The 72089-nt window shown below is 35.9% G+C and overlaps 1 non-coding gene across 1 annotated transcript; it reads left to right on the top strand.

The window, feature by feature from the left end:
* Positions 1-40412: 40412 nt before the first annotated feature.
* LOC128051856 (U6 spliceosomal RNA) lies at positions 40413-40519 on the top strand. The gene has a single exon (XR_008199775.1). It is a non-coding gene; the product is annotated as a U6 spliceosomal RNA (small nuclear RNA).
* The last annotated feature ends 31570 nt before the right edge of the window (positions 40520-72089 follow it).

Raw genomic sequence — 72089 nt, 5'->3', positions numbered from 1 at the left:
CTGATTATATTATTTGCAGCCAAAAATGGAGAAGCACTATACAGTCAGCAAAAACCTGACTGGGAGCTGACTGTGGCTCAGACCAGGAACTCCGTATTGCCAAATTCAGATTGAAATGAAGAAAGTGGGGAAAACCACTAGACCACTCAGGTATGACCTAAATCTAATCCCTTATGATTATACAGTGGAAGTGAGAAATAAATTTAAGGGACTAGATCTGATAGACAGAGTGCCTGATGAACTATGGATGGGGGTTCATGACATTATACAGGAGACAGGGATCAAGACCAACTCCAGGAAAAAGAAATGCAAAAAAGCAAAATGGCTGTCTGAGGAGGCCTTACAAATAGCTGTGAAAAGAAGAGAGGCAAAAAGAAAAGGAGAAAAGATATGCCCATTTGAATGCAGAATTCCAAAGAATATCAAGGAGAGATAAGAAAGCCTTCTGCAGTGATCAGTGCAAAGAAATAGAGGAAAATAATAGAATGTGAAAGAGTGAAGATCTCTTCAAGAAAGTCAGAGATACCAAGGGAACATTTCATGCAAAGATGAGCTCAATAAAGGACTGAGATGATAAGGATCTAACAGAAGCAGAAGATATTAAGAAGAGGTGGCAAGAATGCACAGAAGAACGGTCCCAAAAGAGCTTCATGACCCAGGTAATCATAATGATGTGATCACTCACCTAGAGCCAGACATTCTGGAATATGAAGTCAAATGGGCCTTAGAAAGCACCAGTATGAACAAAGGTAATGGAGGTGATGAAATTCTAGTTGAGCTATTTCAAATCCTGAAAGAGGATGCTGTGAAAGTGCTGCACTCAATATGTCAGCATATTTGGAAAACTCAGCAGTGGCCACAGGACTGGAAAAGGTCATTTTGTGTTCCAATCCCAAAGAAAGGCAATGCCAAAGATTGCTCAAATACTACACAATTGAACTCATGATACACACAAGTAAAGTAATGCTCAAAATTCTCCAAGCCAGGCTTCAGCAATAGGTGAACCATGATATTCCAGATGTTCCAGTTGGTTTTAGAAATGGCAGAGAAAACAGAGATCAAATTGCCAACATCTACTGGATCACTGAAAAAGGAAGAGAGTTCCACAAAAACATCTATTTCTGCTTTATTGATTATGCCAAAGCCTTTGACTGTGTAGACTGCAATAAACTGTGGAAACTTCTGAAAGAGATGGGAATACCAGACCACCTGACCTGCCTCTTGAGAAGTCTGTATGCAGGTCAGGAAGCAACAGTTAGAACTGGACATGGAACAACAGACTGGTTCCAAATAGGAAAAGGAGTACGTCAAGGCTGTATATTGTCACCCTGCTTATTTATCTCATATGCAGAGCACATCATGAGAAACACTGGACTGGAAGAAGCACAAGCTGGAATCAAGATTGCTGGGAGAAATATCAATAACCTCAGATATGCAGATGACACCACCCTTATGGCAGAAAGCGAAGAAGAACTAAAGAGCTTCTTGATGAAAGTGAAAGAGGGGAGTGAAAAAGTTGGCTTAAAGTGCAACACTCACAAAACTAAGATCATGGCATTTGGTCCAATCACTTCATGGCAAAATATGGGGAAACAGTGGAAAGAGTGTCAGACTTTATTTTGGGGGGCTCCAAATTGACTGCAGATGATGATCACAGCCATGAAATTAAAAGACGCTTTCTCCTTGGAAGGAAAGTTATGACCAACCAAGATAGCATATTGAAAAGCAGAGACATTACTTTGCCAACAAAGGTCTGTCTAGTCAAGGCTATGGTTTTTCCAGTAGTCATGTATGGATGTGAGAGTTGGACTATAAAGTAAGCTGATCACCAAAAATTGATGCTTTTGAACTGTGGTGTTGGAGAAGACTCTTGATAGCCCCTTGGACTGCAAGGAGGTCCAACCAGTCCATCCTAAAGGAGATGGTGATGAGTGTTCATTTGAAGAACTAATGTAGAAGCTGAAACTCCAATACTTTGGCCACCTGATGCTAAGAGCTGACACATTTGGAAGGACCCTGATGCTGGGAAATATTGAGGGCAGGAGGAGAAGGGCACGACAGCAGATGAGATGGTTGGATAGCATCACCGACTCAATGGGCATGAGTTTGGGTGTACTCCGGGAGTTGGTGATGGACAGTGAGGCCTGGCATGCTGCGGTTCATGGGGTCACAAAGAGTCAGACACGTATGACCGACTGAACTGAACTGAAATGTATTAGTCTATAAATCAACATAAAAACAATCAGGGCCATATAAGTGACTAGCAAGTAATATTGCTTAATAAATAGTTCATAAACCAAAATTTTCGTAAACAAACACATGATCAAGATAAATAAATACTTATTTGTAGGATTTTTTTATTTTTTAGGACTGTAGCTCATGAGACACTGGTTCAAGAAGCACTTGAATTGTGTTCCACTGGACTACAAAATGGAGGAAACATAAAAGCAAAAACTAAAAGGCACAGTTAGTGACATAAGTTGTTGGTCAGAAATTATGATTGGAGCTGGCAAGAAGTAAAGGATGCTTGTTAAACAAAGATTACCTGGGATTCAAACTGGGTATATAGTTTAAAGTAGGAACCTTGAGACTATAAGTTTGTAGATGTTGTTCTAAAAATGTTTGGTAGTATCTTTGGGTTTGGTACTTTTCAGAAATTTCAGGTTCTCGGTGATGCAAGGTTGTATGTCATAATAAATCCTCAATGGCCATGCACTCCATTTTGTGTGTCTCAACCATGATTACTCTGTTATGATTTCTATCAGTCATCATGTTGAATTGGTAAGTGCATGAAAAGATAGTCCTTACCCAATCTACCACTAATTCTTTGACAGTTGTCATGGTCTCATGATCGATCCCTCTGCCTTGAATCCATAGCTGCACCCTTTTTAGAGCCTAGTGAGGGCAGGAGGAGAAGGGGACGGCCGAGGATGAGACGGCTGGATGGCATCACGTACTCGATGGATGTGAGTCTCAGTGAACTCTGGGAGATGGTGATGAACAGGGATACCTGGCGTGCTGTGATTCATGGGCTCGCAAAGAGTCGGACACGACTGAGCGACTGAACTGAACTGATGAATGATCCATTCAAAGAATAATGACAGTGACCATTTTCCTGATATCTCCAAAGTTCTGAAATCCTAAGTTCCACATCAGTGGGCTATCTTTTAAATTTTAAGGATTCTGTTTACTGGTGTCTCATGAGGTTATAACGAGTCAAATTGCAAGTCAACCTGCACATCAAGCATTGCTCAGTTCAGTTCAGTCTCTCAGTCATGTCCAACTCCTTGCGACCCCATGAACAACTCAACCCCAAAAACACTCATGTTCATCTATGTCATTACCACTGGAGTATATTAGTTGTATATTGCTTCTGTAATCTGTTACCACAAATTTACTGGCTTGAAAGAACCCGTGTTTATTATCTTATAGTTCTGTAAGTATGATATGGGTATCACTGGGCTGAGTAAAATATCAGCTGGGCTACATTATTTTTTAGAAACATTGGGTGAAAACTTGTTTCCTTATCTTTTCCAGCTTTTAGAGACCACCTGCATTCTTTGGCTTATGACTCTCTTCTCGTATTTTTAAAGCTCATCTTTTTGCTGGTTCCCCTGACCCTCTCATATTTTGATGACACCAGTGATTAACTTTGATCCAGCTAAATAATCCAGGATAATCTCTCCAATGACAATACTTATAATTAGAACTATGATTGTGCCTGCAACCTTAATGCCCTTTCACCATGTAATGTAACATTCACAAGTTCCAAGGATTAGGACATCTTTAGGCAGCTGCTTTTCTGCCCACTCTATGTAGATGCAACTATGATTAGCTACTGTACTGTATGGAACTGTGAGCCCTAGGCCTACCTTACTTCTGATATGGTATCCTGAGCATTAAAAAAAAAAAATGTGCTGTTACCACCTGCACAGATCCCCTTTATGGTTCTTACACTGGTCTCCCTCTGCTCAGTCCAAAATGGTACTAGATTTACAATACCCGTAAGTTCAGCCTATTAATGTTTGACCTGAAGACTTGACCTAAAAGCATACTTTCTGAAATAACTTTCTCCTTTCCTTGTATTCCAGAGGGATTTATTAATACTTACTCTTTTCTTGTTTTTATCCTGTTCTACCTTAAAATGCACTTATTTATAAGTTTATGTTTGTACTCCTACTATAAAGGAAATCAATTGGCTGAAGTTATTTTTTATTTAATCTTTCACTTTAGTCTCTTATAAATGGTAGATATTCAAGAAATATTTCTTAAATGAAAATAAATTAAATGTCAAAACAAAGCATTTTGAATTTAATGCTGTTACCTCACAAATGTGCCTATTGAAATGAGAGCCACAGTCCTGTTTTTGAAAGTGTACTTGTCAGCAGATTGTATGTCTTAAATATTGCAGACTATCTTTAATTGCTGAGACTGTGTCCTCCCTGACCTATTCAAAACTTTGAAAGTTGACAGTGGAGCTAGATTCCTATAGATGATCAATCGTTTGATTGTTCGAGAGTTTCACACTCTTTTCACCTTCCTTGGGCTGATATTTATAAATGGTTCCTCTATCCAGTCTTTCTCCAGCATAAAAGACACATCCAACCATTTCCATGTGTTTTATGCAACTTTAAAGAAAAAGTTGTGAAGAGCAGTCACTATGGCATGTTTTAAAAATTAGTCAGTGTTGAAAACTTCTCAAATAACTTGATTATTTAACAAAAATACACATACCACAAGGAAATGCATAATATAATGATTATTGTCAATATAATAATGCCTAATGTTATCAAGTTTATGGGCCATGCTTTACAAACGAAGTTTAAACAAAAGCCTTTTAGGAAGTAAGCTTAAGTTGATATGATAAACAGAAACTGTGATTTCTGAAAAGAGAAAAAAAAGGCCATTTAAAAATGAGAACATTGAAATAGAGATGGAATATATCTTTGGACCTTAACAGAAAAATCTTGTTTCTGTTTTATGTAAAAGCATGATCAAATCTTTATTGAATGCTATCTCTAATATATTGTAAATTAATATTGGGGGGCTTTCTTTTTTCTAGAATTAATATTCAATTATAGGGAAATGATGAGGAATAATTGTATGATAAAATAAAAGTTTAGCATAGCGTAATAGATGAGTGGCTTTCTATGTGGGTCAGTGGTAAAGAATCCACCTACAATGCAGGAGACACAGTTTTAATCCCTGGGTTGGGAAGATACCGTGGAGAAGGAAATGGCGACCCACTCCAGTATTCTTGCCTGGAAAATCCCATGGACAAGATCCCATGGACTGGCGGGCTACTGTCCACGAGGTCGCAAAGAGTTGGATATGACTTAACGACTGAACGACAGCCATAGATAAGTAGAATTTGTCATTTATTATTTATTACTAATTTGGCCTTCATACAGGAACTGGAATTTGTATATCAGGTATTACTTTCTGAAAACGTACTGGAGGTTTCTATTAAAATACAATTGTTTTATAAAAGGAAAATTAATGACAAAAATGTTAACCATTAGTGTTTTATCTTAATTTAGACTAATTTCTACCATCGCAAAATGTCCCTAAAATTCAAATGATAAAGTCTCCTCCTAAAGTCACAGTGAGCTCTCAGGCACAAAATATGCATTGGATATTGTGAAGGCAGGAGATGAAATAATTAGTATGCACTGGAATAGACCAAGGACAATGAAGAGGTATTCATATAAATTATCTGTAGTACACCCAAGCCATTCAAACAAACCCTAGTGAATTATGATGTGCCCGACATATAGAGAACATTTTAAGACAGGTCACCTATGACTCCCCTGCCATATCTTATCCATTCAAATTGTCTGTCCTCCACTAGAGACAGATTCTGAAGCCTTCATTGTCATTTCAACAAAAATAGACATGATTATTAATGCCATATTGAAAGAGTACCTTAGAACATAGCATGGCACTAAGGATTGATTCTTCAAAAGCATGATATACTATGGTGGCAACAAGCTATAGTCAGAAAAACTATATTAATGCAATTGATTAAAACTTGATAATTATAGGATTAAGAAATGTTGAGAAACAAAAGTAGTACTAACAGGAAACTGTCTTAAATAATTATAGCAATATTTAAGTAATAGGACAAAGTTTTCATTGTGGGAAGAACAATGTAACATGCATAACTTATAGCACTTTTTTTCAGTAGATTCAGAACAGTCTACATAATTAGTGAACAAGAGAAACAAAACTATATGTATACATGAAGTGATTTTTCCTCTTTTGCCAATTAAATGTTAGACTAAAATAAAGGAAAGACTGTTTATCAACTATGCTTTTGAAAATTAGCTTCAGATCCCCTCAAAATTTGTCTTATAAATCTGACATTTTTAAGTTTTTCTATTTCTGATACATCCTACTGGTCAAAGCAGCAGGGACATGAAATTGCCATTAGGTCCAGCTATTAAAAGAAAGATTAAGCATTAAACCATCATCTTCATTAATCACATCTCAGCCTCCAATTGGAAAATAGAGGTTATCAGAAGGCAACCATCAGTTTAATAGTTTGAAAATTCCAATTTCTTTTAATGTCTAGCACCAGAGAGTTGTTGGAAACACATTTATTGGAGGCAAGTACATTAATTAATATAAAGTGCCCATCAATCACTAATTTTTATACAGAAGATCGGAGTCTACATTCATATCAGAGCCAAATTCAAAATGGCACTCTGCCTGCTATGAGCCCAGAGAAGTGATATGAAATAGATTTATGATATGCATAGAGAAATATATTCTGACATATTTTGTCCATGGCTTTTTTAAAAATCTAAGTGCTAAAAACTCATTTAAACTTCCATCAAATTGGAAAACAAGGGACAGTCCCAGAGAACTCAGAGCTGCTATAAATGTTTACCTTGAGTTTGAATAAAGCCCTATCAAAAGATTCCCAGAGGGGAAGAGTATGTGGTTCTGATCTCTAATTCTTAAGGAATTATATTTCAATTTTGATATTTTCATAATATCCTTTTAAAGATTTCAGTTCCTAAAGGTTACACTATAGTTGTTATAAAGTCACTCAGACTTTTAGGACCCGATGGGGAAAAACAACACTTCTAAGTGTCCTATTTATCATCCTCGGCTATGAGGGGCAACCAGGGCAAACAGAATTATTTTTTTTTCTTTTCATAACCATGCATAGAGGAGTAGAGTGGCTGAAAAACACAGAACTGGAGCCAGAGAGTCACAGTTCAAAATTAAACTCCTGTTTGTATAAACCTGGCCAGCTTATAGAACAGCCCTTTACATTAATTTCCTCATTTCTAAAATAGGACTAATAATAATATCTAACTCAATTCTGGCAGGAACTGATTACTCATTTGAATATACAGCAATTTATTTCTAATAAACATTTATTTATTGCAATCAGTTCTGTCATATATAGATCTCTTCATTAAATCATTGCCTCCAGGAAATGTGACTATGGCCTTAAAAATCAGTTCATATAGCATGAGTAAGAGTCATTGTCTTAATTGCATAGATTTCCTCTCTGTTTTTATATACCCCAACTTGAATACACATCATAGACATTTTGACACAAAAATTAATTTTACACATCAGTGATCAGTGGTGCAAAAGGCAACCCTTTAATCATGTCTTTCTAGTACATACTGTCCTAAACTTCATTCAAAATTGAATAAACAGGGTTTATTGTGTTTATTGACACACAGCTGAAACATACAGCTGTGTGTCACTGGATATATTGCATCATATATATATACTTTTTTTTTTCATTTTAGCCTCAATTGTCTCATCTGAAAAAGGACATAAAAATAGTTTTATTTTCCTAGAGTTATTGTGAGAACTAAATGAGATAATACATGTAAAGTCTTGTGCATAACAAAATAATAGTTCTTACTTTTATCTATCAATCAATTATATTGTTTAGAATAGAAGTCTAAAATAAGGTACCAACATTATGAATAGTGTGAATATTTCTAAAGGCAATGATAAATAATATACACACATGCATAGAAAAAAATCCTATAAGATATAAATTGCACATTTTCATGAATAAACATGATAGGCACATAGGAAAAAGAGTTATCAGAGACAAAGTCTGTTACCAAATCGGTAGAACTGAATGGATAACTCTGGAGAAAATTGTATTATTAAAAAAATATGTGAAACTTTTCATCTGCACATTTAAATAGAAATAGTTTTCAAACAGGTAGATTTTATTTCAGAAAAGAAAATCTAAACAAAATAATTTATTAATTCCATTGTATTGGTGCTTTTAAAAACTAACAACTTTTAAAATTAGTAAATTCTATGGACAAAGTAAATATGCTGTAGGTTTAGGAAACTATTTGAAGCAAAATTCAGCATTTCATATTGCTTATACATATATAACAAACATATAATGAACACTATTTTCCCAATGAATGATCACTCCAAAAATGTGTTGGTCAATCTGAAAATATAAAATGTTGGATATAAGGCGTTTAGAAATTTATTTTTTCAGCTTTCAGAAACATGGTTTTTTTTGGAAGCAGAACAGAGGTGACAAAGTAATTAGAGCTGAATGAAAATGAAAGCTTCAGTCCACAATCTGTAAGTTCACAAGTCTGAAATCCAAAAGAATCTGAAAACTGAAAGTTTTGTTTGTAACTTTATTTACCTGACCCAAGATCATTCACAGTCTCAGTGACCGCACCTCTAAGCAAGATGGATGAAGGAAAAAAGAACAAGAAAAGGCACAAATAAGCAATATTATCAACAACATCCACGAAAGACTAAACTAGAACGGAGATGATAGAATGCCTTCAGTAACTTTATGACAGTACATTTGAAAGTTTGGACAAACTGGGTAATTTCCTAGAGAAAATTATACATTGGTGAAATTGACTCATAAAAATAGAAAAACTGAATAAACTTTTCTAAGAAAAAAAATGTTGGATATATAGATAAAATAAGATATATATATATTGAAAATCACATATAATACTCAATTATATTTAATTTAAACCTCTCTTTTTTCCCATTATTTTTCATGACATGACTATTAAATCTCCTCAGTAAAGCTTTGGCATCACTCTGTCAGATTTGAACTTCAGTAATTTAGCAAAGTTTAAGGGAATGCCTTATTAATTTATAAGTTGAATCATCTATGACATTGCTACTAAAAATTGTATCCTACAATTTAAATGGCTATTCCCACAAATTTAGGATACTTGTTTTTCTACTGAAATGTTTGTTTGTTTTGGTTTATTTATGCTGTAGTTTTATGTGTATGTTCTTCATCAACAGTTTTAATTACTAACCAAATTGATTTTAAAGTGATTTGTAAAGGTCTGTTTACAAAGCTAATCAGTATTTATGCAAAGAATAGCTGCTGCTGCTAAGTCGCTTCAGTCGTGTCTGACTCTGTGCGACCCCATGGACGGCAGCCCACTAGGCTCCTCTGTCCGTGGGATTTTCCAGGCAAGAGTACTGGAGTAGGTTGCCATTGCCTTCTCCAAAAGAATAGCTAAGAATTAATAAACTGATCAAACTTTATCAAATTAATAATTAGTGAATTGATCCACTTATTTGGCACATTTTTTAAGGACATTGTGAAGTGAGCTTGAGATCATGTCAGACCAATGTGATTACCTCAAAGATTAAGCTGATTATTTTTTGTTTTTTCAAAATAATTAAGACTTTCACTTCTAGGAAGATGGAATAGATGTACTTTTCCCTTTTTGTCCTCCAGAGTACAACTAAAAACTATAGACATTCAAGCTAAAAATATATAAATAATAGCAAAAAACCATAAGACTCTAAAAGGTAGAGAGAAAAAGGTGAATTGGTTGGGGATCTTGGGATCCAAGAAACAATGCAGTGGTAAGTATTCGTTTGTTTCTTTTCCTGCTTTGTATATCCCAGACTAATTGCTGTATAAGTAAGTAATCTGGGAATGCCAGTAAGTTCGCACTAAACATGCCAAACAAAAGCCAGCTTTCTCCAGTGAAGAAACAGGAAAAGGGAGAGCCTTACAAGACAGAAAAATCTAGATAATAGAAAATAATCACTCTACTCCAACAAAAGACTGAAAAACTCATGTGGCTACCCAGCTTACTCCAAGGCTAATTGAGGAGCCCATAATTGTACTCCAAAAGATTTCAATGAAAGACTTCAATCCCTACACTGGGTAATGTCAGAGAGGGCCAAGATTGGAGCTAGGACTTTAGCCCTTGCCAACCATTAATGATCCCTCCCTCCCCTATATGTCAGTAGAGACTGCAGGAAGTGCTTGGACTTCCATGGGCACCTAGAAGTAAAGAGGCTTCCTGTGCATCCCTGCAAGGAGGTGTCAGAGGAGGCCTAGCCTAGAGGTGGACTTTCACCATACCCCCAGATCTACTGAGGTCTTCCACTGTTGTTTCAGTAGAGGTCACGAGCAAAACAATGACAAGGCACATCTAGCCTTCTAGTCACAGTAGAATCAGCAAAAGAACAGTGATGAGCTACAAGTCTCACTTCTACCCAGAAGTAACAAGATACCTTTTGGGTATCAATGGGCCCAAGTGGGGACCTAGACTTCCATGCCAATTGGCAATAAGTCAGTGATCCCTCATTTTCCCTAGTGAATACTATGCCATTCCAATAGTGACCATCATCTGAATTTTCTTTGAATTAGCCATTCAGATACAGTATAACTAGCATAACAAGATACCCTAGTTCTACCAGAACTGTCCTGGACTACTATGTCTATTATCTTAGAGTAATTTTCCCTTTCTATCAAAGTAGGCACAATTTTCCTTAGGTCAGCAAAACAGTTTTGAGATAAAGCCATTTCACAAATTATAAGGTTGGAATCTGTTGCAAATTTGGTCTTGTCTGGATGAGACAAGCTATTTGCTGTTGTGGTTCAGTTGCTAAGTCATGTCCAACTCTTTGTGACCCCATAAACTGTAGCCCACCAGGCTCCTCTGTCCTTGGAGTTCTCCAGGCAAGAATACTTGAGAGGGTTGCCATTTCTTTCTCTAGGGGATCTTCCTGACCCAGGGATCTGACCTGTGTCTCCTGCGTTGCAAGGCAGCTTCTTATTTATGGTTGAGCCACCAGGGAACAAGCTATACAGAACTGTATATACCCAGCATCAGTATCTTATTGGTGCATACATCTTCCCCCAGTTGTGCCATTCTAACTACAATCTTCTTTACACCCTTTAATATAACTTTATATAGTATATTCACTTTATGCCTGAAGTATTATCACAAGGGAGACATTAATTAGCAAAGTAGAATCATCATTACCTACATATTTGTCCTGTTATTGACACATTTGGGCAACAAATTAGGTCTAAGCCCTATGTTATGTTTTCAGTTCAGTTCAGTTCAGTCACTCAGTCGTGTCCGACTCTTTTCGACCCAATGAATCGCAGCCTCCCTGTCCAAGACCAACTCCCAGAGTTCACTCAGACTCACGTCCATTGAGTCTGTAATGCCATCCAGCCATCTCATCCTCGGTCATCCCCTTTTCCTCCTGCTCCCAATCCCTCCCAGCATCAGAGTCTTTTCCAATGAGTCAACTCTTCGCATGAAGTGGACAAAGTACTGGAGTTTCAGCTTCAGCATCATTCCTTCCAAAGAACACCCAGGGCTGATCTCCTTCAGAATAGACTGGTTGGATCTCCTTGCAGTCCAAGGGACTCTCAAGAGTCTTCTCCAACACCACAGTTGAAAAGCATCAATTCTTCAGTGCTCAGCTTTCTTCACAGTCCAACTCTCACATCCATACATGACCACTGGAAAAACCATAGCCTTGACTAGACGGACCTTTGTTGACAAAGTAATGTTTCTGCTTTTCAATATGCTATCTAGGTTGGTCATAACTTTTCTTCCAAGGAGTAAGTATCTTTTAATTTCATGGCTGAAGTCACCATCTGCAGTGATTTTGGAGCCCAAAAAATAAAGTCTTACACTGTTTCCACTGTTTCCCCATCTATTTCCTGTGAAATGATGGGACCAGATGCCATGATCTTCATTTTCTGAATGTTGAGCTTTAAGTCAAGTTTTTCACTCTCCTCTTTAACTAATTCTTAAACACAGTTATTACAACTGAATTTGCCATGTTCTTTGCTTTTTAGAAAAAAATCTTTTCTTCCTCCAGAGAGTCTTTTTTGTACTTTAAAGTTTAAAACTTTTCCCTAAAAACTATTTACATGTTTCTATTGCAATGTGAGCATATCTGATGGCAAAGTTGGGGCTTTCCAACTATTTTAGTGGGAAAGGGCAGTGTTAGGGAGATGCTGAAACCAGAAAGGTTCACTTCTAATTTTCAAAGAAAGTTTAGAATATTTATAAGATAACTCTATAAGAAATCTTATAGGCAAGAATTTGGTCAAAGGGAACTAACTGGAAATATTGATTAATCTCAACAATCAAAGCTTAGAGATTTCAAAGTCCAACCGATAGTATTATCAAAATCTAAGAACATGTAGAAGACTTCTTACTGTGTGAGAATTAGGGGGAAAACTTAAAACTTGAGAAAAGCAGGGCCGACAAAATGAATATATGGTTAATCCTCTTAAAACAATAGGGCACAGGATCAGTTACTGAGGCAACAACTTGGTTTAGCTAGTTGGAAACATAACAGGGACTGTCTTGATAAAAAAGTTGAAGCACTATTGTTAGCAATAAAATTTTCACACTTGTAACTCTGACTCTATGGGATAAGCCCAGTTATCAGCAGTAAACTTTCCTAAATATATCTTTCAACATGGAGATGTTTCTTGTAAAGTCATATATATACAACTGAAGAAATAAACTTTAAAAACCTTTTAGTTCCTAACTTGCTAACTTAAAATTACATCGCTTGGCATTCAAACAGAATATTCCCTGATCTCACTGTATGTGTTTTGCCAAAATTTCTAATATGTTTAATCAGAAGAGTCTTTATATTGTCCCACAAATTGCCACATTCAATAATCATGACAGCAATTATCTGGAATGTTTCTCTTCCAGTGCTTTTCTTCCTGTAGTTTCAGCTACTATTCAAAGACCACTTCTGCCTAGTTTCTCTTCACGTATATTTTCCTTTAATGAGAACTCTTAAAAATTCTGTAATTTCAGTTGATCCCAGTCCTTCTTTCCAATAAAAAGTGTATCATGTTATTCTAAACTTATAAATTTTTTAAAAACTTATTTGATACCACATTTTTTTTGGTTTATTTTTTGCCAATGAAAGCCTAAAATTCTAGAAGATACAACTTATATCTTATATTTTATTGTTTAACTATAGCATCTAGCAAGGTTCTGAAAATATATTTTATGTTGTTACAAAAAGATCAATGTTGTCTTAATCAATTTATAGGGCAATGTAGTGTATTGGGCTTGAAGTTTAAGAAACTCATTCTAATTAACTTTTTCATAAGTTGATGTAATTTATGGATATACACAGAGTCTGAAGAGCTAAGCTTTTAGAACTAGAAATAATGCTATTGACTCAAGAAGTTTTTATCTTTTCCGCACAATTTAAAAAATATTTTATCAAGATATATCTGATTCACTCTTCTTGTCTTCTCTGAACTAATCTTGTTGCCCTTTATATCACTTAGCATAAAATCCAGCAAGAGCCAGACTGATTTATAGCTCTTTTAAACAGAGCCAGTCACATCATGCCAATAATCACAGTCTAATATTCTTGTAACAAACATCTCATAGGTCTTTACATCTCATAGGTCTCTATGACCTACCATTATGGATTCTAATTGACTGGTTTCAAGGAAAATATTTCTGGCTTAGTTATATTCTTGAGGGTAATAGGATTTTCCCTTTGATGTACTAAATATGGCAGAAAGTAACTAAACGTCTTCTTCTTCTATTTTCCCATCATCTAATATAACTGACATAAAATATCTTGCTCCACTCTCACCTCTACAGATTTTTGTTACCTAACTTCTGGGCCCCTGACACTTGCATTACATTAAAAGCATAGACCAAGATTGCATTTGAAAATTTTTACTTCCCTCTTCTCATATACTGTTTTACAAAGATAGATTTTTATATACATAAACACTTTTGAAATTGTGTATATATATATATATATATATATATATATATATATACACACATACATACATAAAGTCATTTAAGTATATATATATATATAACATTTGTAAAATATATACATATAAATATACATATATACACTCTTTTAAATGCTTTATAATCTAAATTTGGACACAGCTGAGGAACTAGCACTGTTTTCTATAGCTTGTTTTGGTTTGGTGAGGATATTTGTCCCTTTTATTCTTGTGTATGTATGTATATGTGTGCCCAATCATGTCCCACTCTGTGCAACCCCATGGGCAGTAGCCCGCCAGGCTTCTCTGACCCAGAGAGAGAGAGAAAAAGAATGTGGGATTTAAGATAAATTATTTCAAATTCTATCACTTTCTGAGAAAATGGAAAATTGAAAGGACTCAGAAAGAAAACTTTGTTAATTGTAATCACATGATATACCTTTCTAAAATAGTTAACTTTGAGTCCAAAAGAGATAATGGTGACCACATATTGGCTGAGATTGTTTGTTTGTTTGTTTGAGACATAACTTTTAGTCTAGAATTTATTAATCTAAACATTCCCCAAGTAATTCCTCTTATTCTGCTGTCTGGACTAAAAGTGTTATTTATTGTGCCTATTTTCCCAATCTCCTACTCCCATTCCCCACACCACATATTCACTTGTTTATCTTAAGCAGAATAAGATAACTTCAAACTAACGTTATTATTTCTAAAATCATGCCAGATTTAAGATCATAAAATTAATATAGCACATGATCCAACAGTCCCACTTCTGAGTATATCCAGAGGAAATGAAAACAGGATCGTGTAGAATTATCTGTATTCCATGTTCACTGCAGTATTACTCACAATAGCCAGGAAAGAGAAACAATCTATGAGTCTGTCAACAGATGATTGGATAAAGAAGATGAAGTGTGTATATACAATGACATAATTTTCAGCAAATAGAAAACATAAAATTTTATTATTTGTGACAATATGGATGAAACTTCTAATTTTATCATTTTTGGAAATCAAATATTTTCACATTTTATTATACCAGATATTTAGACATTTGAATGTGCCCTATACTGAGAGAATACCATGGACAGAGAAGCCTGGCAGGTTACAGGCCATGGGGTCATGAAGATTTGGACACGACTGAGTAACAGGCAAATTTGGCCTTGGAATGCAGAATGAAGCAGGGCAAAGACTAATAGAGTTTTTCCAAGAAAATGCACTGGTCATAGCAAACACCCTCTTCCAACAACACAAGAGAAGAGTCTGCACGTAACATCACCAGATGGTCGACACCAAAAAAAGATTGATTATATTTTTTGCAGCCGAAGATGGAGAGCAAATACAGTCAGCAAATAAAAGACTGGGAGCTGACTGTGGCTCAGATCATGAACACCTTATTGCCAAATTCAGACTGAAATTGAAGAAATGGAGAAAACCAATAGACCACTCAGGTATGACCTAAATCAAATCCCTTATGACTATACAGCGGAAGTGAGAAATAGATTTACGGGACTAGATCTGATAGACAGAGTGCCTGATGAACTATGGATGGAGGTTTGTGACATTGTACCCAAGATAGGAATCAAGACCATCCCCAAGAAAAAGACATGCAAAAAAGCAAAAAGGCTGTATTAAGAGGCCTTACAAATAGTTGTGAAATGAAGGGAAGTAAAAAGCAAAGGAGAAAAGGAAAGATATAAGCATCTGAATGCAGAGTTCCAAAGAATAGCAAGATGAGATAAGAAAGCCTTCCTCGGTGATCAATGCAAAGAAATAGAGGAAAACAATAAAATGGGAAAGACTAGAGATCTCTTCAAGAAAATTAGAGATAGCAAGGGAACATTTCATGCAAAGACGGGCTCAAGAAAGGACAGAAATGGTATGGACCTAACAGAAGCCAAAGACATTAAGAGGTGGCAAGAATACACAGAAGAACTGCACAAAAAAGAGCTTCATGACCCAGATAATCATGATGGTGTGATCACCCACCTAGAGCCAAACATCCTGGAATGTGAAGTCAAGTGGGCATTAGAAAGCATCACTATGAACAAAGCTAGTGGAGGTGATGGAATTCCAGTTGAACTATTTCAAATTCTGAAAGATGATGCTGTGAAAATGCTACACTCAATATGCCAGCAAATTTGGAATACTCAGCAATGGCCACAGGACTGGAAAAAGTCAGTTTCCATTCCAATCTCAAAGAAAGGCAATGCCAAAGATTGCTCAAACTACCACACAATTGCACTCATCTCACACGCTAGTAAAGTCATGCTCAAAATTCTCCCAGCCAGGCTTCAGCAGTACATGAACTGTGAACTTCCAGATGTTCAAGCTGGTTTTAGAAAAGGCAGAGAAACCGGAGATCAAATTGCCAACAGTGCTGGATCACCAAAAAAAGCAAGAGAATTTCAGAAAAACACGTTTCTACTTTATTGACTATGCCAAAGCCTCTGACTGTGTGGATCACAATAAACTATGGAAAATTCTGAAAGAGATGGGAATACCAGACCATCTGACCTACCTCTTGAGAAACCTATATGCAGGTCAGGAAGCAACAGTTAGAACTGGACATGGAACAACAGACTGGTTCCAAATAGGAAAAAGAGTACATCAAGGCTGTATATTGTCACCCTGCTTATTTACCTTATATGCAGAGTACATCAGGAGAAAAGCTGGGCTGGAGGAAGCACAGGCTGGAATCAAGATTGCTGGGAGAAATATCAATAACCTCAGATATGCAGATGACACCACTATTTGGCAGAAAGTGAAGAACTAACGAGCCTCTTGATGAAAGTGAAAGAGGAGAGTGAAAAAGTTGGCTTAAAGCTCAACATTCAGAAAACTAAGATCATGGCATCTGGTCCCATCTCTTCATGGCATATAGATGGGGAAACAGTGGAAACAGTGGCTGACTTTATTTTTCTGGGCTCCAAGATTGCTGCAGGTGGTGAATGCAGCCATGAAATTAAAAGATGCTTACTCCTTGGAAGGAAAGTTATGACCAGCCTAGACAGCATATTACAAAGCAGAGACATTGCTTTGCCAACAAAAGTCCATCTAGTCAACACTATGATTCTTCCAGTGGTCATGTATGGATGTGAGAGTTGGACTATAAAGAAAGCTGAGCACTGAAGAATTAATGCTTTTGGACTGTGGTGTTGGAGAAGACTCTTGAGAGTTCTTGGACTGCAAGGAGACCCAACCAGTCCATCCAAAAGTAGATCAGTCATTCATGTTCATTGGTAGGACTGATGTTGAAGCTGAAACTGGAATACTTTGGCCACCTGATGCGAAGAACTGACTCATTTAAAAAGACCCTGATGCTGGGAACCATTGAAGGCAAAAAGAGAAGGGAATGACAGGATGAAATGGTTGGATGGAATCACTGACTCAATGGACATGGGTTTGGGTGGACTCCGGGAGTTGGTGATGGACAGGGAGGCCTGGGGTGCTGTGGTTCTTGGGGTCACAAAGAGTTGGACACTACTGAGCAACTGAACTGAACTGAACTGAATGCACACTTAGAGACTTTCTTTTGTTAATCTTAAAACTATGAAGATATCTATTAATTCTTAGGCAGGTATAAGTATGTCTGAATCTTCTGATATATAATACCAGGTACCAGTTTATCATAGAGCTGTTTTCTTTAAATATTGTTCTAAAAATATATGCCACCACAGTATCCTCCTAATATATAATTTTCCCATTTTCTGATAGTAGATTTAAAGTCCCAGTTGTGAGAACTACTACAACACACTGAGTGGATATTCTCGGGCAATAAGGCCTCAAGTGGCATGCTACAACCAATTAAGCCAATGGGCTCCCATCACAAACCTGCATTAAATATTTTCTGGTAACATGTGATGTGCCACGGCCCTTCCTCTTCACCATTCATGCCATTATCTTGAGGAATTTGTAACTTGTGTCAGCTCACAAGTTTTAACCATGTGATAATAGAGAATCAGTGTTAAAATGCTAATTTTAGTAACACAGGAATCTTCAAGGATGTGGTAGAGAAAAAAGTGAAGCTTATCAACTGATTGAGTTTCAGGGACACTCTTTAACATCAAAGTGCTTGAGAAACCTTGAATGCAACTCAGACAAAATGACCAGTAGCCGTGCAAATGGAAGTTAGAAGGAAATATGGATGGGGAAATACCATCTCTTTGGAAGCTTCTAAGATAATAGAAGAGAGTTGTTCATAATTTATATAATCTTATAGTTCTATTTTGATACCTCCCACCTTACTAACAGAATATGCCTATAGTGAATAGTAAGAATGAGTCTGAAGTAAACTTATGGGTCCAATTAGGGTCAATTTTGACATTAAACTGGTTGGGAGAGAAATGAGAATGTATGTATGTTTTGAAGACAAATATAAGGGAAACATTATACCAGAGAAATGGAAAGGAATATAAAAGTGAAAATGAAACTTTGCCTTCTAATGAAAAACTGTGATGATAGAAATAAATTCTAAAATTCTGACTTCAAATTCATGAGGTGATATTTAGATAGTAGTATTTATAAACTCAACATGCATTGATTGCCCTATGACTGTTTTTTTCATTATAGATTATTTGTTAAATTTAATTTTAAGTTGCAAGTTTACTTTTTATAATTCACTTTGTTAATGATTACTTACAGTTAATCCTTTTGCAGTTACCTATTTCTCCATTTTCTTTTTTCTTTCTTTAATTTGTTTTTTTTAATTGGAGGATAAATTACAATATTGTATTGTTTTCTGCCATACGTTAACATGAATTAGCCATAGGTATACATATGTTCCCTCCCTCTGGAACCTCCCTCCCACCTCCCACCTCTTCCCACTCCTCTAGGTTGTCACAAAGCACTGAATTTGAGCTCCCTGAGTCATACAGTAAATTTCCACTGGCTATCTATTTTACATATGGTGACATATATGTTTCAATGCTACTCTCTCATTTGTGCCACCCTCTCCTTCCCCCGCTGTATCTGCAAGTCTGTTCTCTAAATCTGTGTCTCCATTGCTGCCCTACAAATTGGTTCATCAGTACTAGCTTTCTGGATTCCATACATCTGTGTTAATATATGATATTTGTTTTTCTCTTTCTGACTTCCTTCACTGGGTATAATAGGGTCTAGTTTCATCCACCTGATTAGAACTAACTTAAATGAGTTCCTTTTTATGGGTGAGTAATATTCCATTTCATATATGTACCATTGATGTGTCATTGGATGTCTAGGTTGCTTCCATGTCTTAGCTATTGTAAATAGTGCTGCAATGAACATTGGGTTACATGTGTCTCTTTCAGTTATGGTTTCCTCAGGGTATATGACCAAAAGTGGGATTGTTGGATATGATAGTTTTATGCCTAGTTGTTTTTTTTTTTTTCCTAAGGAATCTTCATACTGTTTTCCATAGTGGCTGTATCAATTTACATTCCCACCAACAGAGTAAGAGAGTTCCCTTTTCTCCATATCTTCTCCAACATTTAATATTTATACATTTTTTTTATATTGGCCATTCTGACCACTATGAGGTAATACCTAATTGTAGTTTTGATTTCTATTTCTCTAATAATTTGGGCATTTTTTCATGTGTTTATTAGCCATCTTCAAGTCTTCTTTGGAGAAATGTCTGTTAGATCTGCCCTCTTTTTTATTGGATTGTTTGTTTTTCTGGAATTGAGTTGCATAAGCTGCTTGTATATTCTGGAGATTAATCCTTTGTCACAGTGGAAGTGAAAAACAGATTCAAGGGTTTAGATCTGATAGATAGAGTGCCTGAAGGACTATCAAGGTTTGTAATGTTGTACAAGAGACTGTGATCAAAACCATCCCTAAGAAAAATAAATGCAAAAAAGGCAAAATAGCTGTCTAAGGAGGACTTGAAAATAGCAGAGGAAAAAAAGAGAAGCAAAAAGCAAAGAAAAAAAAAAGATATACCCATCTGAATGCAGAGTTGCAAAGAATAACAAGGAGATATAAGAAAGACTTATTAACTATATATTGCAAAGAAATAGGGGAAAACAATAGAATGGGAAATACTAGAGATCTGTTCAAGAAAATTACAAAAATCAAGGGTACATTTAATCCAAAGGTGGGCACAATAAAGGACCGAAATGGTATGGACATAACAGAAGCAGAAGAGGTTAAGAGATGGGAAGAATACATTTTAAAAAATATCCAATAAAGTTCTTCATTGTGAAGTCGTTCAGTCATGTCGCATTCTTCGTGACCCCATGGACTGTAGCCCACTAGGCTCCTCCATCCATGGAATTTTCTAGGCAAGAGTACTGGAGTGGGTTGCCATCTTAATGACCCAGTTAACCATGATGATTTGATCACTCATCTACAGCCAGATATCCTGGAGTGAGACGTCAAGTGAACCTTAGGAAATATCACTATGAATAAAGCTAGTGGAGGTGATGGAATTCCAGTTGAACTATTTCAAATCCTAAGAGATGATGCTGTGAAAGTCCTGTACTCAGTGGGCCAGCAAATTTGGAAAACTCAGCAGTAGCCACAGGACTGGAAAAGGTCAGTTTTCATTCCAATCCCAAAAACGGGCAATGACAAAGAATGTTCAAACTATGCACAACTGTACTCATTTCACATAGTAGCAAGGTAATGCACAAAATCCTTCAAGTTAAGCTTCAACAGTACATGATCTGAAAACTTCCAGATTTACAAATTGGATTTAGAAACGGCAGAGGAAACACAGATCAAATTGCCAATATCTGTAGGATCATAGAAAAATAAATGGGGTTCCAGAAAGACACCTACTTCTGCTTCATTGACTACCCTAAAGCCTTTGAGTCTGTGGATCACAACAAACTGAAAAATTCTTAAACAGATGTGAATACCAGATCACCTTACATATATCCTGAGAAACCTGGAAGCAGGTCATGAAACAATAGTTAGAATTGAACAAGGAACAAACTAGTTCCAACCTGGGAAAGATGTATGTCAAGGCTGTATATTGTAACCCTGCTTATTTATCTTATATGCAAAGTACTTCATGCAAAATGCCAGGCTGGATGAAGCACAAGCTGGGATCAAGATTGTCCTGAGAAATTGTAAATAACTTCAGATATGCAGGTGACACCACCCTTATGGCAGAAAGAGCCTCTTGTTGAAGGTGAAAGAGGAGAGTGAAAAAGCTGGCTTAAAACTCAACATTCAAAAAATGAAGATCATGGCGTCTGATATCATCACTTCATGGCAAACAGATAAGGAAGAAATGGAAATCGTGGCAGACTTTATTTTCTTGGGCACCAAAATCACTGCAGATAGTGACTGTAGGTATGACATTATAAGATGCTTGCTCCTTGGAAGAATGTCTATGACAAATGTAGACAGTGTATTAAAAAGTAGAGACATCACTTTGCTGACAAAAGTCCATATAGTCAAAGCTATGGTTTTTCAGTAGTCATGTATGGATGTGAGATTTGGATCATAAAGAAGGCTGGGCCTTGAAAAATTGATACTTTCAGATCGTGGTGCTGGAGAAGACTCTTGAGCATCCGTTGGACAGCAAGGAAATCAACCCTGAATATTCATTGGAAGGACTGATGACAAAAGTAAAGCCCCAATACTTTGGCCACTTGATGTGAAGAACCAACTCATTGGAAAAGACCCTGATGCTGGGAAAGATTAAGGGCAGGAGGAGAAGGGGGAAAAAGAGGATGAGATGACTGGATGGCCTCATTGATTCAATGGACATGAGTTTGAGAAAGGGATATAGTGAAGGGCAGGGAATCCTGGCATGCTGCAGTCCATGGGGTTTGCAAAGAGTCCTACACGACTGAGCGACTGAACAATAAAATCCTTTGTTAGTTTTCATTTGCTATTATTTTCTCCCATTCTCAGGGTTATCTTTTCACCTTGTTTTAGTTTCTCTTTCTGTGCAAAAGTTTTTACATTTAATTAGTACCTCCTTTTTAATTCGTTTTTTTTTGTTTTTATTTCTATTTCTCTAGGAGGTGAGTCATAGAGGATCTTGCTGTTATTTATTCAAAAAGTGTTCATTATTAATGTCAAAAGTGTTCTTCCTATGTTTCCTTTAAGAGTCTTATAATTTCTGGTCTTATATTTAGTTCTTTAAGTGTTCCAATTACATTCTTTTATGCATAGCTCTCCAGTTTTCCCAGCACCACTATCTTTTCCCCATTGTATATTCTTGCCTTCTTTTGTCAAAGATAAGGTGCCCATAGATACATGGGTGTACTTCTCCATTTTCTGAATTAAAATTTCTCTGTCCTTCTCTTCATGAATTCCAAACCTGCCAGTACTTTTTCCCACATATTAATATCAATTGTGATGCTCTGTTAAGCAAACATTAACATTTCAGGGATAAATGGGAGCACTGTAATTAGTGTGTCATGCGTGCTCAGTCACTAAGTGATGTCCAACTTTCTGCAACTCCATGGACTGTAGCCCACCAAGCTCCTCTGTCTGTGGGATGTCCCAGGCAAGAATACTGGATTGGGTTGCCATTTCCTTCTCCAAAGGTGACTTTCCCAACCCAGGGACTGAACCCAGATCTCCTGCACTGCAGATGGATTCTAGTATACCCCTGTCTTATAGGCTACAAAGGAAGTAAGAACACTAAGAACAGGTTAGAAAAAAAAAATGGAAAACTTTAAGGCTATATTTTTAAAATACAGTGCACAAATTATATTATATTCTGTCCTTGCTACTGATGTATTTTCCTTCTCTGCCTTTTGGCTTTTATATGATTTACAGCTTATGATAATACCAATGTCTTTCAGTAGACTTACAATGATATTACACACCATTAGAAACACATAATTCTATTATTATCAATGATAGTAATGCATTGAAGTTGAAATGTGGTACCATATTCCAACAGACATATTTGATTTGGGGGATTTGATACTATTTTAATGTTACTCTATCACCATTATCTGATATTATGTTATGAATTTGAGAAAAATACTGTCAAACAACTAAGAAAATATGATATGTTTTAGAATGATGACAGGGTTCATAACTTATTGGTATACATGGAAGGAAAAAAATCATTTTTCTCACCAGAAGGGAGAGAATACCTATTATGAATCTTGGAAGACACACAGATTTTTTAATGAAGCTAATACCAAAAAAGTTTGTTTACAAAACACATATATAGTTATGCCCCTAACCTACCAATCAAATTTCCAAGTAAAATGCAAGATGTCTTTTGAAAATATCAGTTCCTTTAAAAATTCTCAATGAACAAAATTTTTTGTTTGTCAATCCACATATATCTCTATATAATTGAAATTAGATTTTTATACTGACTCTATCATCAGGTATATATGTGACAAAGCATATCACTTGGCTTGACATGTGCACAGCAATTCACATGTTTTGGTATTACTATTGCAATTGTAAACAAAATTATAAATGCTAATATAAACTTTACTCCATTATATATTTTTTAATTGTTAAAATAATTTCTCATATGGAAACTCTAAAAATGATATTAATGCCTATGTTTAATTATCAGTTTGGAATTATAAAGTTGATGTAAGAAGGATTAATATCAATTCTTTAATATTTATAAGTAATTTTTTTGCTTTTTAGGGATATATACATATGCAAGGAAAGATATTAGGCATACCTACATGTTAGGTTTGGGTAACTTCATATATTTCAAGGATATATACATATGCAAGGATATATACTAAGTATATTGAATATCTAGAGATAAGATAAGGAAGGAACTGAGGGTGGAGTCTTTCATGCATTAATTATTACTTTATACCATGAATAGTAATAATGAACTTTTTGATTCTGAAAAAGAAGTATGGAGAGATAAATGTGGGTTACATTTTTTTACAGAGCTGAAAATTGGACCTACTCTTTTTTAATGAGCAGGTTGTAGTTTTAGAGTAGTTTGATGATGTCAGATTGAAATGATTGATATATTTATTCAAAATAAATAATTTATTTTTGCACATTTAAAATTATTGAAAGGAAAATTCTATAAATTTTGGTCCTAGTGAATCTGATGCATGTGTGCTGAGTTGCTCAGTCATATCCAACTTTTTGCAAGCCCATGGACTGTAGCCTGCCAGGCTCCTCTGTCCATGAAATTTTTCAGGGAAGAATACTCGAGTGGATTGCTATTTCCTATTCCAGAGGATTTTCCCGACCCAGGGTTTGAACCCACGTCTCTTGCATTGCCTTCATTGGCAGGTGGGTTCTTTACCACTGGGCCACCTGGGAAGTTTGGAAGTTCTGAATGCTTGGAATCTGACTTATCCTACTGCAATAAAAAAATGGAAAATTGGGGAAATATATAAAAGACAGGTTTTAGCACAGGAATGTGATTCTTTGAGAACAAGGAGGCACATGAGGCAAGTACCACCATCACTGCAGCTTCTAACTTGAGAATATTTCCAAAATATTGTAGGTAAGTGGAGCCAAAGAAGAAAGTGACAGTCTCACTGGGTGAAGGAAAATAGATTGAATTTTGGAAGAGTGCAGAGAACTGAAATTTAAAGAACTGAGTGATGAGAAATGGCTGCCAAGAAGCAGTAGCAATCTGGTCACTGAAGAATCTTAAACAGCATGTATTCAAAACAAGATTCTCTAAGGCCTAACATAATATTGAAGAAACAGCACAAGGTGCCCTAAATTAGATACTTCTCGTGTATAATAGAGATATTGCTTATGTATCATTTTGTGGAAATCTGCATGTCCCTCAGATACAATTGGCTGTTAATAGAGATTTGAATAGACAGATAGGAAATGACTCTTTAGGAAAATAGCAAAGTCAGTTCTATCCTATGCCATATGCCAAGTAATCTTGAGCACATATATGTTTTGAATTTTCACCTGGAGAAATGAAACACTTAAACAATTAATAGAACCAATAGTTGTATGCAGCCCAATCACTCTTGAAAATGCCATGAATATGATGAGTCAGAAAAAATTTCAGTAGCTGAAAAAAGCCCACCAAGTGAACAGTCGAATGTAAAGCACTCAGACTTTATTTGTTTCCAAAATTATAACCATATTATGTTTCTATCAGAACTCAAGCGCAGTGCTGTATCTGAGGACAACAAGATAACTAATTAATTTGAAATTTAAAGCTCTATAAAATAATACTTTAGTGCAAGGTTTAATGATTTAATGATGTTTTTCATTGAAGATCAGTTCACATTTTACTTTATTTTCTTCAATTTAAGTTACATTATAAAAAACATTAAGAAATGTCATCCTTCTAGAGAGAAAGCCAAAAAGCCATTTGAATTTACTAGACTGCTTTGAAGATTCAGAAATTCCCAATACTTGTCAAAAAATAGCAATATGATGTCATTAAGATCTTGTGTTTTCTGAGTATTGAAAAAATACCTAATATCAAATGACATTTTTTTAACTTCTAACACAATCCTCATTTTGCTAAGAGAGGAGAGGCAAATTAATTTAGAATTCACACCATACCATTACAGTGGTAATTAAAATCTTTATTTACCCTCAGTCTTGAAAGAGGAATGTTTTCTAGTTTCTAATTACATGTCACCAAATATTTTATTCCAGGTTTTGTTATCAAACTAGACATTTTAAAATATTTGCAAGAAGGTTAAAAATTAAAATGTATTTCCAAATACCTAAATTAAATTAAAGAGAAATATAAAGGCAAAAAATGAAATAACAGCCAGCTATCTATCTCTATCTATCAATCATTATATCCTTACACCAATCCTTATAAAAGTTGACCAGTATTAATCCAATTATTAATTGATATATTAAACATCATTTTTTTTTCCTGGTAATATCTGTCTGTACTTACATACGGCACTTTCCTGTTAACATTCATGTAGCTTCTCACATACAAAAATATACATGCATATAAAATATATATGAAGTCCCATAATTAATACTATCAATTCAGTTCATAATCAGTCATATTTGACTCTTTACGACCCCATGAATCGCAGCACGCCAGGCCTCCCTGTCCATCATCAATTCCTGGAGTTCATTCAAACTCATGTCCATAGAGTCAGTGATGCCATCCAGCCATCTCATCCTCTGTTGTCCCCTTCTCCTCCTGCCCCCAATCCCTCCCAGCATCAGAGTCTTTTCCAATGAGTCAACACTTCGCATGAGGTGGCCAAAGTATAGGAGCTTCAGCCTTTAGCATCAGGCCTTCCAATGAACACCCAGGACTAATCTCCTTTAGAATGGACTGGTTGGATCTCATTGCAGACCAAGCGACTCTCAAGAGTCTTCTCCAACACCACAGTTCAAAAGCATCAATTCTTCAGCACTCAGCTTTCTTCACAGTTCACCTCTCACATCCATACATGACCACCTGGAAAAACCATAGACTTCACTAGACAGACCTTTGTTGGCAAAGTAATGTCTTTGCTTTTCAATATGCTGTCTAAGTTGGTCATAACTTTCCTTCCAAGCAGTAAGCATCTTTTAATTTCATGGCTGCGATCACCATCTGCAGTGATTTTGGAGCCCCCCAAGATAAAGTCTGACAGTTTCTACTGTTTCTCCATTGATTTCCCATGAAGTGATGGGACCAGAAGCCATGATCTTAGTTTTCTGAATGTTGAGCTTTAAGCCAACTTTTTCACTCTCCTCTTTCACTTTCATCAAGAGGCTTTTTAGTTCCTCTTCACTTTCTGCCATAAGGGCGGTGTCATCTGCATATCTGAGGTTACTGATATTTCACCTGGCAATCTTGATTCCAGCTTGTGCTTCTTCCAGCCCAGCCTTTCTCATGAGGTACTCTGCATATAAGTTAAATAAGCAGGGTGACAATATACAGCCTTGACGTACTCCTTTTCCTATTTGGAAGCAGTCTGTTGTTCCATGTCCAGTTCCTGAACCTCATATAGGTTTCTCAGGAGGCAGGTCAGGTGGTCTGGTATTCCCATCTGTTTTAGAATTTTCCACAGTTTACTGTGATCCACAGGGTCAAAGGCTTTGGCATAGTCAATAAAGCAGAAGTAGATATGTTTCTGAAACTCTCTTGCTTTTTCGATAATCCAGTGAATGTTGGTAATTTGATCTCTGGTTCCTCGCCTTTTCTAAAACCAGCTTGAACATCAGGGAGTTCACAGTTCAAGTATTGCTGAAGCCTGGCTTGGAGAATTTTGAGCATTACTTTACTAGCATGTGAGATGAGTGCATTTGTGTGGTAGTTTGAGCATTCTTTGGCATTGCCTTTCTTTGGGATTGGAATGAAAGTTGACCTTTTCCAGTCCTGTGGCTACTGCTGAGTTTTCCAAATCTGCTAGCTTATTGAGTGCAGCACTTTCACAGCATCATCTTTCAGGGTTTGAAATAGGTCAACTAGAATTCCATCACCTCCACTAGCTTTGTTCATAATGATGCTTTCTAAGGCCCACTTGACTTCACATTCCAAGATGTCTGGTTTTAGGTGAGTGATCACACCATCATGATTATCTGGGTTGTGAAGCTCTTTTTTTTGTACAGTTCTCCTGTGTATTCTTGCCACCTCTTCTTAATATCTTCTGCTTCTGTTAGATCCATACCATTTCTGTCCTTTACGAGCCCATCTTTGCATGAAATGTTCCCTTGGTATCTCTAATTTTCTTGGAGAGATCTATAGTCTTTCCCATTCTGTTGTTTTCCTCTATTTCTTTACATTGATCCCTGAGGAAGGCTTTCTTATCTCTTCTTGCTATTCTTTGGAACTCTGCATTCATATGCTTATATCTTTCCTTTTCTCCTTTGCTTTTTGTTTGTCTTCTTTTCACAGCTGTTTGTAAGGCCTCCTCAGACAGCCTTTTTGCTTTTTTGCATTTCTTTTTCTTGGGGATGGTCTTGATTCCTATCTCCTGTACAATGTCATGAGCTTCCATCCATAGTTCATCAGGCACTCTGTCTATCAGATCTAGTCCCTTAAATCTATTTCTCACTTCCACTGTAAAATCATAAGGGATTTGATTTAGGTCATACCTGGATGGTCTAGTGGTTTTCCCTTCTTTCTTTTAGTTCAGTCTGAATTTGGCAATAAGGAGTTCATTATCTGAGCCAGAGTTGGCTCCCAGTGTTGTATTTGCTGAGTGTATAGAGCTTCTCCATCTTTGGCTGCAAAGAATATAAGCAATCTAATTTTCGTGTTGACCATCTGGTGGTGATGTCCATGTGTAGTCTTCTCTTGTGTTGAAGAGGGTGTTTGCTATGACCACTGCGTTCTCTAGGCAAAATGCTATTAGCCTTTGCCCTGCTTCATTCTGTATTCCAACACCAAGTTTGCCTGTTACTCCAGATGTTTCTTGACTTCCTACTTTTGCATTCCAGTCCGCTATAATGAAAAGGACATCTTTTTTTTGGTGTTAGTTCTAGAAGGTCTTGTATGTCTTCATAGAACCATTCAACTCAGCTTCTTCAGCGTTACTGGTGAGGCATAAGCTTGAATTGATATTGAATGGTTTGCCTTGGAAATGAACAGAGATCATTCCGTCGTTTTTGAGATTGCATCCAAATACTGCATTTTGGATTCTTTTGTTGACCATGATGGCTACTCCATTTCTTCTAAGGGATTCCTGCCCACAATAGTAAATATAAGTGTCAATCTGAGTTAAATTCACCCATTCCAGTCCATTTTAGTTCACTGATTCCTAGAATGTTAACATTCACTCTGCCATCTCCTGTTTGACCACTTCTAATTTGCCTTGATTCATGGACCTGACATTGCAGGTTCCTATGAAATATTGCTCTTTACAGTATTGAACCTTTCTTCTATCACCAGTCACATCCACAACTGGGTGTTGTTTTTGCTTTGGCTCCATCCCTTCATTCTTTCTGGAGTTATTTCTCCACTGATCTCCAGTAGCATATTGGGCACCTACTGGCCTGGAGAGTTCCTCTTTCAGTATCCTATTATTTTGCCTTTTCATACTGTTCATGGGGTTCTCAAGGCAAGAATACTGAAGTGGTTTGCCATTCCCTTCTCCAGTGGACCACATTCTGTCAGACCTCTCCACCATGACCCACACATCCTGGGTGGCCCCACACTGTGTGGCTTAGTTTCATTGAGTTAGACAAGGCTGGTCCGTGTGATCAGATTGACTAGTTTTCTGTGATTATGGTTTCAGTGTGTCTGCCCTCTGATGCCCATCTCGCAACACCTACCATCTTACTTGGGTTTCTCTTACCTTGAACATGGGGTATCTCTTCACAGCTCCTCCAGCAAAGCACAGCTGCTGCTCCTTACCTTGGACAAGGAATATCTCCTCATGGCTGCCCCTCCTGACCTTAACGTGGAGTAGCTCCTCTCAGCCCTCCTGTGCCCGTCTAAATATTTTAAAATTTTAAACCAAGGTATAACTATTCCCTGACAACCTCTTTCCCCAGTCTTGGAGTCTGACACCAAATATCCCCATATACACCTTACCTGTACATGCCAGAGACTTTCAGGGCACACTTGACCCTAGGGCAGGAAACCAGAGGAGTGACATGGGGGCAGCTGAGACTGAAGAGGGTGGAGTTGGAACTGAAGGAGTTCAGATAGCTGCTGAACTAGGATAGGAATTGACTGGGTTAAACTCAGAGAGTTGAGTGGATTGCTTTCCTGTGCCTATGAATAAGCTTACTTATTCAGGATTTCCAGGTAGTTAGTAAGATCTTTCATTAAGACCATCTAAGTAGAGAGAAGAAAGGAAACAGCTATCTATTTGCTCACACTTTTATTATTATTATTATTACTGATTTGGGTGGCCAACTTAAAAGCAGCCAAATTTTCCATGGCCAAGGCTATAATTTTCTACTTACCTGCCACCAACACAACCTACATAAATACATATAACTCAAGCACACATTGGTGCACTCTTGAATCCATGTTTTTTCAACAGGAGAACTTGGCTTAGCCTACACATCCTTTCCTCAATGAATTGCTAAAATTTCATAAAACGTGTTATACAAGGACAAAAAGTTAAAAAAAAAGTTTTAATGTTTGTGGTAGGCAGAATCTTCTAAAGCATATAGCTAAGAACAGGGGCCTCTCTCTGTTCAGATCTAAGGATATTTTTTAATATGTTACCATTAAAAAATATAAACAGTAAGAAAGGCCTAATTTCAACACAGAATTGCTGTGTACCTTGCATATGCTTAAGAGTAATCAGGCTTCCTATTATAAAATGTAGGTAAATGATAGTTTGAAGTAATAAAAAATGTGAAAAATGTAGCTCCTTTTGTTGTATGAGTCCTCAAAGTGTCTAGAGAATATAACCCTTTGAAAGACCCTGGAAAATTCAAGGTAAAATTTTATGTAGCTCAGAAACAAAATATTATGAAGTGCTTTTTGCTTTGTCAAGGACATATTTCAAGCCTATATATATATATATATATATATATATATATATATAATATACTCTCAGTATTCAAAAATTCTCCTAGGACTTTTACAAACATTAATAGACACTGCTGGTGGTGGTGGTGGTTTAGTTGCTAAGCCATGTCTGACTCTTGCAAACCCATGGACTGTAGCCTGCCAGGCTCCACTGTCCATGGGATTCTTCAGGCAGGAATACTGGAGTGGGTTGCCATTTCCTTCTCCAAATAGACATTGGAATGTCTACTAAAAAGAGATAGGAAAGTTATTGTAGCCATTTTAAGGTAAGAATAGAAGTTTTAGTGGAGACTTGATATAGACATGGGACCTCACCTAGTCTAAGGAACTTTGAGTATGCCTTGACAAAGTGACAGTAAGGGTAGTGTCTAAAGATGAGCTAAAGAGATAAAAGAGGAGAAAGATTATTCTCTGAAGAAATATGTTCAAAGTTTCATAGTTTAAGAGACTGGCTACAGTACTCAAAGAAAATGAGGTTCATGTAGAAAGTGTTTCACAAGGTTTTAGAATTCCAAGTTTTCATTTGCTCAAACATTTATATATCTCTCCTTTAATGTCACCCTGCTTATTTAACTTATATGCAGAGTACATCATGAGAAACACTGGGCTGGAAGAAGCACAAGCTGGAATCAAGATTGCTGGGAGAAACATCAATAACCTCAGATATGCAGATGACATAACCCTTATGGCAGAAAGCAAAGAGCAACTAAAAAGCCTCTTGATGAAAGTGAAAGAGGAGAGTGAAAAAGTTGGCTTAAAGCTCAACATTCAGAAAACAAGGATCATGGCATATGGTCCCATCCCTTCATGGGAAATAGTTGGGGAAATAGTGGAAACAATGTCAGACTTTATTTTGGGGGGCTCCAAAGTCACTGCAGATAGTGACTGCAGCCATGAAATTAAAAGACGCGTACTCCTTGGAAGAACAGTTATGACCAACCTAGATAGCATATTGAAAAGCAGAGACGTTACTTTGCCAACAAAGGTCCCTCTACTCAAGGCTATGGTTTTTCCAGTGGTCATGTATGGATGTGAGATTTCGATGGTGAAGAAAGCTGAGTGCCAAAGAATTGATGCTTTTGAACTGTGGTGTTGGAGAAGACTCTTGAGAGTCCCTTGGACTGCAAGGAGATCCAACCAGTCCATTCTGAAGGAGATCAGCCCTGGGATTTCTTTGGAAGGAATGATGCTAAAGCTGAAACTCCAGTACTTTGGCCACCTCATGCGAAGAATTGACTCATTGGAAAAGACTCTGATGCTGGGAGGGACTGGGGGCAGGAGGAGAAGGGGACGACAGAGGATGAGATGGCTGGATGGCATCACTGACTCGATGGACGTGAGTCTGAGTGAACTCCAGGAGTTGGTGATGGACAGGGAGGCCTGGCGTGCTGGAATTCATGGGGTCACAAAGAGTCAGACACAACTGAGCGACTGAACTGAACTTCGTCCTCCAACAATTTTTGAAACATAACCTGCAGTTTATTTTTCTTATGAGAATCAGCAGTCAACAGTCTGGTGCCCAAGCACACTCTTCAGCTCTCTCTGCTGATTCTTAGCCTACATCATTATTTTTACTTAATCTCCAGTGTAATGAAGAAATGAAAAGACAATTACCTGGTTGTCTTACTTCTGGAGTGGAAGTATGTAACCTTCTTTTTGAGTTACAGTGGATACATTTGACACTGAAATATTCATTGACATAATACATACTCAGTCAGCTCAGTTCAGTCACTCAGTCATGTCTTATTCTTTGTGTCCCCATGAACTACAGCACGCCAGGCCTCCTTGTCCATCACGAGCTCCTGGAGCCTACTCAAACTCAAGTCCATCAAGTCAGTGATGCCATCCAACCATCTCATCCTTTGTTGTCCCCTTCTCTTTCTCTTTTCCTCCATATTTTATACAATTAGTCTATTTTCTAACATGTTGCTACAACACTCTTCTGGTACTATGTTTTATATAAGTATGGGTGTGCATGCATTTTCAGTTGAAGAGTCCTGTCTGACTCTTGACAATTCCATGGACTATAGCCCACCAGGCTCCCCTGTCCATGGGATTTTTGAGGCAAGAATACTGGAGTGGGTTGCCATTTCCTCTTCAAATAAGTATGAGAGAATACTGAAAAACATAAGCCAGAACTGACATACATGATAGAGAAGAAAGGCATTAAAAAATTCAGTAAATAAAGAGTTGATTGTTTGAACTATATAAAGTTATTACAAACAAGACAGAATTAACATGGCCTGGTCAAGATATCTACATATATATTTTCTACATAATATATGCCTGTGCAGATTTATATAAATTCTCATGTGATATTATTTTCCTTTCTCTCAATATTATATATTCTACTTAAAGTTTTGAAAAAATTCTTATATTTAACTATAAACTAGGATTTATTTACTCTTTCCAAATCAGTCTAATATTTCCTTTTCTTCAGTAGTGGTCTTGTATGTAGTTTAGGAAAAAGCAACAATGAAAAAAGCTATCTTGACTCTACAGCTTTGGTATTATTGACCTTGTCAAATATGAGAAGGATGACAGGAGAGAACACACATTTTTCAGTGGTATAAGCTGATTATATTCAGTCAAGTTGACATTTAAGAATCATTTCTAATCACATTTAGAGTTGAATCTCATGCTACTTTTGGTAAAGCTTTTTCTGGACCTTATATCCTTTTGAACTTAAGAAGGAACAGTCTGATCTTTGAGAAAAATGCTTGTCAACTAGGAAAAATAGACACTGATGAAGGAATGGACTATAAATTCAAACATAAGCAGGAAGAATCTCTGCTAGATTTCTGAATTTTTAATTTAGACGGACTTTAATCTTTCATGTGAAATGTGGTAGGATATTAGGCGTATGGCATTTTTCTCAACTGACTTAAAAAATACAAATTGCTTTTGACTGTCTCTCTTTTATACAGTTGTATGCAATGGATTTTCCTCTTACTCATAGATTAGATTCTGAAGTCATACAGCCAGAAGAAAAATCACATTGTAGTCAGAGTTAATCTTGATAATCCCATAAACTGTTCTTTAATTTTGAAAACCCAGGACCTTAGATTCTGAAAAGAATATGTATTTTATTTATGCATTTATATATATACTTCCTCCATCCCTTTGAAATAATGGAGGTCAAGGATTTATTTGAACCAAAGATTATTCCACTTCTTACTTTTTTAAACAAAAATTTCCCTGCTTTTTCTGTTTTCTTCCATCTTTCCCGTTACTCTTGAGTCTACTTCTATCTTAATCTCCTCTCTCTCAGCCATATTGTTGCAAACAAGCAGACTAAATGTGCATGTGATGTGATTTCATTGTACTGTAATGAATGCAGATGATGGAAATTAAAGACTACAACTACATAATATATTTATATGAAAAAGTTGCAATTTATCTGTGAAGAAATGATATATCTAGTTAGGCCTTAACACATTATTTCCCCAGCCTCCAAATTCTAGTAAGATATGAATGTAAGGACTGATATTAGTAAGGATAAGATATCAGTAAGGACCCTAGAACAATCCGAGTCCTATTCATTTGTTCTACCCTCAACATCTCAATTAAACTCACTGGACTGTTCATTTAACTCTCTAATAGCTACTATTTGTTATTGTTTCCTATTCAGTAAAGAATTTTTCCATGGATACTTTTATCCATGAATGTGCCATGACTCTATTTCTTCTTACCTTGGGAAATTAGATGGTTTATAACATCACATACAAAGTATCATTATCTCTATATATGGCTTAGCTAGAAAAGTCACAGAATCAGATGAATGAAATCCCCAAACTTCAAAAAATGCAATCATAATCCTGTGAGATTCACTTTGTTATCTCTAGAGAAAAGCAAAAAGACACATGAAATTTTGACTTGAAAACCAGTGTATGAAATTTTAACACAGAGTTTATGTTTATATTAAAATAAAAATTTCCAGAAAAAGATATTTCAGCACAGCTAAAGAAATTGGCAGCAATAATTTACATATACAACTTCAAGATAGAAGTACAATGAAAATATTCAATACCTCTGACTCCAAATTTAATATTTTTTGTTTCGCTACTCAGCTGTCTCTATAGTCCAACTCTCACATCCATACGTGACCACTGGGAAAACCATAGCCTTGACCTTTGCTGACAAAGTAATGTCTCTTTATAATATGCTGTCTAGGTTGGTCATAACGTTCCTTCCAAGGAGCAAGTGTATTTTAATTTCATGGCTGCAATCACCATCTGCAGAAATATCAATAACCTCAGATATGCAGATGACATCACCCTTATGGCAGAAAGTGAAGAGGAGCTAAAAAGCCTCTTGATGAAAGTGAAAGAGGAGAGTGAAAAAGTTGGCTTAAAGCTCAACATTCAGAAAACGAAGATCATGGCATCCAGTCCCATCACATCATGGGAAATAGATGGGCAAACAGTGGAAACAGTGTCAGACTTTATTTTTGGGGGCTCCAAAATCACTGCATTTGGTGATTGCAGCCATGAAATTAAAAGACGCTTACTCCTTGGAAGAAAAGTTTTGACCAACCTAGATAGTATATTCAAAGGCAGAGACATTACTTTGCCGAATAAGGTCCGTCTAGTCAAGGCTATGGTTTTTCCTGTGGTCATGTATGGACGTGAGAGTTGGACTGTTAAGAAGGCTGAGCGCCAAAGAATTGATGCTTTTGAACTGTGGTGTTGGAGAAGACTCTTGAGAGCCCGTTGGATTGCAAGGAGATCCAACTAGTCCATTCTGAAGGAGATCAACCCTGGGATTTCTTTGGAAGGAATGATGCTAAAGCTGAAACTCCAGTACTTTGGCCACCCCATGAGAAGAGTTGACTCATTGGAAAAGACTCTGATGCTGGGAGGGATTGGGGGCAGGAGGAGAAGGGGACGACAGAGGATGAGATGGCTGGATGGCATCATGGACCTGATGGACGTGAGTCTGAGAGAACTCCAGGAGATGGTGATGAACAGGGAGGCCTGGTGTGCTGTGGTTCATGGGGTCGCAAAGAGTTGGACATGACTGAGCGACTGAACTGAACTGGACTGAATCACCACCTGCAGTGATTTTGGAGCCCAGAAAAAGTCAGCCACTGTGTCCACTGTTTTCCCAACTATTTGCCATGAAGTGATGGGACCAGATGCCATGATCTTAGTTTTCTGAATGTTGAGCTTTAAGCCAACTTTTTCACTCTCCTCTTTCAGTTTCATCGAGAGGCTCTTTATTTCTTCTTCATTTTCTGCCATAAGGGTGGTGTCATCTGCATATCTGAGGTTATTGATATTTCTCCCGACAATCTTGATTCCAGTGTGTACTTCCTCCAGCCCAGCATTTCTCATGATGTACTCTGCATATAATTTAAATAAGCAGGGTGACAATATGCAGCCTTGACATACTCTTTTACTTCTTTACTCCTTTATTATTTATTACTTTATGCTTATGTTCTCTATCTAATCTTCATTTTTATACTTCTCATTATTTTTATTATTGCTGCAATCATAAATGTCAGTATTTCTACTTTTTGCCCAGCTGTTATTTAAACTATAGGCAATAAAAAACACTCATAAAAAAACTAAATTTGATGGACATCCTCATAATCAACTATCAAAACATGGAAGCCAAAAGAATTTCTTATAATAAAATTCTTACAAACCATAAATTTATAAATTATAACACTGAGATTGACCAAAAACAAAAGGTAGTTCACTTCTCTGGCACAAAATTGAAATCAGTTGAGATAAATATTAAGAACAGGATGTAGGTTTAACTTTTTATGATTTCTGTAAAAATAGATTGGCAAGAATATTCATTAATATTGATAAGAAATTGAGCAACATTTGTATAACCTGAATTTTTTATCTCAGAAAATATAAAAGATGCAAAAATAAAAGAAAAAAAGGGCCTACAACTATTCTAAGAAGGTAGTGTTGCTGTTTAGATGTTAAGTGGTGTCTGACTCTTTTGCAACCCCTTGGACTGTAACCCACCAGGCTCCTCTGTCTGCAGAATTTCCTAGTCAGGAATCCTAGAATGTGTTGCATTTCTTTCTCCAGAGAATCTTTCTGATCCAGGGATTGAACTTGTATCTTCTGAATTTGCAGGTGAGTTCTTTACCTCTGAGCCAGCAGGGAAGCTTCATTATAACAGTTGAAGCCATAAGACTGTTCAAGCGAAGACTTGACTAGAAACAAACTTCAGAATATGGGTTTTGAATGCTCTGCAACACAACCTAGATTTCTTCCTTCTTAAAAGTTTTAATCTATAATATACTTGAAGAGGAAAAAAATCCTCAAAGTAGTAACTTAAGTAATATACAATTCTTGGCAGAGAATAACATTGATTCAGATTTGGGGGAAAATTACAATAACCCACTTGTATGAAGTAGTTGTTGTATACCAAGTATTATTGCTATGTTATGTCCTTTGCATGTGTTATCACTTCACTGCTCCCCAAACTAATCAGGTGGTTATTGTTGTTGTGCTATTTTACATATGAGTAAAAACAGTCATTGCAGATAAAGACATCCACCTGGTTGTGGTCCAGGGGACAAATGGAAGATAATAATGGTGCAAAGTTATGCTCTAGAGGAGTTAAGTGCACTATGGACAGGGAAGCTGCATAAACATAAACAAGGAGAGATAGGAGTTAGCTTACAAGGTTGAGGACAGTCAGGAAGTTGACTAAGTCTGGCTGTGGTATGCTGAGGGTTAAAATGCACAGAGAGGTCATATTGTGGAGGTACAAGGAAAATATAAAGATGAGATTAAGTAGAGGAAATAATTAGGAAAGAGCCTTCTAGACCACACAAAATAAATGAGGACATTTTATGAAAATTAGAAATAAAATGAAGAACAGATTGAACTAAAAACATTAACTAAAGGTAATACTTTGCTAAACATTTACAGCAAAGTAGTCAATTCAATTCAGTTCAGTTCAGTCGCTCAGTCATGTCTGACTATTTGAGACCCCATGAACCGTAGCATGCCAGGCCTCCTTGTCCGTCACTGACTCCCAGAGTACAACCAAACCCAAGTCTATCAAGTCAATGATGCCATCCAACCATCTCATCCTCTGTTGTCCCCTTCTCCTCTTGCCCCTAGTCCCTCCCAGCATCAGGGTCATTTCCAACGAGTCAGCCCTTCGCATCAGGTGGCCAAAGTATTGGAGTTTCAGCCTTAACATCAGTCCTTCCAGTGAACACCCAGGACTGATCTCCTTTAGGATGGACTGGTTGGATCTCCTTGCAGTCCAAGGGACTCTCAAGAGTCTTCTCCAACACCACAGTTCAAAAGTATCAATTCTATATCACTCAGCTTTATTTATAGTCCCAAACTCACAGCCATACATGACGACTGGAAAAACCATAGCCTTGACTAGACAGACCTTTGTTGGCAAAGTAATGTCTCTGCTTTTTAGTATGCCCAAGATGGACAGATCATGGTGGAGAGGTCTGACAGAATGTGGTTCACTGGAGAAGGGAATGGCAAACCACTTCAGTATTCTTGCCTTGAGAACCCCATGAACAGTATGAAAAGGCAAAAAGATAGAACACTGAAAGAGGAACTCCCCAGGTCAGTAGGTGCCCAATATGCTCCTGGAGATTAGTGGAGAAATAACTCCAGAAAGAATGAAGGGATGGAGCCAAAGCAAAAACAACACCCAGTTGTGAATAGGACTGGTGATAGAAGCAAGATTTTATGCTGTAAAGAGCAATATTCCATAGGAACCTGAAATGTTAGGTCTATGAATCAAGGCAAATTGGAAGTGGTCAAACAGGAGATGGTAAGAGTGAACATCAACATTCTAACACATGTAACAATTAAAGATTTTAAAATTAAAAACATAAAAAACTATATAAAAAATTAAAAAAATAAAAAATGAGAAAAAAAATAAAAACAAAATAAAACAAAATCAATGAACTAAGATGGACTGGAATGGGTGAATTTAACTCAGATGACCATTATATCTATTACTGTGGGCAGGAATCCCTTAGAAGAAATGGAGTAGCCATCATAGTCAACAAGAGTCTGAAATGCAGTACTTGTATGCAGTCTCAAAAACGGCAGAATGTTCTCTGTTTGTTTCTAAGGCAAATAATTCAATATCACAGTAATTCAAGTCTATGCCCCGACCAGTAAGGCTGAAGAAGCTGAAGTTGAATGGTTCTATGAAGACCTACAAGACCTTCTAAAACTAACACCCCAAAAAGATGTCCTTTCATTATAAGGAACTGGAATGCAAAAGTAGGAAGTCAAGAAACACCTGGAGTAACAGGCAAATTTGGCCTTGGAATACAGAATGAAGCAGGGCAAAGGCTAATAGAGTTCTGCCAAGAGAACACACTGGTCATAGCAAACACCCTCTTCCAACAACACAAGAGAAGACACTACACATGGACATCACCAGATGGTCGACACAGAAATCAGATTGATTATATTCTTTGCAGCCAAAGATGGAGAAGCTCTATACAGTCAGCAAATACAAGATTGGGAGCTGACTGTCACTCAGATCATGAACTGCTTATTGCCAAATTCAGACTGAAATTGAAGAAAGTGGGGAAAACCACTAGACCATTCAGGTATGACCTAAATCAAATCCCTTATGCCTATATAGTGGAAGTGAGAAATAGATTTACGGGACTAGATCTGATAGACAGAGTGCCTGATGAACTATGGATGGAGGTTCGTGACATTGTATCGGAGACAGGAATCAAGACCATCCCCAAGAAAAAGAAATGCAAAAAAGCAAAAAGGCTGTCTGAGGAGGCCTTACAAATAGCTGTGAAAAGAAGACAAGCAAAAAGCAAAGGAGAAAAGGAAAGATATAAGCATATGAATGCAGAGTTTCAAAGAATAGCAAGGAGAGATAAGAAAGCCTTCCTTAGGGATCAATGTAAAGAAATAGAGGAAAACAATAGAATGGGAAAGACTAGAGATCTCTTCAAGAAAATTGGAGATACCTAGGAAACATTTCATGCAAAGATGGGCTCGAAGAGGACATAAATGGTATGGACCTAACAGAAGCAGATGATACTATGAAAAGATGGCAAGAATGCACAGAATAACTGTACAAAAAAATCTTCATGACCCAAATAATCACGATGGTGTGATCACTCACCTAGAGCCAGACATCCTGGAATGTGAAGTCAAGGGGGCCTTAGCAAGCATCACTATGAACAAAGCTAGTGGAGGTAATGGAATTTCAGTTGAGCTATTTCAAACCCTGAAAGATGACACTGTGAAAGTGCTGCACTCAATATGCCAGCAGATTTGTAAAACTCAGCAGTGGCCACAGGACTGGGAAAGGTCAGTTTTCATTCCAATCCCAAAGAAAGGCAATCCCAAAGTAGTCAATATATGAGAGTTAAAATATTACATGATTGAATCCTGAGAAAGAAGTAAAATGCAGTCATTGAATATATAGTATTTTCTGTTGAATGATAGATAGTATTTATTAACTATTTGTCTGTAGAGAAAGAGAAATATTATTTTGTTACATTTTATTGTAAAATACCCATAAAAAATTGATGCCATTTTGTACCTTCAATGTAATTCTTTGATTTTATGGAATAAAAGGTAGCACCAATTTTATAGCAGCTCAAAAGTTCACCAGTGTTATGAACAGTTTGATAACTGTAATATCAAGAACACAGCACTTGTCACTTAGTTGAAGCTTCTTCTGAAATATAGTTTATATAGAGAAACAACTAAAGAAAATGAAAGAATGGTAGGTTATAAAAGTCCAACAGGATAAGGAATAAAGTTTTATAACTCACCATCAGTCAGCCTAAGTAAAAATCAAGGAAAGGAAAAATGAAGATTGATTGATTGCTGTAACTAAAGAATGGCAATGATTGGCTGTTTATTCTCAGAATAATTGAAGGTTTATGATGAAATTTCACAGCATATGGAAATATTTGAAAGGCTATATGTTGGTTACATACTTGAATACAGTTGACTCTGTCTGTTAAGTATGAATATATGTACACATAGTTATAGGCATATTGATATATAAACTAGGGAATTAAGAATGAGCTAGCTGGTGCTCGCTTCGGCAGCACATATACTAAAATTGGAACGATATAGAGAAGATTAGCATGGCCCCTGCGCAAGGATGACACGCAAATTCGTGAAGCGTTCCATATTAAAAAAAAAAAAAAAAGAATGAGCTAGCTAGTGTGGGTGGAAAAAGTATCCTTTATAATACAGTAAGGACAATTCAGAGGTCACACAAAACATCCACATAGAAGAGAATGAAGTAGAAAGCCTGTCAAAGCTGTTCAAGAAAAGTGTTGCATAATTTTTCCATCTCCTGAGACATGTAGCTTATGCATGTCCTGAATAATTACAATGACATGATGTTAAGACAGAAAAGTAAGTTGCACATTGAAAGTAAGCATTGCATGGCTGGAATTTATTAGAGTTGGGTTTTAAGAGGTAACAACCTAACAAAGAATTAGGTGTAGCAAAAGGAAAAGCTTACTCATATAAAAAAGTTCCATGTGTCTAAGTTAGGAAGATCCCTTGGAATAGAAAGTGGCAATCTATTCCAGTATTCTTACCTGGAAAATTTCATGGACAGAGGACCCTGGAGGGCAAAGAGTCAGACAGGACTGAGTGACTGGGCAAACTTGCATGTCTCCATCTGCCTGCAATTGTTTATAGCAGTTGAGTTGAACTGAGAGTTGAGTCATCAAGAGAGATAAAGTAAAATAGTTATTGTTTTATTGTCTCTGAGCAGTTGTAGAGTAAAAAAGCTGGATATAGAAAGACTAGAAATGCTCCTGATCGTAAAATTTAATTTGATGCTATAATTTTAGGACTTATTGAAATGTGTTACTTGGCTTAAGACTATTACCATTTCCTAAAGTGAAGTCGCTCAGTCGTGTCCGGCTCTTTGCGACCCACCAGGCTCCTCCATCCATGGGATTCTCCAGGCAAGAATACTGGAGTGGGTTGCCATTTCCTTCTCCAGGGGATCTTCCCAACCCAGGGATCAAACCCAGGTCTCCTGCATTGCAGGCAGACACTTTAACCTCTGAGTCACCATTTCCAAAACCTAGAGTCAAACGGAGAGCATTGTACCATGCTCAATATTAATGTTTAGGTCCTCAAATCTTTTGGATAGATATAAAAATCACAATTTTATACTATAAAAATGATATCCTAGATTCTATAATATTTTTCATTGAATAATTCTGTTTCCCATGTAGGATTTTGAAGGATATTGATCTAATCTACCTATATCAAGATTAGTCATAATATCTGTGAACTCTTATCACATAAATTACTATTTTCTCTTGATCTGTAGTTTGATTAATTGATTAGTAATGTTCTTCTAAATATAGTTAAGAATAAGATACTTAGGTGATATTTATAGTTGATAATTACTGAAGGAGAGAAGTACACGGGTACTTGTTCATCATTCTCAGAAACCTCTTCATAAGATATATTATAAATATTCATTTTCTAATTTACTAGAATTATACTTGCTAAGGGAAATATCATTTCAGTTCAGTCACTCAGCTGTGTCCGACTCTATGCAACCCCATGGACTGCAGGATGCCAGGCTTCCGTCTATCACCATCTCCTGGAGCTCTCTCAAACTCATATTCATCAAGTCAGTAATGCCTTCCAACCATCTCATCCTCTGTTATCCCCTTCTCTTCTTGCCTTCAATCTTTCCCAGCATCAGGGCCTTTTCTAATGAGTCGGTTCTTCACATCAGGTGGCCAAAGTATTGGAGCTTCAACTTCAGCATCAGACTTTCCAATGATTATTCAGGGTGATTTCCTTTAGGATTGATTGGTGTGATCTTCTTGCAGTCAAAACCACAGTTCAAAAGCATCAGTTCTTCTTTACTCAGCTTTCTTTGTGGTCCAACTCTCACATCCATACATGACTACTGGAAAAATCATGGTTTGACTATGGATATTTGTCAGCAAAATAACATCTCCGTTTTTAATATGCTGTCTATAGCGGCTAAAATCTTTCATGAATATCCCCTGAAAAGAGTAATTTTTTAAAAAAATGGAAGAAATCCCCTTTATTCCATAACAGAAGTCTATCTTGGGCAAGCAGTCTGATTAGATAGTGAGTGGGCAGTCAAATATGCCAAAAAGGAAAATAATTTGACTTCTCCCAAATATACAATGGCCAGATAGTTATGGAAATGGCCCTTGATGAGTGACAGAAAAAGAGAGATGCAACAAGGAATAGCATGGAAAATATGAAGTAAAATATTAAACAGAAAATTTCAAAAATATATGAGCAAGGAGTTGGGGTGTCATTGGATATTCTATTTATTAATACAGGAAATGTAATGGTATAAAATAGGGGAATCTGACATAGAAGAATACTGTGTAGTCTAAAGACTGTATTCTGGAATAACAAGCCTTTTTCTCAGCTTCATCCCAGACAGTTAAATTTATTTATCTTGGAGTCAAAATGGTAAATTTTTAGTGTGTGGGAACAGAAGGAGGAGTGGATCAACCTTATATCTTGTATTTCAGCGTGTGATCTTATGCTGAGAATGCTGCTCCATGAAATACCATCCCTCTACTTGTGGGTTTGGGAGATTAGGAATGAAGGACAGAGGGAACAGATATAGACACATATTATTCCTGCCCAAGTCTAAAATTAACCAGCAAAGGTCCCAGTTGTCAAACAGTAAAATTAGCTTTTTATTTATCATAATAGAGAGAAAATTATAAGAATGGAGAGACCTATCATTATCCATCAAACAAGATGATTCTTCTTTAATCTCTACATCTACAGTATGTTGTGATAAGGAAAGTTGAGCTTTGTGATACATCTCACACTCACACTATAAATATATATATATTTTCTATTTTCACTACTCTTCTTCATTCATCTATAATTCTTAAAAACAAATAAAGTAAATAAGAGAGCTTGCCTGGGGTAATCTGGGATAGTGAGAATTATGTCCATTTATTGGATTTCTTTTTTGTTCCTTCCATTCCCATAAAGTATGAGTATATTAAGCTTACTTTTATACCTGTCACATTTAAAATGAATGTAGAAATAGAGAATTCTCATACCTTAGATTAGAAGTTAAATTATGATAACATTATATGCTCTAGCGCATATAATATCCTTAAATATGAATATCCCCAGATATAAATGGAAAAATAACCCCTATAACCTATATTGTCTTGCTATAATGTGAATAATAGATAGGGAAACAATATAAGAGGTATAGGAAGCCACCACAAAACACTGGCATTAGTGGATGCACTAATGGCAAAGCATCAGTGTGTGCTTTCTGTCTTGGTTTTTTAGAGCATATTTAAAAAAATATATAGCACACTAATCCATCCACTCATCTGAGAGCCACTCAGGAGTGTTGCTAATTTCTGGTACCCCCTTCCTCCATTTACAGAAGATATGCCTACTGTGTCTTTGACATTATGTGGTGCCATCTGATCTCTGATACACTGACATCCCCTTATCTCCATTGAAACCAGGAAGTCCATACTCAATGACAGCATCCCCTATTTTCCCACCTGGGCTCCAGAGGAGAGAGACCATATAGCTGTTAAAGGAGCTAGGTGCTTTTCTCACTTATGAAAGCTTACCGAATATCTTCTTTCTGGGCCTTCTCTTGGAAAATAGCTCAGTAGTGGGGGTACAGATGATGCATGAAAAATCCATTTCAACTTTCCTATATTCTCAAACATTTTGATTTCCTCCTTCTTATCACACTATGCAATTCTAGCATCTCAGTCCATTAAATATCAGCCACCATTTCAGTTCAGTTCAGTTCTATCACTAAGTCATGTCCAACTCTTTGTGACCCCATGAAGCACAGCACACCAGGCCTCCCTGTCTATCCCAACTTCCGGAGTTCACTCAGACTCACGTCCATCAAGTCAGTGATGCCATCCAGCCATCTCATCCTCTGTCGTCCCCTTCTCCTCCTGCCCCCAATCTCTCCCAGCATCATGGTCTTTTCAAATGAGTCAGCTCTTCGCATCAGGTGGCCAAAGTATTGGAGTTTCAGCTTCAACATCAGTCCTTCCAATGAACACCCAGGAGTGATCTCCTTTAGGATGGACTGGTTGGATCTCCTTACAGTCCAAGGGACTCTCAAGAGTCTTCTCCAACACCACAGTTCAAAAGCATCAATTCTTGGGTGCTCAGCTTTCTTCACAGTCCAACTCTCACATCCATACATGACCACAGGAAAAACCATAGCCTTGACTAAATGGACCTTTGTTGACAAAGTAACATCTCTGCTTTTTAATATGCTGTCTAGGTTGGTCATAACTTTCCTTCCAAGGAGTAAGCATCTTTTAATTTCATGGCGGCAGTCACCATCTGCAGTGATTTTGGAGCCCAGAAAAATAAAGTCAGCCACTGTTTCCACTGTTTCCCCATCTATTTGCCATGAAGGGATGGGACCGGATGCCATGATCTTCATTTTCTAAATGTTGAACTTTAAGCCAACTTTTTCACTCTCCTCTTTCACTTTCATCAAGAGGCGCTTTAGTTCTTCTTCACTTTCTGCCATAAGGGTGGTGTCATCTGCATATCTGAGGTTATTGATATTTCTCCGGCAATCTTGATTCCAGCTTGTGCTTCCTTCAGCCCAGCGTTCTCATGATGTACTCTGCATATAAGTTAAATAAGCAGTGACAATATACAGCTTTGACATACTTCTTTTCCTGTAGGGAACCAGTGTGTTGTTCCAAGTCCAGTTCTAACTGTTGCTTCCTGACCTGCATACCATTTAGTTAAGTTTTATTCAGTCTTCTAATATTAGAGCTACCTCTAATTGTTTGAGTCAACTCCTGCTGCAAGAATTAAATTAGTTATACTGATATATGTAAATATAAGCCAATCTAGTGTTATATTCTGCCCCATTTAATCCTTAGAATCCACTCCCAGATATGTCGCCCAGCTTTCTGCTGATAAATGTTGGCAAAGCCTTGTGATTCTTGTGCTGTTTCATCTTCTTGCCTCATAGTGTACACCTCTATGTGCCTGATGATATTTTGCTCTAGTTATGAGCTAATGGCAAAAGGAAAGAAGAGACTTCCAATGGTTCTTGAGGAAAGTCTGCTTTCTCTATTCAGTAATCAAATCTAAATGAAGCTTTTACAGGATTTTCAGGCAAAGAAAGGCTAGTTTTAAACACACAGTCAAAGCAGTTCCCAAATTCCATCATTTGTTTCCTGGAACCACTCCTGGTATTATTTCAGAATCACTTATAGTTCATTCAGGAGAAAGAAACTACTAAATACTTTGAAAAGGGAAATTCAATGTAAACAATTATTTAACATACTAGGGTATAATAATAGTGTGGGTTTGACTAAGAATGGAGAATTATAATAATAAGAAGGCAGGTATAGAGAGTTGCCACACTTACTTGGACTGAGTTAACGTATCTTAAAGTAGAGTATCTCCCCTTCAGTTCTGAGGCCCAACTGTCATTGGATAAAGTGAGGCTTATGGTTTACTGGATGTGGAAATGCTCCTGAGGTTCCAAACAGAAATTTCTAGTAATGTATTCATAACATAGGAGCTGGGTGCTTGAGAAGCTGCACATGTAGCAGAAGCTCTATGGACTACAGGAGCAATGGAAAAACCCCCTGAGCTGCAGGAGCCATGTTCTAGAGCAGCCTCACACAAGAATGGTGGAAAAAGGCGCTGAAACCACGAAGAGAAGCCCCTTCCTACTCTGGAGTCCTGGTAGTGCTTTACACTACCTGGTAGTGTCAAAGCAGAACATTGTGCTACCTGGGAAGAGAGAAATAATAACAGTCCACTTTCATTTGTATCGACAAAGCAATGAAGGACAGAATTGGAGCTGAGAAGCAATATATTTTTAAAAAATGATACAGCTTTATTATCTAAATTAAGCTTTATATAGAATTGGAGACTTAGCTTTTGGTATCACCCAAGTGATATAAGTGATGACTAGTGGTCAAAAAGGACAGATAAGTTGTAGTGTGAGAAGTAAATAGCAAAAGTGCTTTGTTAGCTAAATGTTTAATATACGCTAGCCCTGACGTTAAAGCTAGATTGAGCAATAGGTCATATCTTATTTGGTCAACTCAGATTACATATTTTATTGTGTATCCAGAAAAGGATTCCATCTGTTTTGTTTCTTGTGTCCCTGAATGTATTTCCTAACCAATTTCCACTGAGTCCCTCTTAGATATGATTGATATTCAGTTCAGTTCAGTTCAGTTGCTCAGTCATGCTGACTCTTTGCAACCCCAAGAACTGCAGCACGCCAGGCCTCCCTGTCCATCACCAACTCCCAGAGTTCACTCAAACTCACATCCATCAAGTCGGTGATGCCATCCAGCCATCTCATCCTCTGTCGTCCACTTCTCCTCCTGCCCCAATCCCTCCCAGCATCAGGGTCTTTTCAAATGAGTCAATTCTTTGCATGAGGTGGCCAAAGTACTGGAGTTTCAGCTTTAGCATTATTCCTTCCAAAGAAATCCCAGGGCTGATCTCCTTCAGAATGGACTGGTTGGATCTCCTTGCAATCCAAGAGACTCTCAAGAGTTTTCTCCAACACCACATTTCAAAAGCATCAATTCTTCGGCACTCAGCCTTCTTCACAGTCCAACTCTCACATCCATACATGACCACAGGAAAAACCATAGCCTTGACTAGACAGAGCTTTGTTGGCAAAGTAATGTCTCTGCTTTTAAATATGCTATCTAGGTTGGTCATAACTTTCTTTCCAAGGAGTAAGTGTCTTTTAATTTCATGGCTGCAATCACCATCTGCAGTGATTTTGGAGCCCCCCAAAATAAAGTCTGACCCTGTTTCCACTGTTTCCCCATCTATTTCCCATGAAGTGATGGGACTGGATGCCATGATCTTCGTTTTCCGAATGTTGAGCTTTAAGCCAACATTTTCACTCTCCTCTTTCACTTTCATCAAGAGGCTTTTTACTTCTTCTTCACTCTCTGCCATAAGGGTGGTGTCACCTGCATATCTGAGGTTATTGATATTTCTCCAGCAAACTTGATTCCAGCTTGTGCTTCTTCCAGCCCAGCGTTTCTCATGATGTACTCTGCATAGAAGTTAAATAAGCAGAGTGACAATATGCAGCTTCAACGTACTCCTTTTCCTATTTGGAACCAGTCTGTTTTTCCATGTTCAGTTCTAATTGTTGCTTCCCGACCTGCGTATAGGCTTCTCAAGAGGCCAGTCAGGTGGTCTGGTATTCCCATCTCTTTCAGAATTTTCTATAGTTTATTGTGATTCACACAGTCAAAGGCTTTGGCATAGTCAATAAAGCAGAAATAGATTGAAATTAGCAGGCCTGAACTTTCAGAGATTCCAAAGCAGCAAGGCACCATCCCTTTGGGCCAAAGATCCCTTGTCCCTATATAGATATGTGGAAACTAGATAAATAGTATTTTCTCCTCCTCATATATGTTTATGACAAAACTAGTCTCAAATAACTTGTTCGGATATTGTTTGTAGTCCTTGTTGATTTGATTAAATCACTATAAGCCATTTTACAGCTTAGGATCTTTGACAAACTTAATGCAATTTAGCATGCTATCCATATAGTTTACCTTCACATGGCATCTATTGACTTTCTGCCCTAAAAATATACAGTGCTGATTTCCCACTATGCTTTTCTATGTGTTCAGAAAAATAAAATCAATTAATTTATCTCTGTTTATGCACTTATTTTATTTGAAATTTCCCTTTATACAACTAGCATGTTCTTCAATTTTTCTTTATTCATATTCTGCTCTAAACTAGCCTGAATCTTAATTTTCATATTTTTTAATTATCAATTTCAATGGAACAAATTCCCCTTTTTTTAAAAGCTTTGATTTAGCTCTCTCATCAAGTTGCCAAAGAAAATTGCTTCAGCAGTCTCTTCGTGACACAGCTTGACACGTTTAATGATGCCAGTGTGACACTTCACTAAACTGTCCCTGTCTTGTCCATATGTGCAGAGAATGTCTATGAACACTGACATTCTGATTTTCAATTTGTCCCAGCTAATAAGAAGCATCATTAGACCTCAGAATAAGTACTTTATAAAGTATATTGAAGAATGTTCCAAAGACAGTGCTAATGATATAAAAACTGCATTAAAGTTTAAGATTATTATTTTGATGCTGCTTTATCCATAAAGTGGAATTTTATTGAAATGAAAACAAAAACATAGCTCTGAAAACTTCTCTTTTAATGAAGAAAGATCTCAGCTCTGACATTCTAAAACAAAGAAAGCAACTTAAATGCCTGCTATAATATTCCCCTCCTTTTCATTAATAGTGTGTATCCCTAAGAAAATCTAAGTACACGTTGATTTTCTAATCCTGCTCAAACACAAAAGGGGAAAAAAGACCAAAACTAGATTTATAAAAGGAACAGAAAATTAAAATTTTGCATAAGTGATGCTTAACTTTCTTAAATGAATCTGAAAAATGAGAGATATTACAAATTCCTTGTTATAGTTAGGTTAGTTTTCTTTTACTATAGAATTTTTAACAGTATCTTTGAAGTCTTATGAAATGTGCAAGCTGTTGTAGGTCTTAAAACATCTTGCCTTGGGATTACATTGTCAATATACAGTTTGGTAATATTGAATATAAATTCACATAAATATTATAAATAAATGTAGTAATATGAACTGGGCAGCATATTAAGGAAGATTGATATATTTCAGTGGTTAAATATCTATTAAACCATGTTCAGTGGCTATGGTTTTATATTAAAAATAATATTACTAAGAAAATAAAAATCTTTCTTAAAGAAAAATCTTCAAAACATGCTGTAATTCAGGATAAACTCAAATTGATTTTAGTAGAAATATGCTTGGTGCAAACTTTGTTCTAGAGAAATCTCAATAAATACAAAAAATGTAAAATATATGAATGATAAAGTACAGAGTTTAGTAGCATATATTTTCTAAATTACCCAATTTAAGCTTTATTTTCATTTATGAGGCTCAGTTATACTTGTATAAAAAGTCTTTAATACAAAATTTGTAAACAGAAAAAGATTTATTTAGTGAAATATGCAAGTAGTCTTAGTGCTTGTTATATATTGATTTAGTCCATTCTTACAACTATTAATTAAGGATGATGAGAATCATAGAAATTAATGTGTGCTCAAATTTCCCCTTGCTATATCCAAATAAATTTCATGCCCTACCCACCCTACATTTAAATATATGTTCTGTGATAACTTGCTTCAGTTGTTTCTGACTCTGTGATGCAATGCGACCCTATTGACAGTAGCCCACCAAGCCCCTCTGTCTGTGGAATTCTCCAGGCAACAACACTGGAGTGAATTGCCATCCTTTCCTCCAAGGGATCTTCCCAACCCAGGGATCAAATCCCTTTCTCTTACGTCTCCTGCATTGACAGGTGGATTCTTCCCACCACTAGCATCACCTGGGAAGCCCCTGATTTAAGTATAATATAAAGCAAAGTCATTTTTTAAAACAACTTTGAAATATTGCTGCAATTTAAAAAAAACTGAGCTTTTAAAATTTATTACACCTATGCAGCAAAATGTTAAAGATTTAGACTTTCATTAAATAGAGCAATAATCTGTCAAGGATACTTTCACAAGGGAAAAAAATCACTCCATTCAGTTCAGTCACTCAGTCATGTCCAAGTCTTTGTGACACCATGGACTACAGCACGCCAGGCTTCCCTGTCCATCGCCAACTCCCAGAGTTTACTCAAACTCATGTCCATCGAGTCGGTTATGCCATCCAACCATCTCATCCTCTGTCATCCCCTTCTCCTCCATCTTCAATCATTCCCAGCATCAGGGTCTTTTAAAATGACTCAGTTCTTCACATCAGAAGGCTGAAGTATTTGAGCTTCAGCTTCAGCATCAGTCCTTCCAATGAATATTCAGGACTGATTTCCTTCAGGATGGACTGGTTGGATCTCCTTGCAGTCCAGTGGAATCTCAAGAGTCTTCTCCAACATCATAGTTCAAAAGCATCAATTCTTTGGCGTTCAGCTTTCTTTATAGTCCAGCTCCCACATCCATACATAACTACTGGAAAAACCATAGCTTTAACTAGATGGACCATTGTTGGCAAAGGAATATCTTTATAGCTTTTCTTCCAAGGAGCAAGTGTCTTTTAATTTCATGGCTGCAGTCACCATATGTGATGATTTTGGAGCCAAAAAACTAAAATTAATTAATTAATTATCTCCCTGTTTCCACTGTTTCCCCATCTACTTGCCATGAAGTGGTGGGACTGGATGCCATGATCTTGATTTTCTGAACTTTGAGTTTGAGGCCAACTTTTTCACTCTCCTCTTTCACTTTCATCAAGAGGCTCTTTAGTTCTTCTTAGCCTTCTGCCATAAGGGTGGTGTCATCTGCATATCTGAGGTTATTTATATTTCTCCCAGCAAACTCCATTAGAGAAAACAAAATAACTTGCCTTCTTCTTAACTCTATTTGTATATTCAAAGATGATGAACAGAATTTCTTGATTTGTTGTTTTTATGAACAGAGTGGTTTCTATTCAACATTGGCTTTTATTTCTCTATCAAATATGTTGAGCACTTATGGCAATTAATTAGTTCATAATATAAATTTTCCTTCACCAGTTATCGAAATTGTAATCACAATCCTAAAACTGTGATCACCTTTTACATTTCCGTACTATCTGCTGCTGGGGCTGCTGCTAAGTTGCTTCAGTCATGTCCAACTCTGTGCGACCCCATAGACAGCAGCCCACCAGGCTTCCCCATCCCTGGGATTCTCCAGGCAAGAACACGGGAGTGGATTGCCATTTCCTTCTCCAACTCATGAAAGTGAAAAGTGAATCATTATAATAACTAAATGGCATGTGAATGAGGAAAGAACTGTGTCAACATCGAAAAGAGTATCTCACCACATTAAGCATTTGAAGGAATTCAAATGTTGAACTCACTCAACAGAAGTGAGTTCCTTTGAAGAGTAAATGTAAAAAGTTAAGAATGACACCTATTTGCTGTCTTTCCATGGACTACTCCTAAAGAAGCAAGATGTAACTGAAATGAAAACATGTGCAGACTCCACTATCACAACCTGACTAGATTTAGAGCATGAGAAGTACCAGAAAAGATCTCAGCCTTACTTCCATTTAACTTATAGACCAGCAGATTTTGTATCTCTGCTTTAAAACTGAAGAGCCTCAAGGTTACCTTCACAATGTGGATAGTTAAATCAAGAAGAACCTTTTGCTTCTGGAATTATGGGCTCACCCAAGAGTGAATGGAGTACGGCTTCTTGACTGGCAATTTATCTACATACAAAGCAACCCATATACACCTTGTATAACGGGTTCCTTCCTACTTCCTTTTCAACTCTGAGGTCTCTGAATCAAATATTTAACATTGGGGTCTTGTTTGTTTCTTGCTTCTTTGGTTAAGAACTAAGGATTCTTCTTTCTTCTTTGTAAAATTTAAGTGGGAAACCCTCCTTGAACTTTGGAAGACTATAAAAATGAGCATAATTTACAAAATGCAAGCTGCATTTCAAGAAATGGCAGCTATCCTGAATTTTGAGGAATAAATACAATGTAAGATCATGATATTATATAAAGAATATCTAATTCATGTTATCAACAAAATTTGATGTTTTGATAACACTTTGATTTATAATATGCAATTACAAATATAAAAATTCTTAGATCAGAAAAAATTAGATGATAATAAAGACAGAACTACCAAGTATTTAAATTATGGTAGATCATAGATTAAGTAATGAGAAAGTATAAATATTTTATAATGTAATAAGTAATAACAGTGTATAAGAAACTTATATGTGAAATACACATAAAAGCTTCAAATAAAACTCACTATTGGGGGAGTAAAATGTCATAAATCTAACAGCAGTAGGAAAAATTTCAAACATATTTTCAAATAATGTAAGGGGTTAAAGAAATACAAATGCAATACCAAATGAATTGGGACCTAAATTTTAATAAAAATATGCAAGTCATGAATGAAAATTATTTTTTAAAATAACCTAAAATATTAAATGTTTAAAAAAGAATAACCTTAAATGTTATAAACTAAAAATGCACAGAAGGAAGAAATACAACAGCTATGATAAAAGCAAAGCAATGAATCTTTTGATGTCAGTATAATTAAAAATTAAATGCCTAGAAATGTATCACAAAAAATAAAAAGAAAATCTAAAGTAAGTAAACAGCTGATAAAGAATTCAATTTATTAAAAAAACTGAATTAACTGATACTATACAAAATACCAGCTTCCAGGTGTTGCTAGTGGTAAAGAACCTGCCTGCCAATGCAGGAGACATAAGAGATGCAGGTTCAATCACTGGGTCAGGAAGATCCCCTGGACAAGGGCAGGGCAACCCACTCCAATATTCTTGCCAGGAGAATCCAATGGGAAGGGGAGCCTGGTGGGCTACAATACATAGGGTCACAAAGAGTCAGACATGACCGAAGCAACTTAACACACACATATAAAAAATACTGTACAGTATATTCAATAATGTATTTTATGAATTTAAATAATCCCCATGAAACACTGTAGCAAAAACAGAAGAACAGTTGGAAAGGTGAATATTCTATCTATATTCTCTTTCTGTTCTGAACTAGGAACTTGAAAAAATGCTATAAAATAACCTATTTTTTCTTGGCAATTTTTGATAAGGATCATTTGATCTAATTTGATGGGACTTTAAATTTCTAATGTAAGCGCTATGGCTATAAAATGATGCAAATTGTATTAAATTAAAAATAGACAAATTAAGGTCTGCTGGCCTTTATTTTGGTTGGATTGGTTTTTTTTTTAAGATATTGAGTTGTATGAGCTATTTATAGATTTTATATTAACCCCTTGTCAGTCACATCATTTGCAAATATTTTTCCCCATTGCATAGATTGTCTTTTAGCTTTGCTGATGGTTTCCTTTACTGTACAAAAGATTTTGTTTAATTCAGTCCCATTTGTAGAGGCAGATCCAAAAGTTATTTCTACAGTTTATGTCAAAGAATGTTCTGCCAATGTTCACTTCAAGGAGTTTTGTGGTTTCTGGTATTGTCATCTGGTCTTTAGCCCATTTTAAGTTTACTTTAGTATATGGTATAGGGAAATTGTTGTCTAAGGAATTGTTGTCGAATCTTGTTGCTTCACATATAGCTTTCCAGTATTCCCCAGCACCACCTTCTGAAGGGAGTGTCTTTTCTCCATTACCTAGTCTTAGCTCCTTTGTCATAGAGTAACTAACTGTTGATGTGTAGGTTTATCTCTGGTCTCTCTATTAAGACATACAGATGACTAATAATCACATGAAAAGATGTTTAATGTCATTAATTATTGGAGAAATGCAAATCAAAATAGCAATGAGATCACCTCACACAAGTCAGAATGGCTGTCATCAAAAACTCTACACAAATAACATATTGGCAAGGGTGTGGAGAAAAGAGATGTGTTGCACAGTGTTGGTGGGAATATAAATTGGTGCAGCCTCTATGGTGAATTCAGTACTTGTATACAATGAAATATTACTCAGCCTTTAGAGAATGAGATTTTGCCATTTACAGCAATGTGGGTGGACTTAGAGAATATTGTGCTTAGTGAAAAGATTCGGTAAAAGACAATTACTGTATGAGATCATTTATATGTTGAATATATATGAAAAATATTGCAATGAATATGTATGCAAAACAGACTCACAGATAGAGAAAGCAAACTAATGGTTACAAAAGATGAAAGGGGAGGGTGAAGGGAAAATTAGGGGCATAGAATTAAAAGATAAAAACTATTAAATATAATAGATAAGCCACAAGGATATAGGTATAGCAGAGGAAATCAGCCATTTTCTTCTAATAAACTTTAATGAAGTTTAATAAGAAAAAATGCTGAATCACTATGCTGTACATCTGAAATTAATATATTATGAATGAGTTATATTATTTGTTTTGAGTTGCTAAGTCTTATCTGACTCTTTGTGACCCCATGGATTGTAACAGGCAAGGCTCCTATGTCCATGGGATATCCCAGGCAAAAATACTGGAGTGGGTTGCCATTTTCTTCTCCAGGAGATCTTCCTTATCCAGGGATTGAACCTGCGTCTCCTGCATTGGCAGGCAGGTTCTTTACCACTGAGCCACTTGGGAAGTCCTAGATGACCTATACTTCAATTAAAAAAAAAACAAATATATATATATTATTTATTTTCATACACTTTTTTCTTAATAAGTCCATAAATTTTTGAAGTAAATCTTACCAAATACAGGTTTTGGAAGTGTAGAACAGGGATTAGCAGTATACTTTCTACAACACTTCAGACAATAAAAATAGTTTTAGACAAAAAATAGTACTTACCAAAGAGACTAGACAAAAAATAATAATTACCAACGAGATCATTTGATTTCTCATATCTGCCCCAGTACCTCCAAAATAATCATTTTGTTTAGTCACTCGATCATGTCTGACTCTTCATGACCCCATGGACTGCAGCACACCAGGCTTCCCTGTCTTTCACTATCTCCTGGAATTTGCTCAAATTCATGTCCATTAAATCAATGAGGCCATCCAACTATTTCATCCTCTGTCACCCCCTTCTCTGCCCTCAATCTTTCCCAGCATCAGAGTCTTTCTCAATGAGTTAGCTCTTTGCATCAGGGGGCCAAAATATTGGAGCTTCAGCATCAATCCTTCCAATATTCGAATACTCAAGGTTGATTTCTTTTAGGATTGACTAGTTTTATCTCCTTGCTCTCCATGTGATTCTCAAGAGTATTCTCCAACACCACAGAAAAAAGCATCAATTCTTCAGCACTCAGTCTTCTTTATGATTCAACTATCACATCTGTACATAACTACTGGAAAAAGCACCCATGAACAGTAGTAAACAAAAATTTTATTTACTGAAACAAGTAAAAGGCTGAATTTTGAAAATGGGTTATAGATTGTCAAACTATGGTGAATTTTCTTCTTTAATAATTTTTGTTTCAAGCTATTATATAATTGAGAAGAAGGATGCCAAGTTAGAGTGATACTAAAAATAGCTATATAGAAGTTACCACTTGGGATTCCTTTGCCTAGAGACGTAGGCAAAAATCTATTTTGAATGGCTAAGTTAAAAATCCTGTCTTTTCAACATTTTTAAAATAGCTTGCTTTTTTCCCTACATTCTCATGATCTTTCATGCATATGTACGATTTTATTGCTTGTGATCTTATGTCCATATGTATATACTTTACCCTACTTGCAAATATACACCAGCCTCCTCACTAGATTCCCAACAAACCAACAGTCAGGCAGTTTAAAATGCCTCCTCTTATCATCCCCTTTTGTTTTTCTCTTTTCCTCTTGCTTTCTGTATTCTAAACCATTGCTCTCTCATTTATCTATTCTATGATACAAGTATAAAAATAACAGCTCTTGAGCCAACTCACCCAAAGACTATGTAAGACATCTTTCAATATTTGTCAAGGAAAAAAAAAAAAGTTCCCTCCAAGACAGGATCTCAGTAGTTCTGGTAGTAAGTTTATGAATGTTTCCACCATCCTGATCAAGAGGGATGAACAGATATACGTATGGATAGATGTTAGATAGATAGACAAATAGATGTAGAATGCTTTGACATTCTAGTGTTCAAAAACACTTCCTTGAGAACCATTACACCTACGAGACAAATTATACTTTCTTTTCTGCCTGTCTGTACCCTACAAACCAAACATGAATAGCATGTGAGAATGTCTACTAATTTTTGCTTGAAAGTAAATTGCCTTTGAAATGAATCACATAAAAGATTAAACCTAATCCAGTTATGATTGATATTTTTTTCTGTTTCTACATAGACTTGATATTTTTGAAACATATTTATATCTTATGCAGAATTATCTGTGTACAACTCAGATATCATTAGGGAAAAAATAGTCTGATTATAAAAAAATAATATACTTTGAGTAGTTCTTTCAAAATTTGACTTTAAATGATAATTTACTTAACCTCAAACAACTAGCTAAACTTATAGCTGGAAAAGAATTTCTGCATTTTCTTTTTTCATTCTCCCATTGTTTTATTGTTTTGGGGCATATCTCATGCTTCTGTTGCATGGTTTTGTTGTTAAGCAGGCATCTTTTCTTCTTCTTTTTTTGATAGTCTTTTTTTTCAGATTTTATTTTATTTATTTATTTACTTTAAAATATTGTATTGGTTTTGCCATACATCAACATGAATCCACCATGTGTGTACACGTGTTCCCCATCTTTTGGACTCTGTTATTTTTTGAAATTAATGTTTTGTTCTTTTCTTTTCATGTGTCATAATAATATTTAATATCATATATAGCCACAATGAGAACCTAAACAATGTTTTTTCTATAAGTGGGTAAATAAATTTCTCAGTATTGCTTAAGTGTGTTCAAGTAATTATTCATATTTTCTCTTGTAGCCAGAATTTTCCAGAGGTTTTAGCTCTAATCATGAAAGTTGTTATAAGCATCTTAAAAGAACTGTCAAGTAGATTAAAAGAAACCTGGTAAACAGCAAGAATAGACTTTGAGATGCATTTTCACAATACAAGTAAAGAAAGACAGTATTTTTACTAGTTTTCAGAACACATAGCTAATAAAAGATAATCTAAGCAAAATGTGTAAATGAAAATCTTTATAGTTAAATATGTTTATTAAAATACTGCAAAGGAGTTAGAAATACAACTTAAAAACCAAAAAAAGAAAATATTTTTCTTTTAAAAGAATTAATAATGCAATAATTGATTCCCAAACTCTTGTATAAGAGAACATAAAAGAAATTGTTCTCTCTTATATTATACATTTACCTTTTTCATTTCCTTGTCTTAAATGATTATACAAAGTTTACATTGCTAAAAATATTGACATTGGAAACTCATTTAAAATATTTTAAAATAATAAGTTCTATCAAATTTAAAAACTAAAAATTAATATAATATATTGTCATTATAAAATATTTACAGGACAGATTTCATGTAAAAGCAAAAGAAATGTGTAATTTTGTTCAACAGGCAATTTAAAAGTGAATCACACATTAGAACAACAAATGAAACTGATGAGATTTGCACTTACAATTTTATATAAAACTTAGTTTGCTATAATCTTTATAGGTTGCTCTTTACCTTTTGAGGGATAAGTGAGATTATCTAAAATAACCCAGGGCACTCATTCTGTTTTGCATGACAGTGAGATGCTGGGAATGAAGTTTTTACCTGAACTCCTGAGGAAGGCTGCCCTCAAACTCAGTTTCCCATAGAACCAAAGGTGTTCTATCCAAGGTGGAAAGAATTCCAAATTCATATGGAAGCTCCAGAGATCCCAGGTATTGGGCAGATGTCTTTACCTAGAACTCTAAAAGATGATGATATCTAAATGCAAACTTTTCAGCACTCTCAAACACAAGGCTTTTGCCCACTAGTTAGACCACTCTCAGGTTTATTTTCCTCATAAAAAGAAGAGCAATACTGGAGTCTCCCTTAGCACAGCCATGGAACACCCAGTGTGCTGTAGCCTAATCATGGAAGCTAAGTCTCTGGAAAACTTCCTTTTCCTCTTCATGTGATTGGGTCATTCATGTACTCTATATTTTGTAATTAAAATTCTCAATCAAACTTTACTTTAGTTTTATGCATTTTCCCTTAAGCTCTATCTAATTGCTCATATACCCAAAGTTATAAAAGTAATGAATAATTTTATTATGTGATTAGTTAATTGAATACAAATTGTCCAAAATTAATGAATCAAGTCACATATGTATTTATGAAGAGAGGTAAATTTCAATAATGTTGTACTTCTTTAATTTCATTACTATATGGAAAAAAAATTTGGCCTCTTATTTTGGATTAATTGGAAATTTCTTTGATCAAAAATAATCTTTGATCAAACTGGAAGCTTTCTGAAGAATGTTGTATAGTATAATGAACTGTATTTGTATTAGACATGCAAATTAAATTTTATTTTATTCAATGGATAAGATATTCTTACTAAAGTAGCATCCAACTTCTTTTTTAAATTTAAACCAAAGTTTTCAATTTAATATACATGAAAATTATTACTTATGAGTAGGGAGATTTTATGACTATGGAGAATAACTCACTGGGGTCTAGCTGATAAATTATATATTGAGTCTTATAAAAGTAAAATATATGGAAAATATTGATAATGACTGTTACAGTAATAATCGGGAACAATGTTCTTCATAACCTTCATATTAGATTATATATCAAATATTTGAAAAGAAGGATAACAGTATGGTAGTATTTATTAAACAATATTAAAACATCAAGATGTAAAAGGCATTTTATATAATATGTATTTATATAGATATCCTGAGATATAAAAGCTAATTTATATTTTAATAAGGAAATTACAAAAAGGAAAGAAGAAAGTAAAAATCAAAACAAATCAACAAATGCTGCTAATGTACTAACTGCTTTATATTTTTGTAGCCCAGGTAAACAATAATATAAAAAAAAATTAACTAAACAATATTTCTCATTTGTACACACTACTTGCTAAGTCGTAAAAAGTGTGTTTTTTTATTTCTCTAAGTACCTAGAAATTTATTGAGGGAATCTCGAGTAGTTTTGTATAGGTACTTTAAAAGACAAGCAAGTGCCCACACTTTCTGATATTTCTCCTCTACCTGCTTCAACAACAGAATAACTGGCCTTGAATTATCATCTTGTGACTTCTACTTCTTGGCTTTATGTACATTAATTGTCTTATTGGAAAAAAAAAAACAAAAAACAAATGTTGAGTTATTATCCTGTGTAGTTTAATACCAAGATTTAAGAAGCTCCTCAAGAGCAAGGATCATACTTTACTCATCTTTGGATTCTCTATGACCTTTTAAGTTAACCTAGGTATCCTCTACTTCTTTAATTTACAGGACTGTTTATCATTCTTGAAGTGATATAGAACTAGATACAAATACTGTATTTTATCAAAATTTGTAATCACATAAAAAAAGGAAAATGATTGGAAAAGGTAATTAAAATGGGTAATGTAAACACAGTAAAAATTTAAGTGAAATAGGAAATTTTTATGTTTCAAGGATAAATGAAAACAGTGGAAAGGAAGTAAAATATAAAGTGGAAAGCAAGAATAATGAAGTAAAACAAAAGCATTCAAATGTGGTTTTGAAGTTAAACAAGTCTTTCACCATTATGTTATACCAATTATTGTCAAACAACCAGCATATTAGGAAGATATTTCTTTTAAAATTAATTTTTTAGCCATCAAAAAAAAATGACTAGAATCATGTAATTTGCATCAATACCTGGGGTTTACTGAGCCCTATGCTTTGACTATCCTTCCTAATCTTGGAGGTACTGAGGCCTGACAGCTATAAAAGTGAATAGCTGGAAATACAAGGATCATAACTTATTCGAACTGACAGAAAACCAGCTGGCTGTAACTTTTCAGTTCAGTGCGATGCATTCATTGTCAAGAGATGCAGAGCGATATGTAATTAAAACATCTGGAAATCATACCAATGTGAGGCACTAAAACTTTTATGAATCAACATCTTCTCTTTCTGCAAGGAAATTGAGTTGACTGAACTGTTTGTCTGTAATTGGAAAACTTCTGTAAGCCATAAACTTTGTTGCCTTGTTTGTGCAGTCTCTCCCTGGGGGGTTGACAAAAAGCAACATGAAAAGTTTCAGGAAAGCTACCTGAAATATTTCTAAAGAGTACACAGATAATTTGACTAAATAGTGATAACTGTGTACATTATATGACTAAAAATGAGCAGATTTATACCAGAGCAGTCACAAAGTAAAAATAGCAAGTGGAGATTCTGACAGTATTAACGAGTGGTCACTGAGATAGTTTGGTGACCAAACACATGCTTATTATAAATTTCATGTTTTAGGAATTTTTCAAGGCATGAGGTACTATTTATTTAATAACTGATTTAGTATGAAATGTGTGCTTTATAAATATAAGATAGTGTACATTTAATATCTTTAAAATGGTGCTCATTGAATTTATACCGTCTACATGATACTGTCCCATTTGTGCTCAATCCTCTAACAGCAATCTCTCTTTTGTAAAAAAAAAAAAAAGTTGTCTTTGCATTTTATTGTTCTGTTTTCTTAAAAACTATAGGGTTCCTTTCTTTGATCAAGATATACAATCCAAAATACCTGTACTACTCAATGGCCTCTATCAGAAAGCAGGTGCTTGTGACTATGATGCATAATTTTGCTTCTCTTGAAATACCTCGGGTGTCCCCGGTCACTCAGTGGTAAAAAAATCAGCCTGCGGTGCAGGAGCCGCAGGAGACACAGGTTTGATTCCTGGGTCGGGAAGATCCCCTGGAGGAGGGCATGGCAACCCACTCCAGTATTCTTGCCTGGGGAATCTCATGGACAGAGGAGCCTGGTGGCTGCAGTCCACAGGATTGCAAAGAGTCAGACAGGACTGAAGCACTTAGCATGCAGGCACACAGGAAAAACACCTCTAAGATTTCAACTGGACTTTCTACGTATCCATTGAAATAGAGGATATTCTGAGAATATGAATGCCTGTGAGAAATTTTTCTGAAATGTCAAATAAATTCACTTTTTACCAGGCACTCTGGAATGACCTCTACCTCTAGGTCATATACACAGAAGAAGTGGATTTCTTTTTACTATATTACATATTCCCAAATTGTTCTTCAAAGTGCTTGTGACAATTTGTACCCATCTCCCACTGGCAGTATGTGACAACACATTGATATCTATCTTTTGAAATACATGGTAATGTCAACCTTTATGTTTTATTCTTCTTTAATTGATGAGCATGGCATGCTATTGTCCATTGTGCTTTTAGTTTGTATTTTCATATATACATGTGAGTGTGAGCATTTTTTTATTACTTTATTGACCAGCTTTCTCTTTTGGTCTACTTTCTGTGAATATTTTAAACTCATTTTCTATTGCCTTTTTCTTCAAATTTTTATTTTTTTTTTAAACATATGCATTTTTTTAAGATTTTGCATCACAAACATCTTTTCATCATTGACTTAGTATGGCTCCTTGTAGACGAAAATTTTGTTTTAATTCTTTTCCCAAAATGCTTTCGTATTTTTGATCTTTTGTTGTTTAATATAAATTTTAGTTGCTCATAATTGTCATGGCTACTATAAATTGAATTTTTCTATTTCATTATTTTAATAATTGTATATTAATCTAAAGTAACAGTTATAGTACATCCATACTGACTAACTTTTTTTCATTAGTTTTAATAGTTTTTGTTTTAATTTATCAAAACAAATAGTCAAATCGTACTTCCTGGTCTTTACCAATTTTATATTTCTGAATTATTTGATAGCCTAATTGCCTTGTTTAAATCTCTCCATATGATATTGACAAATGAACAAAAGAGACATTAGTGGTTATGCCTGTTTTAGTCTATAACTTTAAAAGCATTGCTTTGAATATTTCATGACTGAGGTTGTTGTTTTTAAGCATGAATGAGTGTCATATTCCATATGCTTTTCTGTCTTTCTTTATGGTGGTCACTGTTTTCATGTTAGCTAAAGTGATGTGCGTGATTACCCAGTCCCTCTGTTGTGTCCGACTCTTTGCAGCCTCATGGACTGTAGCCTGCCAGGCTCCTCTGTCTATGGATGGAATTTTTCAGGCAAGAACACTGGAGTGGTTTGCCACTTCCTACTCCGGGGAATCTTCCCGACAGTAAATGTAAACATAATTTCAGGAAATAAACTCTCTTTGCATTCATGAAATAAACCTATTTAACTATAATACATTTAAAAAAATAAAATTGATTAAATATGCTAAAATTTTACTGAGGTCTTAACATTGGACTTAATAAATTGTTTAGTCCACTACTGTTTAAAATTTTCTATTTATTATATATTTTTGGCTGCTCTGGGCCTTCACTGCTGCACACAGACTTTCTCTAGTTGTGGCGAGTGGGGAGTACTCTCCAGTTGCTCTGCATGTGGTTCTCGTTGTGTCTTCTCGTTGTGGAGCATTGACTTCAGGGCGCACAGGCTTTCGTAGTCGTGGTGCATGGGCTTAGTTTCTCTGTGGCATGCGGAGTCTTCCTGGACCAGAGGTTGAACCCATGTCCGCTGCATTATCAGCAGGCAGATTCTTAACCTCTGGACCACCAGGGAAGTCCTAGTCCTCTGTTTTTTATTATGGTATTCTTACTTGCTTTTATCAGTATCATGATTATGACATTTTGACAAAATAAATTGTAATGTTAATTTTCTTTTAAAAAAGAAATATATTTTCCTGGAGAGTTTGGTAAAATGTATATATCAATTGATTTGGATTTGTCATTGCATTAAGACACCAGAAGAAATTATTTTATTGCATATGAATTTGTTAATGATTGTTGGGTATTCAGGTTCTTAATATTTAAAGGATAAATTTCAAATGTTTGCAGTTTGAGAAAATAAAATTTTATGAAATTAAACATGAAAACTTATAATGGAAAATTAGATGGGCATTTTATAACTTGTTTTCAAGAAGAAAGAGGAGATTAGAATGTTCCTCTTACGTCTGGTGCTTTCTGTGTCTTTGACTCAAAACAACCTTCATGACAAAGCAGCATTGTTTACGGTGGGATATTCTGCCACCCTACTCTTTCTATGCATGTGAACCAAGTTGCTTCAGTCATGTCTGACTCTTTACGACTCTATGAATTAGAACCCTCCAGACTCCTCTGTCCAAAGGACTGTCCAAGTGAGAATACTGGAGTGTGTTGCCCTGCCTTCCTACAGGGGATCTTTGCTACCCAGGAATCGAACCCTCGGCTCTTAACTCTCCTGCATTGGCAGATGGGTTATTTACCACTAGCGCCACCTGGGAGGCCCACTCTATGTGCCTGTGTGCTGCCTCTTCAGTCACATCTGACTCAGTGCAACCATATGGAAGCTGCCTGCTAGGCTCCCCTGTCCATCAGTTCAGTTCAGTTCAGTTCAGTCATTCAGTCGTGTCTGACTTTTTGTAACCCCATGAACCTCAGCATGCCAGGCCTCCCTGTCTATCACCAACTCCCGGAGTTCCCCCAAACCTAAGTCTATCGAGTCAACGATGCCATCCAACCATCTTATCCTCTGTCGTCAGCTTCTCCTCCTGCCCTCACTCTTTTCCAGCATCAGGGTCTTTTCCAGTGAGTCAGCTCTCCGCATCAGGTGGCCAAAGTATTGGAGTTTCAGCCTCAACATCAGTCCTTCCAATGAACACTCAGGACTGATTTCCTTTAGGATGGTTGGATCTCCTTGCATCCAGGGGACTCTCAAGAGTCTTCTCCAACACCACAGTTCAAAAGCATCAATTCTTCGGCACTCAGTTTTCTGTATAGTCCAACTCTCACATCCATATATGACCACTGGAAAAGCCATAGCCTTGACTAGACAGACCTGTGTTGGCAAAGTAATGTCTCTGCTTTTGAATATGCTATCTAGGTTGATCATAACTTTCCTTCCAAGGAGTAAGCATCTTTTAATTTCATGGCTGCAATTGCCATCTGCAGTGATTTTTGGAGCCCAGGAAAATAAAGTCAGCCACTGTTTCCACTGTTTCCCCATCTATCTGCCATGATGTGATGGGACCAGATGCCATGATCTTAGTTTTCTAAATGTTGAGCTTTAAGCCAAATTATTCACTCTCTTTTTCAATTTCATCAGAGGCTCTTTAGTTTTTCTTCTCTTTCTGCCATAAGGGTGACATCATCTGCATATCTGAAGTTATTGATATTTCTCCCAGCAATCTTGATTTCAGCTTGTACTTCCTCCAGGCCCGCGTTTCTCATGATGTACTCTGCATAGAAGTTAAATAAGCAGGGTGACAACATACAGCCTTGATGTACTTCTTTTCCTATTTGGAACCAGTCTGTTGTTCCATGTCCAGTTCTAACTGTTACTTCCTGACCTGCATACAGGTTTCTCAAGAGGCAGGTCAGGCGGTCTGGTATTCCCATCCCTTTCAGAATTTTCCAGTTTATTGTGAACCACACAGTCAAAGGCTTTGGCATAGTCAATAAAGCAGAAATAGATGTGTTTCTGAAACTCTCTTGCTTTTTCGATGATCCAGTGAATGTTGGTAATTTGATCTCTGGTTCCTCTGCCTTTTCTAAAACCAGCTTGAACATCTGGACGTTCACAGTTCACGTATTGCTGAAGCCTGGCTTGGAGAATTTTGAGCATGACTTTACTAGCGTGTGAGATGAGTGCAATTGTATGGTAGTTTGAGCATTCTTTGGCCTTGCCTGTCGTTGGGATTGGAACACAAAATGACCTTTTCCAGTCCTGTGGCCACTGCTGAGTTTTCCAAATCTGCTGGCATATTGAGTGTAGCACTTTCACAGCATCAAGAGTGTATTTACTGATGTACAAAATCAAATATTTCAAATACTATTTATATTAAAAATGCATAATCATGTGCTAAGTGATCTGTGGATCACAGCCAACTATGGAAAATTCTTAAAGAGATGGGAATACCAAAACACTTTACCCGTGTCCTGAAAAACCTATATGCAGGTCAAGAAACAACTGTTAGAACTGGACATAGAACAATGAACTGTTTCAAAGTTAGGAAAGGAGTACGTCAAGGTTATATACAGTCACCCTGCTTTAGCTTATATGCACAATGCTTCATTTGAAATGCTAAGGTGGATGAATCATAAGCTAGAATCTAGATTGCTGGGAGAAATATCAACAACCTCAGATATGCAGATAATAGTTTTCTAATGGCAGAAAATAAAGAACTAAAGAACCCCTTGATGAGGATGAAAGAGAAGAGTGTGAAACAGCTGGCTTGATACTCAACATTCAAAAAACAAAGATCATGGCATCTTATCCCATCACTTCATGGCAAATATATGGGGGAAAAATTGGAAACAGGGACTGATTTTATTTACTTGGGCTCTGAAATCACTGCGGACAGTGACTGCAGTCATGAAATTAAATGACCCTTGAGTCTTGGAAGAAAAGCTATAACCAACCAAAATAGCGTGTTAAAAAAGCAGAGACCTTGCTTTGCCAACAAAGGTCCATATAGCTAAATCTATTGTTGAATCTATTGTCTTTCCAGTATTCAGGTACAGATAGATGTGACAGTAGGGCCATAAAGAAGGCTAAGTCCTGAAGAATTAATGATTCCAAATTGTGGATCTGGAGAATACTCACGAGATTCTCTTGGATTGCAAGGAGATCAAACCAGTCAATCCTTAAGGAAATCAACCCTGAATATTTATTGGTAGAACTGATGCTAAAGCTCCAATACATTGGCCACCTGATGTGAAGACCCACATAATGGAATAGACCCTGATGCTGGGAAAGACTGAAGGCAGGAGGAGATGGGGGCAACAGAGGGTGAGATGGTTGGATGGCATCACTGACTCAATGGACATAAGTTTGAGAAAACTCCAGGAGATATTGAATGACAAGGAAGCCTGACATGCTGCTGTCCATGGGGTTGAAAGAGCTAGACATGACTGAGTGATTGAACAACAGAAAGTAGTCTGTGTTTGGGTGGGAACAAACCTGTACTTTAAGTCAAAAATATCAATTACTGATGTTTTGGTAAAATAAAATGTTAAAAGCATCTATGCTTCTCCTTTATACAAAATCTCATAAATAAATAAATTTAGTGTCCTTTCCACTTATAGACATAGTGAAAGTATACAGTTCATGAACTGTGACATCAGGACAATCTCTTTCACTTTATGATATATACCATGTTTCAGTTAGAATTTGATTTCTGGTGATATAACCTTGAACTACACTGTAGTTGTTCTTAAGCTCTATAATTTGAAAACTATTACATAAAAATGCAACAAGAAACAAAACAATGAAATACTACCATCTTTTAAATCATAGGTTTATATGTCTGTTCTTCAACTGTATACCATTTATATTTTCCAACAAAATAGTCATGTTTTCATAATTATGTATCCATGTAGGTCACCATTTAGATTTAAAAGGACATATATTCTCTCTTGAGAGGCTTCCATAAAGAAGTAAGTACAAAATAAAAATAAATATATGCATGAATGTCATAAATGTCACTGTTTTAGACAATATTTTTAACATAAATATTTTTTATAAGCCCAAATGCACCAGTAATATTAACTCTTAACTTTTGAACTCAGTAGTCTTTGTTCAAATGCATTATTCTGTGTGGAAAATAGAAGATTTAAAAAGCAATACTATTCTAAAACGTGTTAATCAGTCATATATGCCCATCTTTATTTCAATATCATGAAAGAAAAATATAACAAAATTTCATTTGATTTTTTTAGGTTGTTGGAATTCCCTCCAGTACATTCTGAAGAATATGAGGTATCCCTTTAAAATTATAAAGGGTAAGTTATATTACAAATTCTAAGAAGTCTGTTGTAAAGTATATGTGGCAATTCTTTTATCTCATTTCACCCTATTAAGGTTCAGTAAATCATGTTGATTAGCAGGCATTAGATCATTCACAGATGTGTTACTTTTCAATTTATGACCTAAACCCAACACACATCATAGTTAATTTCCCACAGTACACTCTTCATAGATGCACAGTAAATAAGTCAGTGTGTAAACTGAACAAAAATATTTACTGCTGGTCTTCCTTTTGGCATAGATAATGGATTACTAATTCTTCAAGAGCCATTTTATTCATGCTACATTCAAATAAAGAATGCTTTCCTTTGGCAGCTCTTGCTTCTCTTTGTAAAATGTGTAATTGTTTGTTGATCCAGCTATTTTTCTCCTGGTTTTCAATATCCTTTCTAGGTTACAGTTACCAATTGAAATCCATAAATTCAGATATGTATGACATGTTTCCTTGATTTAATTTGGTATAACTAAACTCTATGTTCTTTTCTGAACCTCTCCACTGGATGATAAGAAATGTTAGGCAGTTTACAGGACCTTGCCTCTTTTCCAAGCTCTGAAAGAGACACTTTGCCTATCTGTTCTCAGATCTTGGAAAACCTATCTGAGATTTTAATTCTTCATACAAAGCCAAGACTTAGAGAGAAGTAATAGGGCATAGCTTTCAACCTGCTCTTTTTTCTCAGGGACCCATTACATATATTCCTTCCTTCTTTTTTTATGTTTTCTTCCTTAAGCCAGAAAACGGAAACAGTTTTGATCATGTTTCTCAGTGTGAAATTAAATATTTTTATATTTGTATGTGCATAATCTATTTCAAAGTTTTAATTTAAAGGGTATAAACTTTGGAAATCAAAAATCAAGGAAGGGAAACAAATTCTTGTCTTTTTTTGGTGTGTAATTTCTTAATCAAGGCAAAGAACATAAAATACACTATATTCCTCTTAAAACAATGATGAATCATAGGTTTGAAAATACCAGGAACAAAGATATTTATTAATAATTAAATGCATTATCTCATCACATTAAAAAATGGCCACTTGTTTTTGTTATTCTTTATTCAGTGTACCAAAAGGTACTTTTTCTAATGGATTTTAAGACTGTTAATCTGTGAGTATTGACCTTGAGCTAGGTTTTTTTCTGAATTGAATTTAGTCAGTTTCAAAATAAATACTCAGAAGTTTGTTGAGTTTTGCACATTATTTGCCAGCTAGATAGATAAAAGAGAGTCTACATACAGCATGCATGCATGTGCCTGCATACACACACACGTAAATGGAAATAAAAAGGAACCATCAAAACTCCTTTAAAACTAGTGAAGGGCAGTAATTTCTCCCCAAGAATGTAGCATTATCATCAACTCTGCAACCTTTTGGGGACTTGGACTTCTCGATTCTCCTTCCTTGTATAACTCTCCTCATAAATCTGTACCTTGTTCGATTAAGGGAAGTATATATTTTTACTATGTCTATTGAAAACTTTCCACCAATCACATAGCTCTATTGTGAAATCACAGAAAGTAATGCTAGATATGATGTCAATGAAATACCATAAACACAGATAGCTGGTTTCTTTGAAAGAGATTTAGAAAAGCTTTAGAAGAATTTGCTAATACTAAATGTCCAAGCATTCAGTCTATATTTCCCAAGACCAAAATGACTTGTTCTAAGTATCTGACAACAATTGTTTCAATGGAAAGGAAATACTACCCCCCTTTTCTGAGTTTGCTGCTCATGGAAATAATCTCTTATATGCTCTGTATATATATCTCTGAATGTTCGTAACTAAAAGACAGTAATATGTTTTAGAAGAATCACAAGTTTCCCAATTAGAATGATTTTTTATGAGTAATGCAAACTCCAAATCCCCCAAAAAACTAAAATATAATAAAATACCTACAAAAAAGCTACAAACCAGAGGATGAGATGGCTGGATGGCATCACTGACTTGATGGACGTGAGTCTGAGTGAACTCCAGGAGTTGGTTGGTGATGGACAGGGAGGCTTGGCGTGCTGCATTTCTTGGGGTCACAAAGAGTCGGACATGACTGAGCGACTGGACTGAACTGAACCATCACATTAGTTTGTGAACCCCTTTAAACATTGTTTCCAAAACATTTGGAATTATTAATGAACAAATGCTTTGTGTACATAATGTATTTTACTGTACTATTTGCTCACTTTCCTTCATTTGCTAAAACTTAAGAAATCTTAATGAGATAGGGTTTGTTGTAAAAAATGAGCAAATACGGAAACCAGATATGAAACATGCTATGTGTCAGAACAATTTGACAATGGGAGACAATTCTTTAAACTGACTCTAATGCTAGGGCAATCCACTCCAGTACTGTTGCCTGGAAAATCCCATGGACTGAGGAGCCTGGTAGGCTAAAGTCCATGGGGTCGCAAAGAGTCGGACACGACTGAGCGACTTCACTTCACTTCACTTCACTTCAATGCTACTAAAGCCATTGTTTAGCTCTGTCATTACCCAAGACTCTTTATCATCTTAGCGAGCACTTTTCACTTGTTTCACATTTCCAATATCAATATATTTGATTCTGATAATGTTTGATTGTACATAGAGATTGTTTTCACTCATGTAAACTTTTAATGTTATATTTATTATAGTTTTGCAAAATATATTTCTATAAACACTGGCCCTAAACTTAAACTGTTTTGAAAGGTGTGTACATTAGGGCTAAACTATGAAATACCATATGAAATTTAGACATAAAAATCAAAGAGTTGTTCTACTTACAGCTGAAGAAGAACATACTTCAAATTCACAGGCATATCTATAGTTGAGAACTACAGCAGCAGAGAAAGCTGTTACATGATTTAAAGCAATTCAGCTTTGAATTAATAAAATTCAAACAACTTGATAATAGTACTGGGAGAGTGTGAGAAAAGTTGGCACCCATACTTATAGTCAAGCAGTAAGACTGTTAAGTCAAACTATTGGATACAAATTGGCAATGTTTAATGAAGTTAAAAAGTATGACATTTTCTTTGATATACATTTAGAAACGTTTATACATTCATGAACTGAACATGTGTACTGTAGTACTATCAGTATTTTCAAAACTCTGGAAATAATCTAAAAATAAAATACCAAATGACTTTGGTAAAAATAGAGCATTTATGCAACATAATATCAATAGCCAATAAAAATGTGCCAAAACTATATATAAGAATAATTTAAAGATATCCTAAAAAAGTATAAATTTAAAAAGGGAAATTTCAGAAGAGTGAGTATTCTATGTTATTTATTTACAAACTATGTTATCATTTGCGCTACAGTGTATTATATTTATATCTATGATCAAATATTCATGGGTATCTGTAAGCAAACACAAAAATATGCTCTCAGTAGAAAGGGGGATTCTGAAAAGCTGAAAGGTCTGGTGAAAAGGTGACACATTTCATCGCAGGTGCATATATTTCTTATTTAAAAATCAGTTTTAAATTATTTTAAAACACATTTCCAAAGCATTTCAACCTAAATGCATCTAAGATTATTACTGCATATTTTAAAAATTGAACCCAATGCTCTACTTTAAATCATTATTTACGAAGTTCAGAATTTGAGATGCATGAATAATTTCTTGTTAAGCTTTTCAGCATGTAGCTGAACAAAGTTAAAACTGACCCATTGAACAAGTATACATCAAAAACTATATCACCTTCAGTATGTGTTCCCTTAGCTGAATAAATTGTGTTTTTCATATCAGGCAGTTATATACTGTTTCAATTTGTATAGCAAGGCCTGTCTCTTAAATATTGAACAAACAAAAGATTTCAACAAAACTTGAAAATGGATTCCATTTTCCTATTAATTTACCTAAATCAACTGTAAAACAGAGGAAAAGAACTAGCCTCTTCGTGTGTGTAAATGTGTAGATATATGTATATATATATACATATACACACTCACACATATATATATGGACTTCCCAGGTGGTGCTTGTGGTAAAGAACCCGACTGCCAATGCAGGAGTGCAGAAGACATGAGTCATGAGCTCAATCCCTAGGTCTAGAAGATCCCCTGAAGAAGGGCATGACAACCCACTGCAGTATTCTTGCCTGGAGAATAATATGAACAGAGGAGTCTGGTGGGCTACAGTCCATACGGTCGCAAAGAGTTGGTCATGACTGAAGTGATTTAGCATACCCACATATATGTTATGTGTGTGTGACTGTGTGTGTGACTGTGTGTGTGCACACGTGAATGTAAATATCAAATATGTTAATATTACTTCACAGGTCTTAATAATAAGTAACTAGTTGATGTAAAGTTAGGTAAATAAATGTGTAAACTTCTAAATATGCAAAATGTCTTATTACACAAGAAGCCCCAATCTCATTGTTTAATCAATAGGAAAGGTACAAATCCATTCTGGGGTGGTACACATATAATCAAGGGTGTATTTGGCTTGAGCTCTATTAATCTTCCTTCTCTGGTCCTTTTTTTTTTTTTTTTTTAATTTTACAACCTGGAGAGCATCCCCCCATGATTAAGACCTAGGACTAGTTCTGTCAGTTATGAATTCTAAAATACTGAGAACTTTATAACCTCTGGTTTCAGGTAGCAAGGATTTATTCCTTTGGAAAATGCAATAACTATGTAGTTAGTGGAGATTTTGCCCTCATAAATTCTTCATAACATCATCCATTGCCATAAAACTCGTAAAGTAGTGGGGGTATTCTGATTTATGTTCTCATTCAGCACAAAACTTTGAGGGCCAGAATTTGAATATATAGCACATGATATCATGTTAAATTTCAAAGAAATATGCATAATGGATTGATTTCTCTTTAATTTTTTAAACTGAAATACTGTAAAATCACATAATATGATTTAGTAGGAAAACTGTCCTCAGGATCTAAATAAATCCAGTGCTCTTTCACTGTAAATATTTGTTGCTCTGTCTTATATCTAAAACTTAAAAATATGAAATGTATTATTAATTTGATGAATGCTTTCTATCATGAAAGCATTTAGATGCCACAAACACACAATTCTAATTCTCATTGCTCCCTGATCTTAGTGATTGTAGACTTGGTGAACATTTGTTTCTCTGTGATAAGTCTGCACAGAATACATTAACTGCATAAACAAATAAAGACTCACAAATATTTAAAACAAGTTTAAATTTTCAAATTGTAACTGTAATTATATACAAAGATTTTGTGTGTGGATAGTATTCAATTCTAAAAGTAAAAATACAGACAAATTCTCAGAAATTCTGAGAACAGTCTGGGGTAAGGAGATAATACTCAGAAGGAAAGAGAAAGCAGTACTGTTGAGTATCAATTATTGATACACTTCAATGCCCTACACAGTTCTAAATGCATTTAATTATGAAGAGGAGAGTGAA

The sequence above is a fragment of the Budorcas taxicolor genome, chromosome 7 (assembly GCF_023091745.1).
Source record: "Budorcas taxicolor isolate Tak-1 chromosome 7, Takin1.1, whole genome shotgun sequence".
In the NCBI taxonomy this organism is placed as follows: Eukaryota; Metazoa; Chordata; class Mammalia; order Artiodactyla; family Bovidae; genus Budorcas; species Budorcas taxicolor.
The sequence above is the reverse complement of the archived record's forward strand: the minus strand, read 5'-3'. Positions and strand labels throughout refer to the sequence as shown.